This window comes from Humulus lupulus, chromosome 9 (assembly GCF_963169125.1).
Source record: "Humulus lupulus chromosome 9, drHumLupu1.1, whole genome shotgun sequence".
Taxonomy (NCBI): domain Eukaryota; kingdom Viridiplantae; phylum Streptophyta; class Magnoliopsida; order Rosales; family Cannabaceae; genus Humulus; species Humulus lupulus.
Window position 1 is genome coordinate 144,890,182 of NC_084801.1, and position 72,089 is coordinate 144,962,270.

Below are 72,089 nucleotides of genomic sequence, written 5' to 3' on the forward strand. Positions count from 1 at the left end.
AATCATTATTAAGAGCGAGGGGTTCGTTAGGTCACTGAATATAAAGCCTATTTTCCAAACATGCAATACACAATTGTGATCCATTGAAAGAAATAAATATATTAAAGCTTGTGAAAGTCATAACAAATTGTTCTAATTGCAACATGGAAACTAAAATTAGATTTCTACTAAAATCCAAAATAAAAAATACATCTTTACAGATTAAATATTTATTTATGAACTTTAGGCGAGCTCTTCCTCTAGCTTGGACCGTAACGAACGCTCTATTCCCAACTCTAAGCATTAAGTCGCCATAATCCACTGCCTCCCACGATTCAAGAAGTTGTAAAGAGTTACGAAAATGGTTAGTAGATCTAGAATCAATAATCCAAACAAATTTATCATTCTATAAAACACATGTCTCTAAGATAAATGAACTATAATCATTACCTTTGTTTTTTGCTGCTAGAAACTTGGGGCAATCCTATTTCCAATGTCCCTTCTCTTTGCAGTGAAAGAATTTACCATTACCTTTCTTGTTTTTCTTTTTCTTCCCTTTAGGCATCTGTGCACTTGGTTGTCCACTCATCTTTGTAGCCTTTGCAGGCCCTAGGTTGGTGTTTTGTCCACCTTTCATCTTGTTTCCAGCTTTCGAAGATGAAGCTTAGGTAGCTTCATCCTTAGTTGGATCAGCAGCAGTAGCAGCAGCAGTAGTAGTTTTCTTTTCTCCTCCCTTACTTGGTCCACCATGATAGACTTGAAAATATGAAGCTTGTTCATGAGCTGTGTCACACCATAGTTGAGTTTATTCATCACATAGTTGGTGGTGAACGGTAGGAAAGCTAGAGATAGACTATTGAGGATTAAGCCAAATTTAGCCTCCTCGTCTATTATGGATCCATGCAATTCTGCTTCCTAAAAGCAGTTGGTCATCATGATCAAGTGATCATGAACATGTTGAGGCAGTGCCATCCGAGCATTGGCATATTTCTTGGTGGCCTCAAAATGAGTATGCACAAACTTTGCACTGAACATGCCTTGGAGCTGATCCATGATTTCGTAGGGCATCTCGACATTCTCCATCTTTGTCTTGAGAGTGTCGACCATACTAGTCAACATTTAGTACCGTGACTTGTTATTGGCTGCCTGCCAACGCTCATATTTAGCTCTAACAGTCTTGTTAGCTCCTTCAACTGGAACTTCCGAGGATTCCTCCGTCATGACGAACTTGGCATTGTCACCAATCAACTCTATGTTTATATTCTGCTTCCACTTAAGGAAGTTTTCTCCAGTGAGTTTCTCCATTGAATGTTGAGAAAAGATGAGAGTAGACACATCCATACTAAAATCTACCAATTATCAATAAAATAGAAATGAATAACTTTTGCTCAATAAAACTTCCATTCACTCTGATTTCATGAAATAGCACAACATATACCATAAAATATGTAAGATATGGAAAAAATACTGAAATAATCATATCTCTATTTCTTTAGGTTTCGAACTATTCTATGATATCATTGTCCTGGTTGGCGAGAGTAAAAAAATATCATTAGTTAAATAGAGTTGTAAACACATTTAATAATGGACACCATTATTAACAACCTACTATTCAACCAAAATAAGAAAACAAAATCTCTTATTCTATGAGCCAGACCCACAGTTTCAATAATGAATAGATTTATTCCTAGTAGTCACCGTAAAGGTGAGTCTAGTAGAATTTGACCCATAATTATCTATCTTTCCAAATCTAACCTTGTCAAAATAACTAATGAACACCTTCCCTAGGGGGAAAAATCAAAGCGTCTTGAGACCCCAAAAATTTAATGACCTTGTTAAACCAACGGTGGAGATCGAATATAATTCTTAAAATAAGCTCATTATAAAAATAGTCTTTTTTTTATTAATTTTCGAACATTAATGACTATGGTTCTCCAAAAAATTGTAAAATTAAAATTTTAAAACCAAAGTCCTATGATTTTCTATTAATTGTAAAGAGTCCTATTGAAACAAATTGAATCAAATTAGAATTAATTTATTGCTAATAAATATTTAGGTTTAACTATTATAATGAACCTCTACAATTAAGTCCAATTCAAGCAAATGGGCCTTGACAATTGGGCTTGTATGGAGAAAGGCTTGGTCCAGTATGTCGTTCCCACTACTAAGACCCCCATACTTCTATACAAGGTCCAAAAGACAAGAATTTAAACTTTCATATTATTTATTTATTAGGCCCACTATAGTCATGCAAAGCAAATGGGGCTTCACAAGTGGAACCACCCACAGAGAGGAATTTAAACTTTACATTTTCTAATGGGCCCAAATAAAACCTATGATTTTATAAATGTTTTATTTAGAAAAATCCATATATTTAGCAAACATATGGGTCACTATATGCATCTAAGACCAATTGCAAATATACCACATATAGTGCAAACATACATGTTATAATTAGATAAGCCTAATCATGTTACTATATGAGCAAGTCTATGAATTTATGCAAAAATACCACATGTAATTTAATTTGGAAAAATACCATCATTAATTTTCTAGAATTTATCCAAAAATTTGAATTAATTAAATTTTTACAAAAATAAATAAGTCAATTTTAATGAAATTTATCAACAATTAACAAAAGTTAATTTAAATTTCATTAATCAACAATCAACTTAGTTTAGGTCATTTTGAAAAATATTTGTAATGACTCAAATTTGCTAATAAGGCTTAGGGCCTTGATTAGCGTGCCTGGAGGGCAATGAGTGATTTATTGTTGTAATATGTGAACTTGTGTGAATATGTGATTAGAGATGCATGTTTAGGTGAATTAATTATGCATGTGAGCCCCATCTGGTTATTAGGGGCATGATTGTAATTTTTAGCTCGCATAGAGCATAAATGTGACAAATGTGAATAATTGTGGTATATTTATGATATATCTGTGTTGCACGATCCGAGATAGTCCTAGGGAGTGGTTAGCTAGAAAGTCACAACGGGACAAAAATCCGACTCGGGGCGAGTCGAGGGGTATTTCAGGTATCAGACATTTTATGGGGTTCCGGGTTATGGAAATAAATATTTGGAGATATATTTGATGATAGAATATTTAGGAGGGAATATTGGAAAAATTTACCATTTTGCCCTCGGGGACGTTTTTGGTACCCCGAGCCTTGAGGTAACCTTAGAGACCAAGTAAATAAAACAAAAACCAAAGGAGTACTCAGAAATGTGTAGTAACCGACCCAAAAGACACTCTTATCTCTCTTAATTTTCTCTAAGAATTAGCAAGGAAAATTGTGGTGGAAACTAATCGAAACTAAGGAATTGGGCTGGGAATCTTGGGAGCTAAAAGCTTAAAGCTTAAGGACCTAATTCAGAGACTCAACTCTACTCAAGGTAAGCTTTAATCTTAGTGAATTATACTGGCTTTTAAGCTGAAATTCTAGAGTGTTGCATGTGTGTTGAGTGAAGAATTGACGTTGAGTTTGATGAGGTTTTTAGCTTGAGTTCTTGTTGGGTTTTGTTGTTGAATCCATAGTATAACTTCTGTGATGATTAGCTTGAGTTATTGGGTTGATTTTTGAATTAATTGGATTGGTTTTCATGGTAAAAATGGAGAGTTTTTCTGGGCTCGAGGGGTCAGGCCGCGACGCTGTTCTTGCTGAGTCGCGGCCCCTTGGAACTTTGGAAATGGAGGCGCGCCACAGCGCCCTTCAGGAAGGGTCGTGGTGCATGTAGGCTGATTTGAGGCAGGGCCTCGGCTTGAGCTGGGGGTCGCAGCATGAGTTCCTAGGGCTGCGGTGCTTAGTGCATTATTGGGTTATAAAGAGGTTTTAGGCTCGGGATGGATTTTATCACCCGGATTGATAGAATTCAATGTTCCGGAGACTAGAATTATGAACCTAAGTTATTTAATGGATTAGAACTTGATGGATGGATATTGTTGGTGCGTTGTGACTAGGGTTTCTGCGAGGCTCGAACTAGGGTACTGTGCTCGGGACATTGGTGCTTGGAAAGCTCCAGACACATGTAAGAAAACTACTATTCCCATAGAGCTTGATTTGCAGGGCATGACCCTATATGATAGAGCTGTAGGGCTCGGCCCTATATGACTGTGTTGCATGGCGTAGCCCTTTGATTGAATTTATATGTGTGTTAAGTATCTGTTTAGTTATATTATGTGTACAAATAAATGAATAAACAACCACGGCCAGGAACGACGAAGGCCGAGAATGGCAAGGGGCCGAGAGCAGCGTTTAGCACGCGGAGTGCAAGTTGCCAAGGCGAGCCCCAAAGGATACCTATGATATCCTCACAGTCTGGACCGCGAGCCCAGGGCCTGATAAAGCGCCTGGGATGGTATGGCCATACGTGTATAGCCTGATGATGGCTTGTTTATATGTTAAGTGTTTGATAGGCATATATTATCTGCTTGTGAGGGTTTTCTTGCTGGGCTTCGGCTCACGGGTGCTCTATGGTGCAGGTAAAGGAACAGGGAAAGTCGACCAACCTTGAGTATGGTGAGCGTGATGAGCGGCGCGTACATGTTTGGTCTGCCTAGCTGCTACGGCCAGGGGTACTTTTGGGAGATGAATGTACTAAACTTAAATTTTGTCGTTTAGCCGACTTTGGTTATATTTTTGAATTGTAAATATTTCTAAAAAATATTTTTGGGATCCCAAATGTTAAATGCTTTATAATTTTTCAATGAATGGTTTATTTTCAAGTTTATGACTCTGATTATGGTTTAATCATGCTTTTGTCTTAAAACCTCGATTAGCAAGTTTGTTGCGTGTTTGAAACTCACTTATTAACGACTCTAAGGCAGTAGGGCGTTACAACTTGGTATCAAAGCGATCCAAGGTTTCTAGTTTCTAGAGAATGACCGAACATGTAGGCTCGCTATCAGTGACAAGCTCGACTCAGGGTTGGTTGGTAATAATTGGCTTATATGTTGAAATATGTGCTTAAATGCCCTGTTTTCCTGTTTATTTCATATAGAGCATGATGAATGAATTAACATATGGATGATGACAGGGCATGGCCAGTTGAGTGTTATATGCTATTTTTATGTTATATGGATTGTTGTTTGTGGTTGACTTACGTGATTGGGAGGTGGTTTTGGATGTTGTTATCATGCCTGATGAGCGGCGTCATTAATTGCAGGCATATTTGTTGAGATGCCTCGACAATCATCTAGACTCCGAGGCAGTAGGGCCGAGGATGATAACCAGGGTTAGGACCCTCCACCTGCCCCACAGAATTGGCAACAGATGTTTGCCAAAATGGAAGCAAGATTGCAATGAACAGAAGAAGAACTTCGATGATTGAGGCAGCATGCCCCTCCACAAGTCACTGGGTTGCCAATTCAGCAGATTATGGCGCCAGTGTCGGTTCAACCTGTTGTGGAGAACAAGTAGGAACCTTTATATTAGAGGTTCAGAAAGCAGCATCCTCCCACCTTTGAGGGTGGACTAGACCCACTGCGGGCAGAGTAGTGGATGAATATGATTTCCTCTATTCTTAATTTTATAAGGGTTGAGGGGAACGAGAGGGTAGCTTATGCAAGCTACATGTTCAGAGAGAAGATGCTCTCATCTGGTGGGATGTAGTAGTTCAGAGGAGAAATGTGACAGCTATGACCTGGGAAGAGTTCAAGAACATTTTCAATGAGAAGTATTATAGTGTTCCAGTCCGAGCTGTGAAGGTTGATGAGTTTATCAACCTGACCCAGAACCAGTTGACCGTGACAGAGTATGCTCTGAAATTTGACTGATTGGCGAAGTTTGTGCCAGATTTAGGGTCGAAAGATGCAGCAAGAAGAGACAGATTTGTGCGGGGATTGAACATTATGATCGCCCGTGATGTGAAGATCACTTTAGACCCAGAGACTACTACCTATGCTCAGGTTATGGACAAGGCCCTTACCGTTGAGGGGGCCGAGGACCAGATTTGGAGAGAGAGCGCTGTTAGGCGCGATGCCAGGAGGACGGTGCCCCCTTTTATTGGATCCAGTCAGGGTAGTGACTCCAGTGAGCAGAAGAGGAAGGCCCTAGATTCCTTTGTTTCTCCCAGTTTACATAGGAGGGCATGGGGTGGTTCTAGTGGCTGTCAAGGTGGAAGTGACAACTGGAGGAGTTTTCCAGTGTGTCCTCGGTGCAGACGATGACATCAGGGTGAGTGCATGATTAGAGCCTGCTTTGTCTGTGGGAGTGCCAATCATCTGAAGAAAGACTGCCCCCAAGCCAGGAAGGAGGAGCTGAAGCAAGGCGACAGTCTCACTCCTGCCAGGGTGTTTACTTTGACTCAGACTGAGGCGGAGGCTAGCCCCTCGGTTGTGACAGGTCAAATTTCTAGTGCTGGTTCTTCTTATACTGCATTTTTTGATTCGGGAGCTACTCATTCATTTGTTTCTGCTAGAGTGATAGATCAGCTGTGTAGACCCAAAGTTTTGTATGCTAAAGGTTTTCAAACTTTGTTGCCGACTGGGGAACTGGTAGTCTCTAGGAGATGGATTAGAGCTTTACCAGTAGAGATAGATGGTAAGGAGTTCTTTGTTGATCTGATTGAGCTAGTGATGGATGACTTCGATGTGATCCTAGGGATGGATTGGTTATCGAAGTATGGGGCGACGATTGACTGCAAGCACAGGATGGTGACTTTAGAACCATAAGGGGAGGTACCCTTTGTATTTGTGGGGATAGCTAGTGGACCGCGAGTACCTATGATTTCAGCACTGAAGGCTAGAGACCTGATGCAGGGAGGTTGGATAGGATTCTTAGCGAATGTTGTGGAAACCTCTAAGGTTGTGTCGGTTGGACCGAGGGAGACCAGATTGGTATGCGAGTTTCCAGATTTATTTCCAACTTATCTGCCAGGGCTGTCGCCGCAGCGGGAGATTTATTTTGTTATAGAGTTGGTACGAGGAGCGAAACCAGTATCTAGGACACCTTATAGAATGGTTCTGGCGGAGTTGAAGGAGTTGAAGATTTAGTTGCAGGAGTTACTGGATTTGGGATTCATCAGACCGAGTTTCTCGCCATGGGGTGCTCCAATGTTGTTTGTCAAGAAGAAAGATGGATCTCTTAGGATGTGTATTGACTATAGGGAGCTGAACAAGTTGACCATTAAGAATAAGTATCCATTGCCTAGGATTGACGATTTATTCAACCAGTTATAGGGAAGAATAGTGTTTTCTAAGATTAATCTCCAGTCAGGTTACCATCAGTTAAGGATCAAAGAGGAGGACATACCAAAGATTGCTTTCCGCACGAGGTATGGACACTATGAATTCCTGGTTATGTCCTTTGGATTAACCAATGCTCCAGCAAATTTTATGGACATGATGAATAGGGTTTTCAAGGACTATTTGGACAAGTTTGTGATTGTGTTCATTGACGACATTCTGGTGTACTCTCAATCAGAGACAAAGCATGAGCAACATCTACATCTGGTATTGTAGCGGTTAAGGGAGCATAGGTTATATGCTAAGTTCAGCTAGTGCAAGTTCTGGTTACCACAAGTTACATATCTGGGCCATATCTTCAGTAAGTAGGGGATTCTGGTCGACCCAAGTAAGATTGAGGCAGTGAGAGACTGGCCTAGACCGAGCAGTGTTCCAAAAGTGAGGAGTTTTCTGGGATTGGCAGGGTGTTATCGGTGGTTTGTTGAGGGGTTCTCCAAGATAGCTAAACCATTGACAGAATTGACAAAGAAGAAGACGAAGTATGTTTGGACAGACAAATGTAAGAACAATTTCAAAGAGTTGAAGCGGCGACTGATCACCGCACCAGTGTTGAGTTTGTCGACGCACAATGAGAAGTTTGTGGTTTATTGTGATGCTTCTAGACAGAGTTTAGGGTGTGTGCTGATGCAAGCTGGGAAGGTGATAGCCTACGCATCGAGACAGTTAAAGGAGTATGAACAGAGATATCCCACACATGACCTAGAATTGGCAGCAGTGGTATTTGCACTTAAGATTTGGAGACATTATCTATATGGTGAGAAGTGCGAGATATACACCGACCATAAGAGTTTGAAGTACTTCTTTACTAAGAAGGATCTGAATATGGGCTAAAGATGGTGGCTGGAGTTGGATAAGGATTATGATTGTGACATCCTATGCCATCCTGGGAAGGCTAATGTAGTTGCTGATGCATTGAGCCGGAAAGGCCTAGGACAGCTTTTCAGTTCGAGACAGATATCTGATAAGCTAGCTGAGGAGATGACTAGAGCGGGTATAGATTTGGTGGTTGGTCAGTTAGCCAACATCATTCTTCAGTCTATGCTCCTTGAGAGGATCAAGGAGGCGCAAGAGATTCTAAGTTGAAGGGTCACAGGGAGAACGTCTTAGACGGAGCGGCTAAGGACTTCTCTATCTCGGAGATGGGGTTACTGAAGTACAAGGGTCGGATCTATGTTTCGATGGATTCAGATATCTGGTGAGAGATCTTAGATGAACTACATACCACTCCCTATTCCTTACATCCAGGTACAACGAAGATGTACCAGGATCTGAGAGCTTAGTATTGGTGGTTGGGCATGAAAATGGATGTTGTGGATTATGTGGCCAAATGCTTAACCTGTCAGCAGGTCAAGGCTGAACATCAGAGGCCAACAGGGTTTCTGCAGGCTCTAGGGATTCCAGAGTGTAAGTGGGAGGATATCACCATGGACTTCATGGCTGGTTTTCCGAAGACTGTGGGACAGCATGATTCACTGTAGGTGATTGTGGATAGGTACACCAAGTCCGCCCACTTTTTACCAGTCAGGAAGACTTATACTATGGAGCAGAATGCTGAGTTATATGTGAAGGAAATTGTTAGAATTCATGGGGCTCCAAGGTTGATAGTATCTGATAGGGACCTCACCTTCACCTCCACATTTTGGGAGAGTCTGCACAAGGCTATGAGTACACAGTTAAGGTTTAGTACCGCTTATCATCCCTAGACAGAAGGTTAGACTGAGAGGATGATTCAGATACTGGAGGACATGTTACGAGCCTGGGTGCTGGATTTTGGGGGATCTTGGAGTTAGTATCTCCCTTTGATTGAGTTCTCGTACAACAACAGTTATCAGGCGACTATCGGAGTGGCTCCGTATGAGATGCTATATGGGAGGAAGTGCAGATCACCTATTCATTGGGATGAGACAGGTGAGAGGAGGTACTTAGGTCCTGAGATGGTTCAGAGGACCAATGAGGCAGTCGAGAAGAATAGAGCTCGAATGCTCGCCTCCCAGAGTCACCAGAAGAGTTACTCAAACCTGAAACGCAGGAGCGTGGAATTTCAGGTTGGTGACCATGTGTTCCTTAGGGTTTCACCTTTGAGGGGAGTGAAACAATTTGGTGTTCGGGTCAAGCTGAGCCCTAGGTTTGTTGGCCCTTTCGAGATTCTGGAACGGGTTGGAGAGGTAGCTTACAGATTGGCGATGCCTCCAGCCTTATTAAGGGTTCATGACGTGTTTCACGTGTCCATGCTCCGGAAGTATGTATCTAATTCGACGCATGTTCTGAGTTATGAGAAATTGGAGCTGGATCAGGATTTTTCTTATGAGGAGAAGCCGGTTCAGATTCTTGATCGGATGGACAAAGTCTTGCAGAGCAAGACCATTGTCTTGGTGAAAGTGATGTGGAGGAACAACAAGGTTGAGGAGGTGACGTGGGAACAGGAATCAGAGATGCGGGATCGATATCCCGTGGTGTTCAGGTAATTTTGAGGACGAAATCTCTGTAAGGAGGGGATAGTTGTAAAGACCCAAATTTGCAAATAAGGTTTAGGGCCCTGATTAGCGTGCCTGGAGGGAAATAAGTGATTTATTATTGTAATATGTGAACTTGTGTACTTGATTTATCTATATGGTGAGAAGTGCGAGATATACATCGACCATAAGAGTTTGGAGTACTTCTTTACTCAGAAGGATCTTAATATGTGCCAAATATGGTGGCTGGAGTTGGTTAAGGATTACGATTGTGACATCCTATGCCATCCTGGGAATGCTAATGTAGTTGCTGATGCATTAAGCTGGAAAGGCCTAGGACAGCTGTTCAGTTAGAGACAGATATCTGATAAGATAGCTGAGGAGATGACTAGAGCAGGTATAGAGTTGGTGGTTGGTCGGTTAGCCAACATCACTCTTCAGTCTATGCTCCTTGAGAGGATCAAGGAGGCGCAGGAGAAAGATTCTCTATTGAAGGGTTACAGGGAGAACGTCTTAGTCAGAGCGGCTAAGGACTTCTCTATCTCGGAGATGGGGTTACTGAAGTACAAGGGTCGGATCTGTGTTCTGATGGATTCAGATATCTGGTGAGAGATCTTAGATGAACTGCATACCACTCCTTAATCCTTACATACAGGTACGACGAAGGTGTACCAGGATCTGAGAACTTTGTATTGGTGGTCGGGCATGAAAAGGGATGTGGTGGATTATGTGGCCAAATGATTAACTTGTAAGTAGGTCAAGGCTGAACATCAGAGGCCAACAGGGTTCCTGCAGGCTCTAGGGATTCCAGAGTGGAAGTGGGAGGATATCTCCATGGATTTCTTGGTTGGTTTGTCGAAGACCGTGTGACAGCATGATTCAGTGTGGGTGATTGTGGATAGGTACACCAAGTCCGCCCACTTTTTACCAGTCAGGACGACTTATACTGTGGAGCAGAATGCTGAGTTATATGTGAAGGAAATTTTTCGACTTCATGGGACTCCATGGTTGATAGTATCCGATAGGGACCCCACCGTCACCTCCATATATTTAGAGAGTCTGCACAAGGCTATGAGTACACAGTTAAGGTTTAGTACCGCTTATCATCCCTAGACAGAAGGTTAGACTGAGAGGATGATTCAGATACTGGAGGACATGTTACGAGCCTGGGTGCTGGATTTTGGGGGATCTTGGAGTTAGTATCTCCCTTTGATTGAGTTCTCGTACAACAACAGTTATCAGGCGACTATCGGAGTGGCTCCGTATGAGATGCTATATGGGAGGAAGTGCAGATCACCTATCCATTGGGATGAGACAGGTGAGAGGAGGTACTTAGGTCCTGAGATGGTTCAGAGGACCAATGAGGCAGTCGAGAAGAATAGAGCTCGAATGCTCGCCTCCCAGAGTCACCAGAAGAGTTACTCAAACCTGAAACGCAGGAGCGTGGAATTTCAGGTTGGTGACCATGTGTTCCTTAGGGTTTCACCTTTGAGGGGAGTGAAACAATTTGGTGTTCGGGTCAAGCTGAGCCCTAGGTTTGTTGGCCCTTTCGAGATTCTGGAACGGGTTGGAGAGGTAGCTTACAGATTGGCGATGCCTCCAGCCTTATTAAGGGTTCATGACGTGTTTCACGTGTCCATGCTCCAGAAGTATGTATCTAATTCGACGCATGTTCTGAGTTATGAGAAATTGGAGCTGGATCAGGATTTGTCTTATGAGGAGAAGCCGGTTCAGATTCTTGATCGGATGGACAAAGTCTTGCAGAGCAAGACCATTGTCTTGGTGAAAGTGATGTGGAGGAACAACAAGGTTGAGGAGGTGACGTGGGAACAGGAATCAGAGATGCGGGATCGATATCCCGTGGTGTTCAGGTAATTTCGATGATGAATTCTCTGTAAGGAGGGGATAGTTGTAATGACCCAAATTTGCTAATAAGGCTTAGGACCTTGATTAGCGTGCCTGGAGGGCAATAAGTGATTTATTGTTGTAATATGTGAACTTGTGTGAATATGTGATTAGAGATGCATGTTTAGGTGAATTAAATATGCATGTGGGCCCCATCTGGTTATTAGGGGCATGATTGTAACTTTTAGCTCACGGAGAGCATAAATGTGACAAATGTGATTAATTATGATATATCTGTGTTGTACGATCTGAGACAGTCCTAGGGAGCGGTTAGCTAGAAAGTCCCAACGGGATCAAAAATCTGACCAGAGGCGAGTCAAGGGGTATTTCGACTATTAGATATTTTATGGGATTATCGAGTTATGGAAATAAATATTTGGAGATATATTTAAAGATAGAATGTTTAGGAGGGAATATTGGAGAAATTTACCATTTTTCCCTCGGGGACATTTTTGGTACCCTGAGCCTTGAGGTAACCTTAGAGGCCAAGTAAATAACACAAAAACCAAAGGAGTACTCAGAAACTTGTAGAAACAGACCCAAAAGACACTCTTCTCTCTCTTTATTTTCCCTAAGACTTACCAAGGGAAATTGTGGTGGAAACTAATCAAAACTAAGGAATTGGGCTGGGAATCTTGGGAGCTAGAAGCTTGAAGCTTAAAGACCTAATTCAGAGACTCAACTCAGCTCAAGATAAGCTATAATCTTAGTGAATTATACTGGTTTTTAAGCTGAAATTCTGGAGTGTTGCATGTGTGTTGAGTAAAGAATTGACTTTGAGTTTGATGAGGTTTTTAGCTTGAATTCTTGTTGGGTTTTGTTGCTGAATCCATAGTATAACTTCTGTGATGATTAGCTTGAGTTGTTGGGTTGATTTTTGGGTTAATTGGATTGGTTTTCGTGGTAACAATGGAGAGTTTTTCTGGGCTCGAGGGGTCGGGCCGCGCCGCTGTTCTTGCTGAGTCACGGCCTCTTGGAACTTTGGGGCGTCTGGAAATGGAGGCGCGTCATAGCGCCCTTCAGGAAGGGCCGCAGTGCGTGTAGGCTGATTTGAGGCAGGGCCTCGGCTTGAGTTGGGTGTCGCGCATGAGTTCCTAGGGCCGCGACGCTTAGTGCATTATTGGGTTTATAGAGGTTTTAGGCTCGGGAATTCAATAGTTAAGGCTCGGGATGGATTTTATCACCCGGATTGATAGAATTCAATGTTCCGAAGACTAGAATTATGACCCAAAGTTATTTAATGGATTAGAACTTGATGGATGGATATTGTTGGTGCGTTGTGACTAAGGTTTCTGCGAGGGTTAGACTAGGGGACTGTGCTCGGTACATCGGTGCTTGGAAAGCTCGGGACACAGGTAAGAAAACTACTGTTCCCATAGAGCTTGAGTTGCAAGGCATGGCCCTATATGACTGAGTTGCACAGCTCGGCCCTATTTGACTGTGTTGCAGGGCAAAGCCCTTTGATTGAATTTATATGTGTTTAAGTATCTGTTTAGTTATAATATGTGTACATATAAATGAATGAACGACAACGGCCGGGAACGGCGAAGGCCCAGAACGAGAAGGGGTCGGGAGCAGAGTTTAGCACGCGGAGTGCGATTTGCCAGGGCGAGACCCCAAAGGATACCTGGGATATCCTCACAGTGTGGACAGCGAGCCCAGGGCCTGGTAAAGTGCCTGGGGCGGCATGGTCGTACATGTATAGCCTGATGATGGCTTGTTTATATGTTAAGTGTTTGATATGCATATATTATCTGCTTGGGAGGGTTTTCTTGCTGGGCTTCGACTCACGGGTTCTCTATGGTGTAGGTAAAGGCAAGGGGAAAGACGACCAACCTTGAGTATGATGAGCGTGATGAGCGGCGTGTACATGTCTGGTCTGCCTGACTGCCACGGCCAGGGGTACTTTTGGGAGATGAATGTACTAAACTCAAATTTTGCCGTTTAGCCGACTCTGGTTATATTTTTGAATTGTAAATATTTCTAAAAAATATTTTTGGGATCCCAAATGTTAAACGCTTTATAATTTTTCAATGAATGGTTTATTTTCAAGTTTATGACTCTGATTATGTTTTAATCACACTTTTGTCATAAAACCTCGATTAGCGAGTTAGTTGCACGTTTTAAACTCACTTAGTAACGAATCTAAGGCAGTAGGGCGTTACAATATTAGTTTAATTTAAATAGAATTTATCAATAATTAACTAATGTTAATTTAGATCCCATTTATTAAAAATTATTTTATTAATTTTTTTTAAATGTGATATTTTTAAAAATTTAACGAGTTATAAATTTTTAAAACAAATATCATCAACTGCTTTTTTTTTTTTTAAATCGTAAACAATTAAACAAATTAAAATATCCATAAAAATAGCTAGTCAATAAATTTTCAAATTTCAAATAATTTAAATATTAAAATCCATAGAATAATCAGATATTAATATCTTCAAATATCAGATTTAAAAAAATATCAAGTATTAAAAAATATCTTCAATATCTAATAACTTAATTATAATATTTAAATTAATTAGTTAACTTATTTTTAAATTTAAATTTGTATTTTTGTAGAAAATATCTATTTTTTAAAAGATCAAACAACAAAAATATCGTATTTCAAAAAAGATATTTTTTCAATGATAGAAAAAATCTGATATTTTTGTATTGACCCATTAAAAAAGACATTCGAAAATCAAATTTTAAGAAAAAAATTATCGCAGGCCACGACCAATGAAAGTGGTGGCCGCGGCAACGGGACCAATCTGGGCAAAAAACCATGTTCTGTCTGAGGCCACACAACTCTTTTTAGGCAAAAAAACGTGCTGTGGCTGCGCCCACAATCCAAAAAATGTCTTCAAAAAAAATTGTGTAATTTTTTCAACCAAAAACGTTTTCTAAATAATTTTTACCATGTTTTACATCAAATAAAGCATTTATAAAAATTATTTACAAAGAAAACACAACAAAATGACCCAAATTTGCTAATGATCACATAAGAATCAATATGCTTCATAAAAACATGACATCCATCCAATTACTGAACGCATCAAATAAATCAATTTTTAGCATGTTCATGCATGAAAATAAAGATTACCAATGGCTCTGAGGCTAGTTGTTGGAAAAAGTAATACAGGATCTTAATTATTTTCATGTAAATCATATATTAAATACATTAATATAAGACAACCTAGATCATGTATTTATAATTGAATTCAAACAGAGATAATGATAAGTACACTTACATTATACGCAGTGGAATGTGTTAGTCCTTCCTTCAGTTTCTCTAACAATTGAATCCTTTCTGTCGCAGGGTATCACCAAGAAACTGTACCGATCTTGAATTTTCTTCATAGCCTTCCAAAGTGTCCTTAGAATAACCTAGAATAGAGTGGGAAATTCTCAACACATGAGATAAATACAAAGAGAAGAAGAGAAACGAATATTGAGGCTTAGAAAAAGACTTTTGCTAGAGAGAGTCTAAAACCTAAAGCATCAAGAATAGATCTTCTCATCTTCTCAAAATAAGTAACTTCAACTCTCACTTAACATTCCTTTTATAAGCTCAAATTAGGTCATTTATTTTAATTAAAAAATCAATAAAATAATAGATAATATAAGCCATTAGGTCGAAATTCTCATAGGCTTTAGGCCCGTGAAATTTCCTATTGGACTTAAAATCAAGGCATGTATTATTTTTTATTTATTTAATTAATTAAATAATTATTTAAATCCTTTATCAATTTCATTATTTATACTTTGAACCTTGATTTAAACTTATTTATTAATTTAGACACCAATTTGTCTTAATTAATAAATCTTCCATAAAATATCTTTTCTTCTTTAAATTGCATAACTATGTGAAACTATCCAAAGTTGACCTAGTCAACTTTGATAATTCAAATTGATAATTAAATCAATTAATTGAGACTATCTAGATGATTTTATCCAAGGTATAGTGGAGATCATGGGCCTATGAAATCTAGCTCCAATAAGTTATCATAAATTTAACAAATAAATTTACTAACTTATTAATTCCTCGTGACTCCACTAAAGACTCTGAATTGCACTCTTGAATTCATAGAACGCTCTATAAGCAATATAGATACGTTATTAATTATCTATTATTACAAGCATAATTATTACTCAATCCTCTATATATGGTCTACGATGAGATAGGGCTAAAAATAACATTTTACCCCTCATTGAATTTTATCCTTAAAACAATTCGTTCCTTGTAAATGATATTTCAGTAAACTAATATTAAAACTGAAATGAGGTCCCTATCATTTAGAACCTTGAACCAAGAAATGAATCTAAAGGAGGCCCTCAAGACTGGACCACAAGTAAATAAGTCAATGGTTTACAAGAAAATAGAACTCGGAGTTGGAACCGCCACCGGGCCTCCTGCAAAAGACAAGGGTGCCAGCTCCACCCAGAAAAAGCAGCAAGGTCAGCCCTCCGTAGTCATGACCCTGCTGGCTACTCCACCAGCTCCTCGTAACCCCACTCTTGTCTCGCAAGTTTCCCAAATTGAACCCACGAAAATCACCATCCCAGTTCCCCTCATCGGGATGGAGAAATATCCAGAGCCCCTGTGCATCTCATATCAGGAAATTGTGAGCCACATGATGAAGCACACGAGTGTGGTCACCGTCAAAAATTTGCAGGCTATCGAGTTGTGACCATCAACGACCGTCCTCGACTCTGCATTACGGGTGACTCTAACGGTAAGTAATATATTGATCTTCTTCTTCTTCTTCTTCTTCTTCTTTCAGTCCCATGCCTTTAAAAACTAACCCCTCTTTCTCTTTTGTTTGCAGTCTTGCATGGCTCAAATATGTGGCTTCACTCAAGTTCGAGGTGAAGTTTACGAGACCAAAATCGCCTTGGGGGAGTTGTAGGCCACCTTGGAGGAGGCCAATGCCACGAGGGTAGGACTAGATGAGGCAAACAATGCCCTGAAGACCTCGCAAGAGAATGAGCGAGTTTCCAAAGGCCAAGCCTTGAAGGAGATTCGACAGGGGGGCCAGCTTCAGCTCAAGGTTAACAATTTTAGTGAGAAGCTGGCAGAGGTCGACAGTCTCAAGCAGAGGCATGCGGAGGTCATGGCCAAATCAAAGGAGGATGCTACTGAAGCGAAGAACTCTCTAGAAAAATTGTTCTATCGAGTTTGGGCATATAACCAGGAAGGGGACTTCTCAAACTTGGACGCAGACAGCCGAGGCTTCCAAATTTGCAGCACAGGTCGAGGAGGAAGAGGTGTCATCCCAGAGGCAAGTCTCCGGAGCTCAGGGATGAAGGGGGACCCCTCTTATAGATGTATTTTTTTTCTTTTAGTCCTAGAGCCTTTTTTTTGTAGGCATTTTAGGCCGAGACAAATTCTAATCGAGTTATTCATATATTTGTGTTAGTACATTTTCATTAATTTCTGATCTATTTTGGTTCCCCTTCACCTATTATCTTGTCATGTTTATGAACCTTAAGTCCTTATACATTTGCATAGTCATAGGGGTAAAATTTAGATCGAGATGAGTGCCTGATGACTAGACCAGTTAATTCTGGTTAATGACCTGGTTATAATAAGGAGTTTTCTCACCTAATAGCATTATACTTGTTAGGAATACCTCATTCTATCCAGGAGTTTACTCGCCTAATTGTGTTATACCTGTTGGGAATCAGGTCTCAAACCTGGTTATATCCAGGAGTTTGGTCGCCTAATAATGTTATACCTATTAGGAATCATGCCTCGAATTTTGTTATATCTAGGTGTTTGCTCGCCTAATAGCGTTACACCTATTAGGAATCAGGCCTCGGACCTAGTTATATCTAGGATTTCCTAGTTGAATTATAGGTTTTGATTCTTTGAATTTTCTTAACTTAGTCCGTATTCGGAATTTCTTTGAAAATCGAGCTTTAAAAACTCGTAGAATAATCAATTTTCAAAATTCTAAGTTTCACAAATTCGCAAATTTTATCCAAATTTGTTAAATGCTTTAAAGACTCTTCGGGGGTTATATTCCCCCAAGTGATCATAATTTATGAATATTTTAGGTCGCTTATACAAAATGAGCACGTGATACATCACAAGAATAAGATAAAAATATTGGTTCTACGTTTAAATTATGTAGCAATCTAGTGCTATTAAAATATAATGACATTTATAAAGAAATCTTACACGAAAAAGTCATCCTATTATTGATAGTATTTTTTGAGATGTAGAGCATTCCAGGTCTGTGAGACCAACTCTCCACTTAACCGAGCTAGTTTGAAGGTTCCCTCACGTAAGATTTACACGATATTGTATAGTCCTTCCCATTTCGGTCCTAATACACCATCTTTAGGATCTTTGCTTGCCAAAAAATACCATTCGGAGCACTAAGTCACCCAGTTCGAGTCTACGTCCTTTTACCTTCAAGTTAAAGTAACGAGTAATCCTCTACTGATAATGGGTGAGCTGTAATTATGACTCCTCCCATTTTTTCTCGATCCGATCCAGTGATGGATTGAGCAAGTCGTGGTTTCGATCCTAATCGAAGGTTTTCTACCTATGTGACATCACTAGCGCCTCAATTGGGAGCATAGCCTTACTTCAAAAGGTTAAAGAGAAGGGAGTGTGCCCTGTGGAGGTGCTATGTGAGGTCTCATAGCCCCAAAGTACTTGCAGAAGCTTCTGGGGCCATAATCCCTTAGCTTCATCTAGTCGTTTCTTTAAGCTCGTCTTTAGGGTATTATTTATAGCCTCGACTTGCCCATTAGCTTGCAGATACACCACTGAAGAAAAACTCTTGGTTATGCCGTACTTGTCACAAAATTTCATGTAAAGATCACTATCGAACTGAGTTCCGTTGTTAGACACGATCATTTTTGGGAGCCCAAAATGGCGTACGATATTCTTCATGATGAAATCCAGGACTCTCTTCAAGGTTATGATCGCTAGAGGCTTGGCCTTGACCCAATTTGTAAAGTAGTCAATGGCGACAATTGCATAACAAACTCCTCCTTTTCTAGTTGGTAGCGAACTAATTAGGTCGATCCCCCATATTGCGAATGGCCACTGTGATGAAATCATGGTTAGCTCCATGGGTGCTGCTCGAGCAATTGTGGAAAAGCGTTGGCACTCATATTTTTTATGTATGAGGCCGAGTCATTTTTAAGTGTAGGCAAAAAATAGCCCTGCCTCAATATCTTTAGAGTTAGTTTTTTCCCCCAGCGTGGTCTCCACAGAATCCTTCATGTATCTCATGTAGGATAGTCTGTGCTTCCTCAGGCAGAACACACCGTAGGAGGGGTACTAAATGCCCTCGTCGATAGAGAATTCCCTCAATCATAACATACCGTGGGACTTGATATAACAATTTTCTTGTGTCCTTTCAGTCATTTGGTAGTTTAATGGTTGTAAGGTATTCTACTATGGGGGTTATCCAGGTCGGTTTTATGTCAATCACTCCAACCTCAACCGCTTCTTCCATTATGCTTAGTTGTTCTAAGAAATCCACTGGGACTATGTTAATGTATCCGCCTCTTTGGTGGTAGCAAGTCCTGCTAAAGCCTCAGTATTCGAATTCTGCTCACGGGGTACCTGCTCAATGGAGCAAAACTCAAACTCAGACAACTCATCTTTAACCTTAGCTAGATAAGCCGCAATTTTAATACATTGAGATTGATACTCCCCAAATATGTGATTAACCACGAGACAGGAATCACTATAACATTGGATCGCCTTTGCTTTCAGTTCTTTTGCCACCCGTATTTCCGCCAATAGAGCTTCATACTCTGGTTCATTGTTGGATGCGTCAAATCTGAACCTCAGGGCTGTATGGAATCGATGTTCCTCAGGTGAGATCAGAATTATCCCCGCTGCATATTCATTCTCTCATTGGCTCGTCCTGAAAACCTATGCATTATGCCACAAAATTAGCGAACGCTTGACTCTTGAATGATGTGCGTGGCTTATATAATATCTCGAATTGACTGAGTTCGATGGCCCACTTAATCAAACTACTTGATGTTTTAGGTTTTTGCAAGACCTACCTTAAAGGTTGATCGGTTAAGACATGGATGGTGTGGGACTAGAAGTATGTCCTAATTTTTCTTGATGCATGATCAAGTAGAACGTGATTTTTATACTAGAGGGTATCAAGATTCAGCTCCTAGAAGCTTCTTACTCACATAGTACACTGTTTTCCGCGCTCAATTTTGTTCTCGAACTAATACGACACTGATCGCATTTTTTGTCATAACTAGATATAAGAACAAACATTCTCCAGCTGCTGGTTTTAATAATATGGGGGGTTTAGCTAGGTGAGTTTTTAGATTCTGAAACACCTACTCGCATTCGTCGATCAACTCAAACTTTTGTTTCCCCTGAGCAAGTTGTAGAACGGGAGACACTTGTTAGTCGATTTTGAAATGAAGCATTTTAAGGCAACCACTTTCCTAGTCAAGCTCTGTACTTCTTTATGTGACCTAGGCTAAGGAATTTCTAATAATGACATGATCATCTTTGGGTTAACCTCTATCCCCCTTGTGTTGACTATGAAGCCCAAAAAAATTCCCGAGAAAACCCCAAACGTGCACTTCTAGGGATTTAGCTTCATGTCATATTTTCTTAGCACGCCAAAACATTCTTCCAGGTCAGATACATGGTTGTAGGCATTCTTCGATTTAATGAGCATATCATTGACGTTCACTTCCATGTTATTCCCGACCAGGTCAACGGAAATTTTGTTGACCAGTTGTTGGTACGTTGCACCAGCATTCTTTAGCTCGAAAGGAATAACCTGGTAGTAGTATACATTATGCTCAGTCATGAAGCTAGAATGCTCTTGGTCTGTAGGGTTCATCATGATGTAGTTATATCTAGAATATGCGTCCATGAAAGACATGAGCTCGTGACCAGCTAATGTGTCTACCAACTAATCGATTCAAGGTAATGAAAAACAATGCTTAGGACATGACTTATTGTGGTCTGAGAAGTCAATGCATGTTCTACATTTTCCATTGGGCTCTGGGACCAAAATAGGGTTAGCAATCTAGGTCGGATATTTTTCTTCCCTTATGAATCCACTTTTAAGTATGTGAGCTACTTCTTTTAAAGCTTCTTATCGTTCCTTCCCCAAAAACCTTCGTTTTTGTACCTTTGTAGGCACATTCCTGTCCAATTTTAGAGTATGCATCATAACTTTTGGATTGACTCCCACAATATCTTCATGTGACCAAGCGAAGATGCCCATGTTATTTCTCAATAACTCGACTAGCTCCTTCTTCCTTTCAATTCCAAGATTCTTTCAAACCTTTACAACCCTTGAAGGTACCTTTGGGTTAATACTAATTTCCTTGAGCTGCTACAATGCTTGGAGCTCAGACTTATTTTTGCCTAATATCAGATCGATGTCATCCTATTGGGCGATCTCGTTATCTCCTTCCCGAGGTTCTTCCGCCCCATGGGCAATTTCCATCACCTGAGGCTCCTCATCCCCCTCAATGATGACCATCACTTATTGCCCGAGTTGTGATTTCTCGTCATATCAATGCTATAGCATTCTCTAGCAGAGAGTTGATCCCTCTTACAGTTCATATACCTGAGGTTAAGGGGAGCTTCATTGCTAAATGTCAGAATGAGGTAATAGGCTCAAAAGTAATCAGGATGGGCCATCCAAAAATTGCGTTGTATGCGGTCGAACAATCTATAATGATGAACTCGAGCATTTTAGCAACAACTTACATATCATCTCCCAGTGTCACTATGAGCCCAATCGTCCCAATGGCTGTTGTTTCTTCTCCCGAGAATCTGTATAGGGCCATTGAGGTCATCTTAAGATCGCCTAGAGAGAGCCCCATTTTTTCTAGGGTGGACCGAAATAACACGCTTACAAAGCTCCCATTATCAATTAATATTCTTCGTACTCTTCGATTGGCGAGCTAAACGAATATCACCAGCGGATCAATATGCAGGAATTAGACATGCTAGTATCACCTTCCATGAAAATGATTGGTTGTTTCATCAATTGATGTATTTTTGACAACCTTTGCTCCAAAACTAACTGAGCACCATTGTGGGTTTTCAGGTCTTGTATGTACCTCTTTTGGGACCCATTACTCGTGTTCACCGGATGAGGTCCTCTAGAAATAGTGGCTATGTCCCCCCCTTACCCCTTCTATTGGAGGAGGGGCGATCTGATTTCCATGATCTGATTGTGCCAGAGGTTGATTGACCTTAATTTTTTGAGCTGGTTGAATGTTTTGCCTCGCTGGCTGATTAGAAACTACTCTATTTCAGGCATATTGGGCTAACGGTCCAGTCAGGAAGAGAGTCTCTATCTCATCTTTTACTTGACAATAATCATTAGTGTTATGGCCGATGTCGTTGTGATATCGACATAATTAGGTGGGGTCTCTCTTCGCCCTCTGGTGCCTCAGGGTCTCCAGTTTCTTCCATGGAAGGTGATTACAGTTTTTCAGGAAGATACACTCTCGTGTATCTGTCAGGTCGGTATAGGAAGTATATATGGACTTGTACTTTTCACCGAGCTTATTCTTTTTGGTGCCATTTTGGTCGCCCTCACCAGTCCCCTTCGACTTACTGCTCCCTGCCTAGTTATTTAGGTAGCGGGCTGAGTCATAGCTGCAACATCTATTACTACTCCAGCAGGCTGAACAGGGGTCTGGGTTGTTCCTGTGACCGCAGATTGTGCCTCCTTTATATTTATCCATTCCTGAGTTTGAGCCAGGAATTCATGTATACTCTTAACTCCTTTCTGGTGGAGTTCTTTCCATAAGTCACCTCCTATTGTGATCCATGTCCTCATAGCCATGAGCTTGGAGCTATCATCACCATCCCTAGCTCATACTACTGCATTGGCGAACCAGTTCAGATATGCCTTCATGAGCTCACTAGGCTGTTGTTTAATGTTAGCCAACGAATTGTCTTCAACACGAGCTTCCTTCATAGATCGGAACTGTCTCTTAAACTCAGAAGATAGTTTCTTCCATGAGGTGATTGAGTGTTTCTCGTACTCATTGAACCACAATGTGGCTGGTCTAATAAGTGTTGCGGGGAACATGATACTTCTTAGGTCGAACTCGATGTTGTGGGCCATCATTAATGTGTTGAAAGTCCCAAGCTGATTGGACAAGTCAGTGTTTCCATTAGATGTGGGCATGGTCAGCATCCTAAAGACAGTAGGATACTGAGCTGCCGCAATTTTAGGAGAAAAAAGCTCGAGCTCCTCATCGGAATTGCAATCATCGACTCCTTTTCCAGATAGGAGTTTCTTCATCTGTTCTTCCATTAAGGCCAATCGTTCGAGGGTTGGATCCTTGGCGTCTAGGTTACTTGGGATATGATTATTAGCTCCCATCCTATTGTACCCGTTAGATGGGTTGTAATCCCTCCATGCTTGAGCTCGATTAGGTGGGACATTCTCATTGCCGCTTATGAGATGGATTTCCCCTGAGCTGAGTATAACTCAAATCATCATGGTGAGCTGGATGTCCTCTTTGTGAGTTCAGATGATCACGGATGATGGAATGGGCATATAAGTGAAGGCTTTGTGTGGAGCTCAAATGATTCCTCAGGTCGCTCTCATGCTTGCCTCCGCACTGGCTCTCTGTCCAGTGCTTCCATTCGTGAAGCTTATAGCTCGTGGCTGGGATCAAGGTCTTGGATTATTAACATGATACCATGGGATATAAATGTCCTCTTAGGGGGGATGATTTCTCTTGCTATCCCCTCAAGTTGGAGCATTCCTCTATGGGCGAGGTGGCATTGGATGTCAAATTGGTGACAAAGGATGTCTTATTGGTGAAGCTATCCTTGTTTTATCGGGGCTCACTAGATTAGCTCACCCTTGGTCTACTCCAACTTCTCAGGTTGGAGGTAGTGCTGGTTCATTTCTGTGTCAGAGGTCTTGGTCGTGACACATATGGATTTGTTGGAATGTCCTTTCTCCCAACTCACCCTGTTTGGCCAGACTGATTCCTGGGAGTGTGTATTGAATAATTGTTCCTGCAAGGGTTGGTAGGTTGAACATTCCGTGGGATCCGTTCAGAAGTTACTGATCTCAGGGTTGCAATTTGAACAGACTGACTGACATATGGTTGATGAATCCTATGAGGATTGGCAGGTTGAGTATTTCACTGGATCTGCTCAGAAGGTATGGAGCTTAGAGTTGCAGTTCTGACAAAGGGAGTAAGATTGGGTCAATTATTCCTGTGGGACCTATGGGACCAACTTTTCCTCCTTCTGATGTTAACATCAGTTGCAGGAAGGGGTAACTGAACCAAGATCTCCTCAATCTACTTGTTAGCTGGGCAAGATGGTTCCTTAACTAGGCATTTTCAATCTCGATGGCTGTTGGGTTTCGCAGATGGGGATTTGTTGGGCACAAGGCTGAGCTCCCAAAATCATTTTGGTCCACATGTTGTTTTCCAAGACGACGTTGTACAGATGAGCCTTCTCCAGTGGTGATGGTCGCATGGTGAGCCTCCTGATCATCAGGTTACTCCATCTCGTTGTCACGGATAGAGTGGGTGACCACCATAGTGACTGATAGGTGAAGCTTGCATGGGGAATTATGCCTAATATGCTCTCAATGAAAGCATCAATCTGTTGACGTGATTTTTTGCCAACAGTGGATTAAGAAATCTGAAAATAGAGATATTAGGCTCTTTCTAAACTGTAATTGGATAAATAAAAAAGTATTAAGATCACCCACACTTTTTACATGGTTCAGTTGTTAAAATCCACCTAGTCTATGAGTCACTCTTATTAATCTTTTTGTTTCTCACTGTGAAATTTTATGTGAATATTTCACCAGAGTTTCAGTATACAAGAATATTGATCCCCCTTTCTATCCATTATCCCTTGTGTTTATAGGGAATTTTGCCTAGACAGTTTTGGGTAACCATGCCTAAATATGGTAACATACATTTTTGGGTAACATCCCATTTACAAAAATACATTAATGCCTATTGATTCTATGCTGAAAATATCGGGTAATAAATACAGAATAATATATGAGCATTAATGATTGTATAATGAATCTCCGAGTCTTTTGGGATCCTTCACTATGCGTCATGATCAGGCTTCTGTGAGCTGAACACTTCCTTCGAGCTAGATGTCGAAGAACTAACCTGAATTGACACGGGTCACATTCAGAGTTTCACAAAGGCAATCTGGCTTTCGCACATCTCAAACTAAGTTGTTGGCGCAAGAGGCAATCTGGAGACTATTTGGTTGTTATAAGCTATCAACCTTGACTCGAACTGTTCACTCTAGAGCTAGCTAAATGCTCTATCTGTATGCTTTCTTCATATGCTTGTTTGCCAAATGTACCCCATGTTGTTCACGCAAATAATTTCCAATATAAATCTAAGATTATTTTACTATAGCATATTTATCCTTCACTTCTTAGATCTCAGGTTAAAATCATATAAATCGTGCAATTAGTGGCCAATTAATCACAAGCATTAAACATAAGACCAATAATTCACAATATTGATAGGAAATTCATAAAATCTCCATTAGATAATCAAAGGGTTTCAAGAATAATCCATTAACAACCTAAATAAAAAATTATTTCATGCTGAACAGATTCAAATCTATCAAACTAAATGTAAACATCACTGCAAGAGAAAGTAAAAGAAAAAGAAGAAGAAAAATAATGATAGAAACTAGTTGATTTCCAAGCTTTTGCCTCCACAGAGTGTTTTCTTGAGTCTCTCCTTAGGGTTCTCCTTCAAAAATCATCATAATAATGTTGCTTATATAGTTGTTTGTGTTATTAATGTGAAATTCCACTTTTTCCCCTGCGTAAAATGCCCTAATTCTCACTCTGGCCGTCTGAGGCCCCGCGACCCCATAATGAAGCGCCGCAGCCCGTGTCCAAGAATTGAAATCCATCTCATCTTTGCCTTAACAAGCACCACGACTTTAATGCATGTACGTCGTGACCCTAATTCTCCACTAATGGCACCGCAACTCAGAAAGGTAGCGCCGTAACCCTTAACTTCTTAGAATTTGGCATCTCTTTCTAATCGCAGCGCCGCGACTCTTTGCTCAGCGCCGAGGCCAAACACGAACATTTATAAATTTTTCCATAAATCTTGAAATATTATCAAACACAGGCAACAAAAGCATCATATTGCACAAACATAACTAAATAAGCTCAAAATTTCCCTAAAACAACTCTCTAAAACACTATAAAAGCTACTCTATCAAAAGTGAGGGAAATAACATATTTTGAAGAAATTTGTTCTTCAGGGTCAAATATGTAATTGAAACAAACTAATTAATTAGTATATTAAAATTTGAAATTAATATAATTTTCGAAAATAATTTTTTAAATAAAATAAGCATTTTCGAAAACACCATTTAAACAATTAAGATAATTAATTTTAAAATAATTAATTTTATTTATTTAAATTATGTAAAAATATATTTCTGATAATTCCAATTAGATTTGAATTTGAAATGATATTTATTCTTTAATTAATCTTATAAGAAAACTTATCAAGTTTAGATATTTTTGAATAAATAATAATTAAAAGAAAGTGGTTGGAACACATTCCTGAAATCAGGGACACTTTGTTGGCATGTAAGAATGTTTCAAGATTGGATCTTGATATTTCTTTTATTTCTTTATTTAATAATTTGTTTATAATTTGAATTTTGAATTTGAATAATTATTTTATAAATCTATTACATAGAAATTGTTTCAAGATACGATTAAGTGTGAGAATATTCCAGAGAGAAAATTCTATGACTTTCATACAGAGAAAAAATATATCGTAATATTTTTCTATCCCTGAAAACTGTGTCAGACCTAATATTCCCAGATCTCATGAGTTGAGTACATCTTGTGAATCAGAAAATTTCCCACCATTACTCTACGTGCCCAGAAATGTCTTGAGGTGTATAGATATTAGAAGATCTTGGTTTGAGTCTTCACAGGACTGCTTTGGATTGGATGTTCGTTGGATATACTAAAAGATAGCGAGGATTCTTGATTGTTCTACAACTGGTAAATTCTCATCTTTTTCTTTTTCTTTGATTAATGTTTTGAATCTTAATTGATCCGGTTATTTAAAGAATGTTTAAATAATGCTTTTTGAAATTTCTTGGGCCATCACCACATGCTTTTTGTTGCGACATGGTAAACCAGTTACCAACAATTGGTACTAGAGTAGTCATTAATCTCTACATACATTAATTGTTGTGTGTGTAAAATATGCATTCTTATATTATTGAAATATGTGATGAATGGATGGATGTTTGTTTTGATGAATGTTTGTTCTTAAGAGTCATTAATTATAGTGTTTTGGCTTTATGAATAGTTCTTAATTTTGTTAGATCTACAAAATTGTAAGCCATATGCGGCATAGGATTTTTGTAATTTAATTTTCTGTATTTAAAGTTATTTGCTAAAATTGTAATCTCGAACCCCTAAGCCGCTAAGCCCCAAGGGTGCCGAGACCTACTCAGACTCTCAATCTCGAGCACGCTAGTTGCACCTAGCGCCTGAGCCCCGCTCGCCTTGCACACCTAATCCTCGCGCCCTATGCTCCTCGTGTTGGAGAAACAATAAGAGGACACAACGAAATGGCATGGTGGGCGCAATTGATAAACAATAAAAAAATTTCCACCTCTCACATAAAGAGTTTATATGTAAATGAATGCATACATTAATGAACCATTAATATGCAATATCATTAATCATGAAACACACACATATATATATATACACATATTTTTATATTATATGCACATATATACAAATATTCAAGGACATAAATATTTACCTCTTGAAGCCTATTAAGTTTCCTTGAGTCTTTTTGTATAAATAGCTATCTTCATATCCAACACTTTGAGTACTCAGACCATGATCTTCCAAAGTGTTCTCTACACCTCAAGATCTATGTGGGCATATAGAGAACAATGATTTGTAATTTAGAAATCACAAGTTTATCTAAACACATGAGTAATTGCATTATGGCTTAAGAAATGTTGGAATAATAAAAGAAATGGATGGCAATTTCTTGTGTGATAATTTTATGAAATTCTTCTGAATCACCTCCTTGTTTCTCTTATTATCACATAATATATATAAATTATTTATTACATAATAATAATAATAATAATAATAATACAATCATAATGATGATATGAATTGATTTAGGTAATATCTAACTTACCAAATTTGAAAAAATCTAATTTTAAATTATTAATTAATTAAATAAATAAAATAGAAACAATACTGATACATTATCAGTATCATGTACATGCATGGCACAGTCCATGGACTGTGTCATGCGTGTAACACTATTCCCTTTCAGGGAATATTGCATTTTTTTTATTTGCTTTTATTTATTTAATTAATTAAATAAATCATTCCCACAAAATATAGTATTATCTTTTTAAGGAAAAGATCACAACCATAATTTAAATTTAAATTTAATTTAAAATTCAAAATTCAAATTGATGATCATCATTATCATCATCATTTTAAAAATTAATAAATCAAAACTATTTTGACTTACAATTTTTATTTTCTCCCATTCAAATAAAATAATTAATTTAAAAAATTAATTAATTATTTATTATATATATTTTTTGAAATTCTATATTTAAATAAATAAGTGTATTTTTGAAATTTAATAATTAATTCCAAATTAATTATTCAATCTCAATTATCATATAATTATATATTTGACTCGAAGAATAAAATTCTTCTCAAATTTCCAAATCACAGTTTTACCCTAGTATCAACTCTTACCTTGATATGGTTGATAGAGCCACCCTGGGGACCTATGGACTATAATATGAAGCTCCAATAAATATTAGATTATTAATCAAAGCGCTTTGATTAAAAAAATCATATTTTTTAACATCATGATTACTCCACTATAAATATGAGGTTGAACTCTTGATAATTATAGACATTTATTTAAAGAGTAATTTATCAAAGAATAAAGTGCCCATTGATATAATCATTACATACAACGTTAATCCTCTATTAATGGTTCATAATTAAAAAGGGAATAAAATTATCGTTTTACCCTTTTAACTATATCTAGTTCCTAGTGTACCATTTACTTTACTAGTGAAGGAGGTGTCACAACAAGTTTGCAACGTGAGCAGTCATAACCTTTTCAGTTCCAAAAGTCAACCCAATAGGGAACCATTATTCAATCTATAATAAGGTATAGATTCCATATCTATTAAATTATGTCCCCAACCATATGTATCATTGAGTCCCCAAAATAATTGTTCTTAGCCTAATCATTCCGACAAACCTTAACGCATGAATCAAAGTATCAAATGACATATATAAGAGTTCATATATACCTTAGGATTAAGACCATCATGTATATGATCATCATTTGATGTATTGATTAATACTACGAAACAGTGTTTAAAAAAGTATTAACAAATCACATCTGGTCCACTTCTATGTATCAATATATATAAAATACCTTCACTAATGTATCCTACTACAGTAGTGACCCGGATCTCAGTCACTTGCATTCATAATGCTAGTGATCCATACTAGCAGTTATTAATCTAAAGATTCCATAACTTTATTTTACTGCGAGCTATTTTAAGTTTATTATTACAATCTCGATCATCTCATACCAATATGAGATTAAGACCACACAGATGAAATTTGGGATTTTATGATATTTACTCAATATTATCAACATAATATCGGACATAGTCTATATATATAATAATTCAATTATGTTACTTATTTCATTTAAAATATTTTTCAAGTACAATTGGTGTAAGGGCATTATTCCCAACAATCTCCCACTTGCCCTCAAGCAAATTGAGGCATCTCTCTCAATGTATCACTCATATTATCGTGAATGAATTTGTCTAACAAAATCTTCGTAACCAGATTTTTAAGAAATTGTTTTAAAGCTATCTTCAAGATCATTACATCAATTATGTAAAATTGTCTTTAATTAAATTATATTTCATTTCATGTGCTTTTACCTCTCGTGAATTCCAATTCTTCTAGAATAGTTATATCTCCATTGCTTTCGCAATGAGATAATATTAGTTTATTCAAGTCTGAAACACTTTCTAGAATGGCAAAAAACTCAACTAAATCAAATAGCCTATATAACTGCTCGGTAGTTGTTACGTTTCGGCTTCTATGGTGAAACATACAATTCTGAAATGTCCAACACATTTCCAGATTAATGTGTTTCCACCACAGCTATAGAAACTGGTCCTGATATCAATCTTTGAAGATTTCAATCTGGTTCAAGATGAGCTAGGATTTCTGCTTAATTCTTCAAAGGTTAACTTAGGAAACTTTTCTGAGAGAAAGAGAGTGAAAGAGAGAGAGAGAGAGAGTCAGTCAGTGAGGAGTGTTTTTGAGTGTTGCCTATTTTTTTCCTAAGGTTAAGTGACTTAAGCTAATCCCGAGGCTCGGGGTACCAAAAACGTCCCCGAGGGAAAAATTGTCAAATTCCCCGGTATTCCCTCCTAAACACACTATCTTCAAATATATCCCCAATAATTCATTTCCATTACCAGATAACCCAATTAAATGCAAAATACCCAAAATACCTCCCAACTCGCCCCGAGACGGGTATTGGGTCCCATTGTGACTTTCCCGCTAACTTGCTCCCTATGATCGTCTCATGCCAAGTAAGCCAAATAAACCCACATAATAATGTGGTCTCAATCAAATATCACATATATACACATAAATATAAAATTAATTATGCCCGTAACGGGTTAAATTATCAAGATTTCCCTTCTAATAAGAAACGGGCCCACATGCATATTTAACACCCCTAAACATGCACAATGTAATGACCCAACTACTCTAGACTTTTGGACCATTAACGAAAACTATACATACTAATCCTTAATAAAACTTACAAGTGAAAATACCATAACTTTATTAAGAAACTTGTAAAAATAAGAGTTAAACTTACATAAAATTTAGGTTAGGATATGGGATCCCATTGTTTTAAAAAAAAAAACATGACATAATTTAAAATAGGAAGGAATTACATAACAAGTGCGGAAAAATACATGTAAAAACCATAAAAACAAAACTACATCCTCGAATCGTAACGCTCGGCTCTTGAATCCATTCGACCTCAATACACATACTCCAAGCTTCCAAGAACCTTTCCCGCCACTAAGACTATTTTCCTGCACATATAAACAAAAAGGAATGAGCCTAATGCCCAGCAAGGAAAATCTAACACATAGTTCATATACATAAATTTCATAAGAAACATAAAAACATAACATAACACTTATATCATACACATACTATAATGGCCATTATTACTTGGGGTCCCATAGACTAAACAAGTCATATGCCCATTAGATTAGTGGGGTCCTACTAGCTAAGCAGGTCATATGCCCATAATCAATTTGGGGCTTGTTAGTCATATGGGTCATATGCCCAAGCCTACAAACATACATAACATAACATAACATATTTCATAACATAAAAACATAAGATAACATATAAAAAGCATATAACATATAAATTCTATCCTATTTTCCCTACCAAAACTCCCGGGATATGAGGACAGAGTTGGGACTTTGGAACACTCCTAAAAACCATTTATGAAAGGGTGAGTCTATTGAAGAAAAAGAGTTGAAAGAGATGAAGGAACTATACTTTTAAAAATATACTTACCAAAACCTTTTTGCTCAAGAACTTAGATTTCCTAACCAAAATAAGAATAAGGTTAGAAGGCTGGTAGAAGATTATGAGAACTTAAAGAAAAAGTACAGAAATGAACTAGAGTTTGGGATACCTTGAAGACTTATAAGACTGATCTAAACCTTGAACCGAAATGCCATAAAATCTTACTTCCCAAGTGTTTTGATAAGCTTATGATGATCAAGCTTATGATTCCCAACCCAAGTGTTTACACTTTCACACTCACCTAGCAACTTCCAGCCTCTGAACTTAGAGTAAAAGATGAATAATGGCTAGGTACTAGGTCCTATTTATAGAGTTTAGGAATGAAAGGATCTTAATTTAACTTGAATAAAAATAATTGTTTTTTAAGTGAAAAGAATTTGAATTATCGTTCAGCAGAGGCTAAAGACTCGTTCAAAAAGATGCTGGACTTATCAAGAGGTTGAAGGGTTGAATGGAAAATGATTTCAAAAAGTTTCAAAATATGCTGAGAGGGGCGATATATCGCCCCCTGTAGGCGATATATCGCCTGGGCCAGTATGCCCGAGGCAGTCGTGCATCGTTTCGTGTTTTTCGTATCTTTGTGCTGCGATATATCACCTCCTATAGCTGCGATATATCGGCATACGCTGATTATTTAAACACAAAATTACACATTTTTAGCTTAATTTGAAATGAGTAAATAACCTTGACTAAGCCCTTAAACGTTTTCAAAGCTGCTGACTGACCTTAGAGTATTCAAATTTTACCCTTAATAAATTTAATCCTCAAAATACTTAATAATTAATATCTGTTGACCCAGATTTTGGCCAACTGACACGGAGTCAGAGTATGCTTGATGTGAATGAATATGTTGACAAGAATCAAATGACGAAAAGTAATAAGAACACGATATTTTATAGTGGTTCGGCCCCAGGATCTGGTAATGACCTACGTCCACTTAGACTGTTATTGATATAGGAATCAAAGGAGCAATCAAAGAACAAGGGTTCAATGAGTTTCACTAACCTCTGAAGAACAATACAATATTCCAAAAATAATTACTCTAGTCTCAAATAATTCAAAAGCCAAAAGTCCCTCTCTTGAGCTATATTTCTCTATTTATAGGCTCAAGGGGGATTACATGATTTAGTTGCCGATTTTCTCTCCTGAATATCCGGATATTCAGGAGATTTTGTGAATTAAATTCGGGATCTACAAAGATCTTTACAGTAATATTACATTGCATGCGGAACCTGAGACCAGACTGGTCGCAGGTATGACTGGGATGCTTACTGCTTCTAATACGTCCTCTGGTCGATACACTAGCAGAGTTTCTCCAGGCGTCAGCCACGTGTCCAGGGTTCACTTGCCACGTCATCAATGCCAATTTTTTGGACAACATTTGCCCCCCAAGTTTATTTATTACCAGCAATAAATAAACTTTTGAGCGAACGACTCTTCGGTAACCCCGCCTTACGTGTCAGAACCCTTCGTATGTTCTTGGAAAAAGAAACCTACTCCTGTCTAATCATGACTTTTCGGTTCCCCAGTAATAATTCGACGGCCATTCCGCTTCCCCATATTTCAAAAAAGGAAAACTGATGATTACACCTTTTTCATGCCACAGACAAACTTATATAATATCTCCGAAATCTTCATTTTCTTTTTACGCACGCCACTACTCACTCCAGAAACCCTAAAGCTAGAGCTCTCGTCTTCTCTCAGAAACCGTTCTTCTGTACTTTCCAAGTTCATCTTGAAAGTACCTCGACTTCCGAAGACTCCTTACCCTTCTCAACGATCTTTTTTCTGGTAAGTCTTCGAATCTTTATGTTTTATATTTTCGCAATGCATGTTTCTGTATGTTGACTGTTTGAGTTCATCTGTTTCTGGTTTGAGACGCTTGTGAGTAGAATGTCTTGTGGGTAAAAAGGAGTTACGAGATAGTTTGATAGTCAGGATCGTACTTTTAGGACGTAAAGTCGAAGTAAAAATTCGATCTTTAGGCTAGTTGGAAAATAGGTTTTTCCTGCCCTAAGGGGAGTTGAAAAAGCTTTTTTGAAAAACTTTTTACTTTCACCCTTTGATCCGTTTCTCAAACTGTTCGTGTGGAAAAAATTTAGCTTTTAGTTAGAATGCTGTTGTATAAAAGCTCGACTTTTATACTTGACCAGCACCATTCTAAAAAGCCTTTACAAATTCTTTATCCTCACCTCCCCATTCTTCTATTTGCAGACCTTGATGCCAGATTTGTGGGGAGGTGAACGACCCATCGACGACGTTCTTCTCACCCAGCTGCTCGAAGGCGAAGAACAACCAGCTGACCGAATCCACGAGATTCCCTTCACATGATCCTCATTTAGACCTCGTCCTTCTCCACCACAAATGGCTCGTTCCAAATCTCTAGGCAAGAAAAGACCCGAATCCGACAATAGTCCAAACCTTCCTGCCCAGCCTGATTCGCAGGCTAGGGCTCCCTCGACCAGCGGTCGAGACAATCCTGTTCCTGACCCTAACATCCAAATTAGAGCCTGCCCTCGCCATCAGAATCTGCCTGATGTCGAGTGGTATACCTCCCCGACCAGCGTAGTGACCCTTCGGATGGTTGCTAACTACTTCAGGAAGTACCCTCTCACAGGGGTTTCCATTAAAATTCCTGCCGCATATCAAAGGGCTAACCTCCTCGGAGGTATATATAGCGCCTGGTCTCGGTATCACATAGAGGCAGGGGCTTTCCTCCCTCTACATCCTTTTTATCAGGGGGTGCCTAATTATTTCGACGTCGCCCCCTTCCAAATTACTCCAAACGGATATAGAATGCTGGTCGCACTCTATATCCTGTACAAACTTAAAAAATGGCCAGAACCTACCCCCCACGTGGTCAATTATCTTTTCGACCTTAAATCCAACCCGCAACAATATGGGACGGGTTTCTTCCACTTCTGTCACCAAGAGACAAACCGGACGTTCCTGAGTGACACTACGCACATATCTAACGTGGGGCAGTACAGTAAAGAGTACTTCCTTACTCCGGACATAACCAGCAACAACCTGGCCTTCGCTCGAGGAGGTAAGTGCCGTCTTTGACTGGTCGATACTTTTAATCAAAGAGTCTCCTTTCATTTTTCTCAAACTGTACTTTGTCTTTCAGGCCCATGGTTACGTCCGACCCCAACACCACACATGGTGTTGAGGTCCAATACATTGGCTAGGATGACAGACGCAGAAAAAAGCGTCAAGTCCCTGGTCACTGATGAAAACTTGAGGCTGCCTGGCCTCCTGGATCTTCGCCATGAAACAAGAGGGTCTGTGGTAGCTGATGCCACTGCCGAGGGGGTTCCCGAGCAGCAACCTCCTGCATCTCCTCCTCGAAGGAGGCCGACAGGGGTTACAATCAGGGAGCCCACGGGCAATCCTTCCGCAGAAAGGCCTACTGCTCCCCAAGGCAAGGGGAAACAAAAGGCCAAAGAGCCGGTTGTGGACCTGGGGGAATCCTCTGATGAGAACGGTAAAATTATTTTTCTTTTAAATAGCTTGCCAATTCCCTGTCACTTGTTTGACGGGGAGGGCAACTTTACATATACTCCAAATCAAGGGCCAGACTTCTTCGTGCCAGATAGTGAGTGTGTGACTAATAGAGTCAATAGTATAGCGACCAGTAGTTGTAGCTCGGGTATTAACTTTGTGACCTTCTTTTCCGTTGAATAAAGAGTTTTCATCTGCCTTTATCTTTACCCTTTACATGTTTTTACTTGTGTGCAGATATGGCCACTCCCAATGTCTTCGACTTATACTAGGAAGAGGAAGTTCCTCAGCTTCGGCGAAAGTCATCAAGGAGACACACTAGCGAAACAAGCCAGGGACTGGCCAAAAAGAGTCGAACAGAATACCCTCCCAGGGACGTGCCAACTAGGCAAACATCTGCTCATCCCCCAGCTTCTGCTGAGAAGCAGACTCCTCCTGCCCCGCCAAACCCTCCGGCTGCACCCACCAGGGAACAAAACAAGCGGGAAGAAACTCTTGGGGCCAAACTCTTGAGCCGTGCCGTATTGCACACATCGGGAAGAACGACCGTGTCAAGGACGCAATGGTTGAGGCAGAGAATATGACGGTCGACCTAATTCTGAACAGGACCCTGAACGAAATAGCCAGCGTAAGTGCTTCTTTATCTTTTTGGCCTTAGTCTTCTAGTCTTTGCCACAGGTTCTAACTTTATCCTTTGTTCTCAGGCTTTGCTGTCTGCCACTACTGCTCGTACCCGCACCCAAGCCACCATCGAACAGGCTCGGGCAAAGGCTATCGAGAGGCACCAGGTGAAAGCAGCTGAGGAACTTTCGGCTGCAGAGGCCAAGCATGCAAAGGAGTTGGAGGCGCTGGCTCAGCAGAGGGATGCCGCGGTGACAAAGCTATCAGCAGTTGAAGCTACGAAGGCAGCTATAATAAAGCAGAGGGAGGATTATCAAGATGCCAGCCGAACCCAGTTTCGCGAAGTCAAGAGATTGGGTGAGGTGCTTAAGTCCAAGGACGATGCCATCGCTACTCTTGAGGGCCAAGTGGAGCAGCTGAAGCTCGACAACTCCAAGAATCTGGAAAGATATAAGAGGACGACCCTCCGGTGTTTTTATAACTTCTGGAAACATAATCAGGGTGCTGACTTCAGTTATCTTTCAGAAGATGTCAGGACTGCTGAGCTGGCTCGCTGCACTGCTTAACTTGCTGAAGAGGAGGCAAGAGCAAGGATCCCTGCTTCCCCAAGCCTTGCTGGTGCAGAAGAAGAAAGAGCCGTTGAGGACGTGACCAATCAGAATGCTGATAAAGACCCTCCTGCTCCCAATGCCTCTTAAGCTTTTTTATTATTTTTCCTTTCTTTTGATTATACTACCCACGGGTCGTGATGTAAAAACAATACCTTTTTTGAATTTGCTGCACGGGCAGCAAATATTTTCTTTTATTTGAACAGTTACATCCAAGCAATGATGCTTGCGGTGTAAAAGATTACATCATGATGCTATAACATTTTCATTTATTATAACATTTGTCCGTATGACCGAACTTAGCATAGTACTTTGGCTTGATTTAACAAAATATAAATTTTGAAAAATACTCTAAGTACCTTAGCATGCTTTCACTCATTTTGTTCATGTGTTTACATACCTCATGGTACGCTTTGCTATCGATGTGGCTTATATGCCCCCCAAGTGATCGAGGAGCTTTAGGTCCTTGGTCACTTGCCTTGACCATGACCTGTTCGAACATTTCTGCTCGGGTGAAAAAATAATACTTGTAATACAGCAAAACAACACACGTAATGAACAAATACTTGTAAATATAAATTCACAAAGGTTGGCAAGAATGACTGGCTGCGCACAGTCCCTTATAATCTCGTATTAAAAATGGACTAAACATGTCTTTACGAGTGAATCTAGAATAGAATCTTACATATACGAGCGATTAGCCATACAGCGTGGCTAACCCTCTTTGCTAAACTTGTAAAAAAAATTGAATACAAGCCAGTCCTTTAAAAAGGACTGTTCACTGATAGTACTTGCGCAGGTGTTCTCCATTCCAATAACGTGGAACAAGATCTCCATTTAAGCGTGCAAGTTTGTAGGTGTCCGAATGAAGGACTTCTTCAATCTGGTAAGGTCCTTCCCAATTAGGTCCGAGTACTCCAGCAGTGGGGTCGCGGGTGTTTAAGAAAACTCGTCGCAGCACTAAGTCTCCAACGTTGAATTTTCTTTCTTTAACTTTGGAGTTAAAGTACCAGGCGACTTTTTCTAGTACGCAGCAACTCGGAGTTGGGCTTTCTCTCGTATCTCGTCAATAGAGTCTAGGGATTCCATCATCAGTTGGCTGTTCTGGTCTTGGTCGTATGTTAGGCGTCGATGTGAGGGGGGATCTAATTCGACAGGCAACATCGCCTCATATCCGTAGGCTAAGGGAAATGGGGTATGTCCTGTCGCTGTTCGGTGAGACGTTCTATACGACCAGAGGACTTCAGGCAGCTGCTCTGGCCACGCTTCCTTAGATTCTTCAAGCCTCTTCTTCAGGGTATCTTTAAGAGTTTTATTCACGGCTTCGACCTGCCCATTCGCTTGTGGGTGTGCAACTGAAGAAAAGCTTTTGACAACTCCATGTCTTTCGCAGAAATCGGTGAATAAGTCGCTGTCAAATTGGGTTCCGTTGTCTGAAACTATCTTTCTAGGTAAACCATATCGATAGACAATGTTCTTGATAACAAAGTCAAGAACTTTCTTGGTCGTGATGGTAGCGAGCGGTTCAGCTTCGGCCCATTTGGTGAAGTAATTGACTGCCACGACTGCGTACTTTACTCCGCCTTTCCCTGTAGGTAGGGATCCAATCAAATCTATCCCCCATACTGGAAAAGGCCACGGGCTTTGCATCTGTTTTAATTCGTTCGGAGCTGCTCGTGGAATCTTGGAGAACCTTTGACATTTATCGCATCTTCGTACAAACTCCATCGAATCCTCGTTCATAGTTGGCCAGAAGTAGCCTTGCCTTAGAATCTTCTTTGCCAAACTCTGCCCCCCAGCGTGATCCCCACAGAAGCCTTCATGCACCTCATTCATGAGTTCCTTAGCTTTTTCTGGTGTAACGCATCTGAGTACTGGCAAGGAATATCCTCTCTGGTACATAACACCATCGACCAGTATGTACCTAGCAGCTCGCCTTTGTAGAGTTCTGGCTTTGTTTCTATTTGTTGGTAGCGTACCGTTTGTCAGATACTCCAAATAAGGTGCCATCCATGTATCCTCCATTCGAATCTCCATACTGGATTCGACCGCTTGTATGCTTGGCTTACTCAGTCTTTCCACTGGCACAATGTTCAAGGTGTCAGCATCTTTCACACTCGCAAGTTTTTCTAAGGCGTCTGCGTTTGAATTCTGATCCCGCGAAATTTGCTGAAGGGTGTACTCCGTGAATTGGGCTAGCAAGTCTTTTGTTTTATTCAAGTAGGCCACCATTTTTAAGCCTCGCGCTTGATATTCTCCTAGAACTTAATTCACCAGCAGCTGTGAATCACTGTAAATATCAAGCGTCTTTATGCTCATATCTTTCGCCATCCTCAATCCAGCGAGGAGTGCTTCGTATTCGGCTTCATTATTTGACGTGGTGAAGTCGAACCTAATAGTGCAGTAAAATTGATGCCCTTCCGGCGTTATCAATATCACTCCCGCTCCTGCGTGGGATTCGTTAGACGACCCATCCGTGAATAACTTCCATGAAGGAGCTTTCTCTTGAGGCTCAGGCGCACTAGGCTGTTTGCACTGCTCGCTGTCTGGGAGTTCGGTGAACTCTGCAATAAGGTCGGCCAGGACTTGTCCCTTGACTGCTGCTCGCGGTGAATAAGTTATATCGAACTGCCCCAGTTCGACTGCCCATTTTAATAATCGTCCAGCCGCTTCTGGTTTTTGGAGGACTTGCCGAAGGGGCTGGTAAGTTAGAACTGTAATAGGATGGGCTTGAAAGTAGGGGCGTAACTTTCTAGAGGCCAGGATTAGGCAATATGCTAACCTCTCGATTGGTGGATATCTCAATTCTGCCCCTATCAGTCTCTTGCTGACATAGTAGACTGCTTTATGTACGCCTTTTTCCTCTCGCACTAGTACCGCGCAAGCAGCAACTTCAGTAATCGCTAGGTAAGTAAACAAAGTTTCTCCTTCGATCGGCTTTGATAAGATGGGAGGTTATGCCATATGGGCTTTCAAGGCTTGGAATGCTTGCTCGTAGTCTCCTGTCCATTCAAACTTCTTATTTCCTCTAAGTAGATTGAAAAAAGGGACGCACTTGTCCGTTGATTTCGAAATAAATCTACTTAGGGCTGCGACTCTCGCGGTTAAACTTTGTACATCTTTGACCCTTTCTCGCGATTTCATGTCGATCAGGGCTTTTATCTTGTCGGGGTTGGCCTCGATTCCTCTTGAATTTACAATGAACCCCAAAAACTTCCCTGATCCAACTCCGAAGGAACATTTGAGGGGATTTAACTTCATCTGGTATTTGTTCAATACATCAAAGCACTCTTGTAAATCCCTCACATGTCCTCCTGCCTTCTTAAACTTTACCAGCATGTCATCCACGTATACTTCCATGTTTACTCCGATCAGCTCCTTAAACATGTGGTTGACTAGCCGTTGGTAAGTCGCACCTGCGTTTTTCAGTCCGAAGGGCATTACTTTGTAACAGTATAAGCCCGTATCGGTCCGAAAGCTGGTGTGATCCTCGTCGGGGGGATGCATGCTAATCTGGTTGTAGCCCGAATATGCATCCATGAACAAGAGGATCTCGTGACCTGCGGTTGCATCGACCAGCTGGTCGATTCTTGGGAGTGGGAAGCAGTCTTTTGGGAAGGCTTTATTGAGGTCTGTAAAATCCAAGCAGGTCCGCCACTTGCCGTTAGGCTTGGGAACCAACACTGGATTGGAGACCCACGATGGATAAAATGCCACCTTGATGAACCCATTCTCCTTTAGTCTTTCAACTTCTTCTTTTAAGGCTCTCAATCTATCCTTATCGAGCAGCTTTCTCTTTTGTTGCACGGGTGGAAAGGTCTTGTCTATATTTAGGACATGGCTGATAACTGCAGGATCTATCCCAGCCATGTCTTTATGCGACCAGGCGAAAACCTCCTGGTTCTTTCGCAAAAAGTCCACCAGTGCGTGCTTCGTGGTAGGCTCTAAGTTTTTCCCAACCTTCACGACTCTGGTCGGGTCTTTTTCATCGATTTGGACCTCCTCCAGGTCCTCGACGGGTCCAATGTTTTCTTCAAAATCCCCAAAGCGAGCATCTAAGTCTCTATCCTCACTTTGGGCAACACCCTATTTGGTGACTTCATCACCGGATTGGGCTTGTGTATCAACTGTCATCTGCAACCTATCTGACGTAGTGCTCTTCAGTGTTCCATTCTTCACCTTTGTGATTGAGGCGTTGTAGCACTCCCTGGCTTCTCTATGGTTCCCCAACACGCGTCCTACCCCCGCGTCTGTTGGGAACTTCATGGCCAAGTTCCACAAAGAGATGACGGCCCGTAGATCAACCAATATAGGCCTTCCAATGACGGCATTGTACGCTGAAGGACAATCGACCACTACAAAAGTGGCGAGTAATGTCCTTGTTGCAGGCGCAGTACCCGTCATCACTGGTAGTTTGATCAATCCGGCGGGGGCGAGTCCTTCTCCAGAGAAGCCGTATATCGTTTGGTTGCAGGGCTCCAAGTCCTTAACAGACAATTTCATGCGTTCCAGTGTAGACTTATACAGGATATTGACTGAACTTCCTGTATCAACCAGCACTCTCTTCACCATCATGTTGGCCATCTGGATGTCCACGACCAGCGGATCGGAATGCGGGAAACGGACATGTTGGGCATCGCCGTCAGAGAAAGCTATTTCACCTTCCTCTGCCCGAGCCTTTTTTGGTGCACGGTCCTCCACAGTCATCATCTCGATGTCCTGGTCGTGGCGCAGAGTCCGAGCATATCGTTCCCTGGCCTTTCCGCTATTTCCCACGAGGTGCGAGCCTCCACAGATGGTTAAGAGTGTGCCAGTCACGGGGGCAGGCTGTAAGGGTGGCGAGCGTTGGCACGTGGGCGCCTGCTCGTTGCTACCTGGAGCTTCTCGTTGGGAATTTCCCGAGGCTCGTACGTATCTTCTCAAGTGTCCTTGTCTAATAAGGAACTCGATTTCATCTTTCAACTGGTTGCATTCATTAGTGTCATGTCCGTAGTCGTTATGATAACGACAGAACTTGGTAGTGTCTCTCTTCGAAATATCCTTTCGAATGGGGCCATGTTTTTTGTAAGGCACACTAGAACTTGTGGCCTGATAAACCTCTCCCTGAGACTCAACGAGGGTAGTGTAGTTAGTGAACCGAGGTTCATAACGATTACCCTTGGCTTGTTTACTGTCGGAGGTGGAAGGCTCGTTATACGGCCGTTTTCCACCGTTCTTGCCATTGCCATTGCCGTTCCCATTGCCTTTGTCGTTGCCATTAGGCTTGGACCCATTGGCGGCTTTGGCGGGTTCAGAAGCCTTCTTATCCTTGCCTGAGGGCTTTCCATCGTCGGCAATGGCTTCTTTGAGCTTGATGTAGCGATCAGCCCGGTCCAAAAATTCCAGGGTAGTTCTCACTCCTTCCTTTCGGAGACGTTTCTAGAGGGGAGAACGACGTTTAACCGCTGCGGTTATGGCCATCATTTTGCCTTTGTCCCCCACCGTTTTCGCTCCAGCCGCCGCTCGCATAAAGCGCTGGATGTAGTCCTTCACTGATTCTCCATCCTACTGGCGAATTTCAACCAGCTGGTTTGCTTCGGTCGGATGCACACGACCTGCATAGAACTATCCGTAAAACTCCCTTACGAACATTTCCCAGGAAACTATGGTTGCGGGAGGGAACTTAAAAAACCATTCCTGCGCGGCTTCAGAAAGTGTTGCAGGGAAGATCCTGCACCGAGCGTCTTCGGACACTTTATGAATGTCCATTTGTATCTCAAATTTATTGACATGAGATACTGGGTCTCCGTACACGTCAAAATTTGGAAGTGTAGGCATTTTGAACTTGCTTGGAGTTTCTGCATTAGCTATCCTCTGTACGAAAGGAGTGTCTTTCCTCCTATCGTGGTCGATATACGACGTCCTTCCCCCGACCAGCTGCTGCACTGCTTGGTTGAGGGCATCTATTTGGGCCTGTACAGCAGCAGGAATCGTTGTGGCCTCTGTTGCTGGGGGGACGTTCTCGCCATGCCGCTCGCGGTGATCGTTGAGTACGTCACGGAAATCCTCGTCTCTTCTCCGCTGCTCGCTACCCCCGAGCCGGTTGAAGACATTATTTTGCTTGGGCTACCCCCCAGCGTCCCGTCTATTGGGTTGGTTATCTTGAGGTACCTGGCTCCTGCCTTTACCTCTTTCTTCATTCCTTCGGCCAACGTTTCCCTTGCCTGAGTCGGCCTCATTATATCCATGGCCATCTCTGAACCTTGATTGGCTATGGTGGGATTGACTGTTCCATCGATTTCTGTCCCTGGCTGAAACATCCCGAACGTTAGAGGGCGGCTTGCGCTGGTCGTGGTGTCCCCATGCATTATCATGCCATGGGGGACCCCGGACCGTAGAGCCTAACTCTGAGTCCCTCCTGTTACCAGGGGGATACTGACCTCTGTTCGGTAGGTTTGGCTCATCGCCCCTACGGCGTCTAGGACTACGAGGTTGATGCTCGGCCCTATTCTGCCTCTGTTGCGGGGGATTGCCGCGACCAGCTTGGGATGGTGGCTGCACCTCAGGGTCTAGTGGGACATCGTCATGGGGCACCTCAGGCTGCTCGGGCCTTTACGAACTCGAAGGCTGGATTGGTGGGCTAGGATTAGGACCCCTCTGGGATGGCCCATTGACAGGTTGGTCAGGCTGTGAAACAGGTGCGGCCTGATTCATTGCCAGTTGCAAGGCTGCCTCGAGGGCTGCCATGGCTTCGCTCTGGCAGCGGTCCATCTCCGCCTTCCTTTCGCTTAATTCTGCGCGTTGTCGTTCAATCTCCTACTGCTGCCGTGCCACAACTTCGGCAGCAGACTCTTGACTGGCTTTCAGACTAACCAGCTCCTACTGCAACGCCGCCAGGGTACTCTTCAGCGTTGCATCATCCATCTCTTCCTCCTCAAAGTCCAGATGTGGCTCATCCTCCGCCATGCTCGCGGGGGGAGGAGGAGGTGGGTTTGATGGCACAGCAGCGACCGCCTGTCCAGCTTTCCTTCCAATTTTCGCCATTAGTTTTCTCAACAGTGATAAATCAAGCTCTCAATGAAAGCACCAGAATGTTGACCCAGATTTTGGCCAACTGACACGGAGTCAGAATATGCTTGATGTGAATGAATATGTTGACAAGAATCAAATGACGAAAAGTAATAAGAACACGATATTTTATAGTGGTTCGGCCCAAGGATCTAGTAATGACCTACGTCCACTTAGACTGTTATTGATATAGGAATCAAAGGAGCGATCAAAGAACAAGGGTTCAATGAGTTTCACTAACCTCTGAAGAACAATACAATATTCCAAAGAGAATTACTCTAGTCTCAAATAATTTAAAAGCCAAAAGTCCCTCTCTTGAGCTATATTTCTCTATTTATAGGCTCCAGGGGGATTACATGATTTAGTTGCCGATTTTCTCTCCTGAATAGCCAGATATTCAGGAGATTTTGTGAATTAAATTCGGGATCTACAAAGATCTTTACAGTAATATTACATTGCATGTGGAACCTGCGACCAGACTGGTCGCAGGTATGACTGGGATGCTTACTGCTTCTAATACGTCCTCTGGTCGATACACTAGCAGAGTTTCTCCAGGCGTCAGCCACGTGTCCGGGGTTCACTTGCCACGTCATCAATGCTAATTTTTTGGACAACAATATCCCATAAATAACATGTGCTATAATCCTATTGGTTCTTATTTAAACCTTATAGTATACTAAATATTATCCTCAATATTAGTCATATTAATCAAACCTTAGTTTAAAATTAATATTCTTAAACTATAGGTTAAACTTAGAAAATCTACAAGTACTACTATGAGTGTCCAAATAAATCTCGGTCTGAACCAAAAATCCACAGTCATAAAGATAATACTATAATTACTATAATACTACTATCTAACTTAGCTAAGTAAAGTTCTTGGACTCTACAATTCTCCCCTACTAAAAAGAATTTCGTCCTCAAAATTTACTTACCAAATAATTCAGGATACCAGCCTTGCATGTCCTCCTCCAACTCCCATGTTGCATCTCGTTTAGAACTATTACTCCATAGGACTTTGACTATAGGAAAACTCTTGGACCGTAACTGCTTCATCCCCCTATCTAGGATGCTAATCGGTCGTTCCTCGTAACTTAAGTCTTTCTGGAGTGCTAATGTATCGTACTTGAGGACGTGAGATGGGTCTGACACATATTTGCGTAACATCGAGATGTGGAACACGTTGTGACTATCTGCTAGTGCTGGCGGTAGGGCTAGTCTATACGCAACTGCTCCCACTTTGTCCAATATCTCAAAAGGACCTATGAATAGGGACTAAGCTTGCCTTTCTTCCCAAACTGCTTTACACCTTTCATAGGAGATATCTTCAAGAAGACTTGATCTCCAACTCGGAATTCCACATCGCGTCGCTTGGCATCTGCATATCTTTTCTGACGGCTTTGAGAAGCAAGCATACGCTGTCTAATAAGCACTACTGCTTCTTGAGCTTGTCTAACAGCTTCGGGCCCTAGAAGCTGCCTTTCTCCTACCTCGTCCCAGTGAAATGGTGATCGGCACCTTCTTCCATATAACAACTCATAAGGTGCCATCCCGATCGTTGACTGGTAGTTGTTGTTGTAGGAAAACTCTATCAATGGTAAGTACTTGTTCCATGATCCTCCGAAATCAAGTACACATGCGCGTAGCATATCCTCTAAAATCTGAATCGTACGCTCGGACTGCCCATTTGTCTGAGGATGAAAAGTTGTACTAAGACTTAACTTAGTACCCATAGCTTGCTGTAAACTCCCCCAAAATCTCGATGTAAACACCGATCCTCTATCTGACACTATTGTCTTGGGGATTCCATGCAACCGTACTATCTCTTGGATGTAGATGTCTGCATATTGGTCTGCCATGTAAGAAGTCTTAACAGGCAGGAAATGAGCCGACTTGGTTAGTCTTTCTATTACTATCCAAGCGGAATCATGCTGCTTATTCGTCCTTGGCAAACCCGTCACGAAATCCATAGCTATATCGTCCCACTTCCATCCTGGTACGCTAAGCGGTTGCAATAATCCTGCAGGCCACTGATGCTCTGCTTTCACTTGCTGGCATATAAGACACTTGGACACAAACTCTGCTATGCCCTTCTTCATCCCTGGCCACCAGTAGATTGCCTTGATGTCATGAGTCATCTTGGTAGACCCTGGGTGAACTGAGTACGGGGTACTGTGCGCTTCTTCCAAAATCGTCTTCTTAATACTTTGGTCATTTGGCACGCATAACCGATCCTTATATCTGAATAAACCTTGGCTAGATATTGAGAAATCTGTAGTCTTGCCTTCTCTGACTGCATCCATATGTGCTGCTAGTGTGTCATCATGTCCCTGTCCAATCCGTATGTCCTCTAGTAGATTCGATTGGATAGACAAGTTAGCCAGCTTGCCTATAACTACTTCTATTCCGGCACTGATCAGCTCCTACTGTAGCGGCTTTTCTATTCCAGATAAAGCTGCTAAATTTCCATAACTTTTCCTACTAAGCGCATCGACAACTACGTTCGCCTTTCCTGGGTGGTATAGGATTTTGCAGTCGTAATCCTTTACTAACTCCAACCACCTACGCTGCCTCATGTTGAGCTCCTTCTGCGTAAAGTAGTATTTTAAACTCTTGTGGTCCGTATAAATCTCGCACTATTCTTCGTAAAGATAATGGCGCCAGATTTTTAACGCAAAGACTACCGCTGCCAACTCCATATCGTGAGTTGGATAGCGCTTCTCGTACTCCTTCAATTGTCGTGAGGCGTAGGCTATCACCTTGTCATTTTGCATTAGTACACAACCCAATCCTTGCTTCGATGCATCGCAGTAGACCACGAACTTATCATTGGGTGTCGGTACACTGAGTACTGGTGCTGAGAAAAGCTTATCTTTAAGCAACTGAAAGCTTTCTTCACACTTATCATTCCAGTTAAACTTTTGTTGTTTCTGGGTCAGGTTGGTGAGCGGAGTGGCTATCTTTGAAAAGCCTTCTACAAACTTCCTATAATAATCTGCTAACCCTAGAAAGCTTCTTACTTCAGATGCGTTCTTTGGTCTAGGCCAATCCTTCACGACCTCTACCTTTGATGGGTCTACTACAATGTGCCTGAGGAACGCCACTTGCGAAAGCCAAAATTCGCATTTCTTGAATTTTGTGTAGAGTTGATGCTCCTTCAATCGCGTCAAAATCATCCTCAAATGCTCCTAATGCTCTACTTCATCCTTGGAGTATATTAAAATGTCATCAATGAACACAACGACGAATTTATCTAGGTAATCCTTGAAGACCCTATTCATTAAGTCCATAAACGCGGCTGGTGCGTTAGTAAGACCAAAGGACATAACCAAGAACTCGTAATGTCCATATCGAGTCCTAAAGGCTGTCTTAGGAATATCTTCCCCCTTTACCTTGAGCTGATAATACCCGGACCGTAAGTCGATCTTTGAAAATACAGTCGCGCCTCGAAGTTGATCAAACAAATCGTCGATCCGAGGTAGCGGGTACTTGTTCTTAATCGTTACTTTGTTCAGCTCGCGATAGTCTATGCACATCCGCATACTTCCGTCCTTCTTCTTCATGAATAGTACCGAAGCTCCCCATGGTGAATGGCTTGGCCTAATAAAACCCAAGTCTAGGAGTTCTTGTAGCTGCGTCTTTAACTCCTTGAGTTCCGTAGGTGCCATCCGGTATGGTGCCTTAGAGATAGGCTCGGTTCCTGGTACTAATTCTATCATGAAGTCTATTTCTCGAGTTGGCAGCAATCCTGGCAAATCATCGGGAAATACCTCTGGAAATTCTTGTATAACACGGACATCTCCAACCTTAAGTGGTGTCTCCCTTTCCACATTTGTGATGCTGGCTAAGAACGCTTGACATCCTTTCTCCATCATTCTTTGAGCATTGAGAGATGATACTAACGGGGTGCGCAATCCTGAAGCTTGTCCCATGAAGCATAACCTCTGGCCGTCAGGAGTCTCGAACATCACCTTCTTGCGTTTGCAGTCGATGGTTGCGCCATGCCGTGCTAGCCAATCCATGCCTAATATCACGTCAAATACTTTGATCACCAGTTCTATCAGGTCTCCTTCTGGTTCTATGTCCTCAATCTTGATCGATACGCCTCGTACTATCCGTGATGATAGAACTACTTTGCCCGAAGGCAACTCATTTACAAACCTAGTTCTAAATATTTCACAAGGTTTGTCTAGTTTTTCGATCATTCCTAACGAGATATACGAATGAGTGGTTCCCGAATCAAATAATATAGAACATAAGTTATTGAGGATAGAAACCTGACCTATGACCACCTTGTTGCTAGCATCAGCCTCTCCTTGGGTTAAGGCAAAAACCCTAGCAGGAACCATCTTTTCGTCCTTTTTCCCTTCTGGCTTTTGCTGAGGACAATCTCTTTTACGATGCCCTTCCTGACCACAGATAAAACATTCCTTGGTGTTTGTGCGACATTCTCTAGGATGCTTCTTCTGACACTTAGCACATGGCGGGTATTCCACGTAGCCCGGCCTATTTCCCCCATTATTCGTACGTGCCTTCTTATCGTTGTCGAATTTCTTGTTATCCGGATGCCGTCTTTTCTGGCCGTTACCGTTGTTGCTGGACTGATTGTTGCCATTATGGTTGATGCTCTGACTGGTCTGAGGTTGATTCTGCTGTCTAGGTTCAGGCTTTCCGGCTTCTTCTTTACTTACATTAGCCTGCAACCTCTCTACTTCTATTGTCGTCTCAAGAACATCGGCATATGTAGTGTTCCCCGGGTTTGCTAGCTTAACCCCCATCTCGATCTTCGGTCAAAGTCCTCTAACAAATTTGTTCACCCTCAAAAAATCGGTTGGAACCATCTCAGATGCGAACTTTCCTAAGCGGTCGAACTGACGAGCATACTCCGCCACTGTTAAAGTACCCTGATTCAAGTTGGCGAACTCCTCAACTCTCGAAGCGAGTACAACCGAATTGTAGTACTTCTTGTGGAAGAGCTCCACAAATCGGGTCCATGTCATGGTGGCAGCATCATGAGATTGCTAGACCAAGTCCCACCATATCTTGGCATCCTTCTTGAGCAAAGACGAGACGCAAGATATGCGGTCCGCATTACTGAGATTCATGTGTGTCAGAATCGGCTCCACATTCCTTAGCCACTCTTCTGCCTCAAAGGGGTCCGTAGTCCCTTCAAAGTTTGGAGCGTGCTGCTTGCGGAACCTCTCATACACTGGCTCCATGTTCGGTACTAGATATGGCGCGTATTTCGTCACTGGCCATCCCCCATATGGACCAACTTGTTGGGGTACTGGGGCCATTTGCTGTGGCTGCGGCTGCGGCGGAGGTTGAGGCTGAGTTTGAGCCTATTGGCGTTGTTGCTGCAAAAGTTCCTCGACTTGCTGTCGCAGTCTGGCGATCTCTGCAGTGTTGTCAGCTGGCGGTGCCGGCGCGTTGCGGCGGGCAGTAGCACGCACTCCCCTTCTGCGAACTGGAGGGTCTTCATTATTGCTGGGACGGCGTTGGAGGCATTTTCCTTGGTGCGTGCAGATCTTCGGAGCGACATCGTAGCAGAGTTCTAACAGTTGAAAGAAACACGTTAGAACTTTACCTAATAGGCTCTAAGGCAAAAACTTATTCTAAAACAAACATATCTCGGACCTATTTATTATGACTTCTTATGAAAAATTATATAAGTCTTTATTATTATTATAATGGGTTTCTATACTTAGAAAAACAAGCCATCTTTATTTTCTAAGTCTGTTTCTAATTATCCTATATGACTTAATTCTCAGGCTCGAAACTTATCTTTGTTCCAAAGTTAACCATATTGAGGGAGGGCTGGGATCAGTAAAATCGTTCCCACTACTATGGCCCCCTAACTCTCAATAAGGAAACTTGGTTCATTGATTTGTATCCACCCTCACCAAACTTAGTCATTATTCATTTCATTTATTATTTATTATGATTGCAAAAATAAAATCAAACTCATACATGATAATAAAATAACATGTTATTCATTTGGAAAAATAGTTTTCACTTATTACAATCATAAAATAAAGAAAGAAATAAAACAAACAATGAAAACTACTATTCTAAAAATCGGGATCTTCTACATCTGATCCTTCATCTAGCATATCGTCATCTATCTCCTCATAATCATCATTGTCATGTGCATCAAAATGTTCTCTAGGAAGGTTTGTGAAAATCATATGTTTTTGCTCATTTGTAAACTGAAATTCTGATTTTGCAGTGAACCTAATTAAGAGGAAATAATATCGCATTGCTAATGGTAGTTCGTCCTCATCATTCATGGTTTCCCATATTTCTTCTAAGGCTGCTATTACAGGATGGAAATCTTTAAATAGCCTAATTATTAATACATATTGTTCCGTCGATCTCATCATTATTTGCTTAGACTCTTGAAGGTGTCCTATCTCTTTGTGGAACAAAAGCATTCTTCGTGTGATTCTTTCTAGTGCTCCTACGGTGTTTCTTGGCTCCCTTATTCTTTTTAAAGACTTAATGGCTCGAATATCCTGATAGGTTAGAGCTCCGTTCATACTTAACTGAAAACATAAACACTAAAGTTGTTAGCTATACACCTAAGCAAAATAACTTATAACTTAAATACTTACTTGGCGGTCAGATTCGGAGCTTTTGAGTGTGTGTATCGAGGAGAACTTCATGCGAAGGAACCGTTTTCTCTGATACCAACTGTAATGACCCAACTACTCTAGACTTTTGGACCATTAACGAAAACTATACATACTAATCCTTAATAAATCTTACAAGTGAAAATACCATAACTTTATTAAGAAACTTGTAAAAATAAGAGTTAAACTTACATAAAATTTAGGTTAGGATATGGGATCCCATTGTTTTAAAAAACAAAACATGACATAATTTAAAATAGGAAGGAATTACATAACAAGTGCGGAAAAATACATGTAAAAACCATAAAAACAAAACTACATCCTCGAATCGTAACGCTCGGCTCTTGAATCCATTCGACCCCAATACACATTCTCCAAGCTTCCAAGAACCTTTCCCGCCACTAAGACTATTTTCCTGCACATATAAACAAAAAGGAATGAGCCTAATGCCCAGCAAGGAAAATCTAACACATAGTTCATATACATAAATTTCATAAGAAACATAAAAACATAACATAACACTTATATCATACACATACTATAATGTCCATTATTACTTGGGGTCCCATAGACTAAACAAGTCATATGCCCATTAGATTAGTGGGGTCCTACTAGCTAAGCAGGTCATATGCCCATAATCCATTTGGGGCTTGTTAGTCATATGGATCATATGCCCAAGCCTACAAACATACATAACATAACATAACATATTTCATAACATAAAAACATAAGATAACATATAAATTCTATCCTATTTTCCTTACCAAAACTACCGGGATATGAGGACAGAGTTGGGACTTTGGAACACTCCTAAAAACCATTTATGAAAGGGTGAGTCTATTGAAGAAAAAGAGTTGAAAGAGATGAAAGAGATGAAGGAACTATACTTTTAAAAATATACTTACCAAAACCTTTTTGCTCAAGAACTTAGATTTCCTAACCAAAATAAGAATAAGGTTAGAAGGCTGGTAGAAGATTATGAGAACTTAAAGAAAAAGTACAGAAATGAACTAGAGTTTGGGATACCTTGAAGACTTATAAGACTGATCTAAACCTTGAACCGAAATGCCATAAAATCTTACTTCCCAAGTGTTTTGATAAGCTTATGATGATCAAGCTTATGATTCCCAACCCAAGTGTTTACACTCTCACACTCACCTAGCAACTTGCAGCCTCTGAACTTAGAGTAAAAGATGAATAATGGCTGGGTACTAGGTCCTATTTATAAAGTTTAGGAATGAAAGGATCTTAATTTAACTTGAATAAAAATAATGGCTTTTTAAGTGAAAATAATTTGAATTATCGTTCAGCAGAGGCTGAAGACTCGTTCAAAAAGATGCTGGACTTATCAAGAGGTTGAAGGGTTGAATGGAAAATGATTTCAAAAAGTTTCAAAATATGCTGAGAGGGGCGATATATCGCCCCTGTAGGCGATATATCGCCTGGGCCAGTATGCCCGAGGCAGTCGTACATCGTTTCGTGTTTTTCGTATCTTCGTGCTGCGATATATCACCTCCTATAGCTGCGATATATCGGCATACGCTGATTATTTAAACACGAAATTACACATTTTTAGCTTAATTTGAAATGAGTAAACAGCCTTGACTAAGCCCTTAAATGTTTTCAAAGCTGCTGACTGACCTTAGAGTATTCAAATTTTACCCTTAATAAATTTAATCCTCAAAATACTTAATAATGAATATCCCATACATAACATGTGCTATAATCCTATTGGTTCTTATTTAAACCTTATAGTATGCTAAATATTATCCTCAATATCAGTCATATTAATCAAACCTTAGTTTAAAATTAATATTCCTAAACTATAGGTTAAACTTAGAAAATCTACAAGTACTACTATGAGTGTCCAAATAAATCCCGGTCTGAACCAAAAATCCACAGTCATAAAGATAATACTATAATTACTATAATGCTACTATCTAACTTAGCTAAGTAAAGTTCTTGGACTCTACACACAACTAGTCATATTATGACATAATCCACATAATTATAATTAAATATGACAAATAAACATATAACTCCATATATTGCCATCCTGGCCCCTTAATCAAGGCCCTAAGCCTTATTAGGTAATTTCAGTACATTACAACTATCCCCTCCTTACAGATATTTCGTCCTTGAAATTTTACCTGAACAGCTCGGGATACTGACCCCACATGTCTGCCTCCAACTCTTTGGTTGCCTCCTCGACCTTGCTGTTCCTCCATAATACCTTAACTAAAGGTATAGTCTTGTTCCTCAGGACCTTGTCCTTCCTGTCTAAAATCTAAACTGGTTGTTCTTCATAAGACAAGTTTGTCTCTAGTTCCAGACCCCCATAACTCAGTACATAAGTTCCATCAGACATATACTTCCTCAGCATGGAAATATGGAATACATTATGCACACTAGACAATGCAGGTGGTAAGGCCAACTGGTAGGCCACCTCTCTGATCCTCTCCAGGATCTGAAACGGTCCCACAAACTTAGGGCTCAGCTTGCCCTTCTTCCCAAACCTCTTCATTCCTCTCAGAGGTGAAACCCTAAGGAAGACATAGTCTCCCACCTGGAACTCTACGTTCCTTCGCCTCAAGTCTAGATTTCTCTTCTTTCTACTCTAAGATGCGAGCATCCGTGCTCTAATCTTCTCGAAAGCCTCAGTGGTCCTCTGAACTGCCTCAGGACCTAAATATTTCCTCTCACCCATCTCTTCCTAGTGAATGGGAGAACTGCACTTTCTACCACACAACATCTCATAGGGTGCCACCCCAATGGTAAACTGGTAGCTGTTGTTATAGGCAAACTCTATCAGAGGCAAATATTTACTCTAGGACCCTTCAAAGTCCAACACACATGCTCTCAGCATGTCCTCCAATATCTGGATAGTCCTTTTAGACTGAACATCAGTCTGAGGATGATAAGTTGTACTGAACTTCAGCTATGTACCCATCACCCTCTACAAACTTCCCTGAAACTTGGAAGTAATTATAGGATCCCTATTCGACACGATAGATCTCGGAGTTCCATGAAGGTGAACTATCTCTCTTACATAGAGATCTGCATACTGGTCAACCGTGTAATTTTTCATCACTGGTAGAAAATGAGTTGATTTCGTATATCGATCCACGATAACCCAAATAGAATCATGTTGGCCCACTATCCTGGGAAACCCTACCACGAAATCCATAGTGATATCCTCCCACTTCCACTCTAGAATATCCAGAGGCTGTAACAGCCTTGCCAGCCTTTGATGCTCAGCCTTGACCTGCTGACAGGTCAGGCACCTTGCCACATACTCAGTCACGTCCCTATTCATCCCAGGCCACCAATATAAAGCTTTCAAATCCTGATACATATTTGTGGTGCCCAGATGTAGAGAATAAGGGGTAGTATGAGATTCATCCAGAATCTCTCGTCTGATCCTAGTGTCCATCATAATGCAAATTCGATCCTTGTATCTCAACAAGACCATACTTGACATCGTATAGTCCTTAGTTATTCCAGCTAGGATCATCTCCTCTAATCTGTCCCAACTATGGGTGACCTAATTGCTTTTCTTTAATCCTTTCTAAAAGGGTAGATTGTAAAGTGATGTTGGCCACTCAATTCCTGTCTTAGTCGTGTCATCAGCTAATTTCCTCGATATCTGCCTGGCACTATATAACTGTCCTGGACCCTTCCAACTTAAGGCATCTGCCACCAAGTTGGCCTTCCCAGGGTGATAAAGGATCTCAAAATCATAATCCTTTACCAGCTCTAACCAACCTCTTTGCCTCATGTTTAGATCCTTCTGGGTGAAAAATTATATTAAACTCTTGTGATTAGTGTATATCTCACACTTCTCACCATACAAGTAGTGCCGCAACACATTAAGTGCAAAAACCACTCCTGGAAGTTCTAAATCATGTGTGTGGTATCTCTCCTTATATTCCTTCAACTGACGTGATGCATAAGCAATCACCTTCCCTGTCTGCATAAGTACACAACCCAGAACTTTCCTTGAAGCGTCACAGTAAACTACAAACTTGTATTGAAGTGTAGGAAGGTTCAAAACCAGAGCGGTGATCAAACTCTGCTTGAGCTTCTAGAATTTATCTTCACACTTGTTTAACCATACAAATTTCTGATTCTTGCGTGTTAACTCTATCAGCGGTGACGCAATCTTGGAGAACCCTTCCACAAAGCTTCTGTAATACCCTGCCAATCTCAAGAAACTCTTGATCTCTGAAGTGTTCTTCCGCCTTGGCCAATCTCTGATCGCCTTAACCTTCATTGTATCCACTATACTTCCATCCTTATTGACTATGTGACCCAGGAAAGTCACATGTGGCAACCAAAACTCGCATTTCTTGAACTTCGCATACAGCTTCTGTTCTCTCAACCTATGTAGTACCAATCAGAAGTGCTGCTAATGTTCTATCTCTGTCTGAGAGTATATCCATATATCGTCAATAAAGACAATCACAAACTGGTCCAGGTAATCTTTGAACATCCTTTTCATTAAGTCCATAAATGTTGTTGGGGCATTAGTCAATCCAAACAACATCACCAAAAGCTCATAACGCCCGTACCTGGTATGAAAATTTGTCTTTGGTATATCTTCTTCCTCCTCAGCTGGTGATAACCAGATTGAAGATCTATCTTAGAGAATAATGGTATACCCTGCAACTGACCAAACAAGTCATCAATCATTGGCAATGGATATATGTTCTTGATAGTCAACTTGTTCAATTCTTTGTAATCGATACACATCCTCAGAGAACCGTCCTTTTTCTTCACAAAGAGGACTGGTGCGCCCCATGGTGAGAAACTGGGCCTGATAAAACCCAAATCTAGTAATTCCTGTAGTTGAACTTTTAGTTCCTTCAACTCAGCTGGAGCCATCGTATAAGGTGCCCTAGACACTGGCTCTGTTCCTAGCGCCAATTTAATCACGAAATCAATATCACTGTGTGGAGGTAACCCTAGTAGATCTTCTGGAAACACGTCCAAAAACTCACAAACTAATCAAGTATGTTTTTGTCCCACTGGCACGACCTGAGTGTTATCCAGCTCGCTAGCTAAGAAGCCTATGCGTCCCCCCTGCAATAGGTCTCTAGTTCTAATTACTTATATCATAGGTATACGGGGTCCATTCACATTGCCAACGAATACCAAGGGGTCGTCACCCTCGGGCTCAAAGGTTACAATTTTCTTCTTGCAGTTTATCGTTGCCCAATACTTCTCTAGCCAATCCATACCAAAGATTATGTCAAAATCAGTCATCTCTAGCTCTACCAAGTAAACTGATAACTCCCTGCCATTCCCCGTAAATAGTAGTGACCTAACCCATCTCCTGGAAACCACTAACTCCCAAGTAGGCAACATAGTACCAAACCCCACAGGATAAAAGTTACATGGTCTACACCACCCATCTATAACCCTACGAGCAACAAAAGAGTGTGTAGCACCTGAATCAATCAAAACAATATAAAAGGTTCCATCACTAGAAAGCTGACCTATAACTACCGAGGGACTAGCCTCGACCTCTGCCTGGGTCAAGGTGAACACCCGGGCTGGCGCCAGGCTATCCACCTTCTCCGAATCCTCCTTTCTGGCTCTCGGGCAGTCTTTCTTCAGATGCCCCACACTACTACAAATAAAGCAGATTTTCGCCCGACATTCTCCAATATGACACCTCTTGTACATAACACACTCTGGAAATGCCCTCCAGGTCTCACCGCCACTTTGGCGGCCCCTCTGTATGCCCCATGGCCTCCTATCTGGCCCTAAAGTTGAAATTTTATTGGGAGTTTTCTTTTCTTTTCACTGTGGCCTCCACCTCTACCAAAACCTGAAAATGGAGGTCCCAGCCTCCTAGAATCCCTTCTGGCTACATTGTCACGCGAGATCTTATTTTCTGCGCTCTCACCTGTTAGCGCCTTCTCCACGGCCTGTGCATAGGTAGTCAATCCTGGCACAGTAGTGATATGAACATCCCAGGCTATCATAGGTTGTAGCCCCTGAAGAAACCTCTCTCTTCTGGTCCCATTAGTGGGCACTAGATCCCAAGCAAGATTTTCCAATTTGTTGAACTTCAGGGCATAGCCGGTCACTGTCATGTTACCTTGAAGTAATTTGCTGAACTCATCAGCCTTCGCAGCTTTAACTGTGTCATTGTAGTATTTCTCATTGAAGAAGATTCTGAACTCTTCCCATTCCATGGTGGTTAACGCTCTAGTCTAGAACACCACCTCCCACCATATTCAGGCATCTTCCTGAAACATATAAGTGGCGGAGGCCACTCTCTTGTTACCACTTACCCTCATAAAATCCAGGATGGTGGTTATCATATTTATCCACTGCTCAACCTTCAGTGGATCTGAGACACCCTCAAAGACTGGAGGGTGTTGCTTCCTGAACCTCTCATACAGAGATTCCCACCTATCTCCCCCTGCCTAGGGCTGCACTACAACTGGTACCTTTGGTTGTATCACAGCCGATACCACGGACTGTGGGTTCCTGACTGGAACCTGTTGCTGTCTCAATAGGCGTATCTCTTCTTCTTGCCTCTCTGGCTTGCATGTCAACAAGCACATGTTGCCAGTTTTCTGGAGCTGGCGGTGGGGCTTGGCCTTGGTCATTCCCTTTACTGGCCTGTAACTCTTGGCCAACCAACCTCTCTGACCTTCAAGGATTCATACTGTTACTCAATCCACCCTACAGTGATCAAATCAGCCATTAGGTAAGTAATAACTATACCACTTGCCACCTGACGATCCTAGATCAAATAGATAAACAACAAGTGCAATGCTAATAAGCATGCCATCACTCAACATATTCATTCGTGGTGCTAATAAGTAGTTCCTGATATCTATCAAGAAATAACAAAGCACATATACATATCCAAGCATTTACACAAGTATAACATAGCTAATAAGCATGTTCTTTTAATCCCTGCCAGTGTTAACCGTGTTAATAAGCATTTCCTGGCGTATATACAAATAACAACGCTAATAAGCGGTTCCCTTGCATTCACAAGCAGTAACAATGCTAATAAGCATGTCCTTTATCATTCATGCAGCAGTCAAGGGCCAGGCACTATCAAATTATCTCATGCTTCCTAAACAGACACAAAGATAAGGCGTTCATACCATGTTTAAACACTTAACAACATAATAGTTACCGAACCCTAAGTCGAGCTTGTCTTTAGTGGAAAGTGTACATGCCCGGCCAGTCTTCAGGAACCCTTAAACCTTGGCAGCTCTAATGTCAACTTATAATGTCGTCCTAATCTAAGACCGTTACACTGTGTACTTTAAACAGTGTTAGACTTGCTAATCAAGTCATTTGGCTTACAACGTGTAACTATTGTTAATGTCAAGGGTTAGGGTAAAAAAATTTGGTCAAAGGAACCGTTGACTTTTATTTTAAAAGTTTCATACATACATGGGATCCCAAAAATATTACAATCAAATTCTTAAAAAAAATTGTATGTACATCAAAAGTTACATCCAGCCGACCTAAGTGGCAAAATCAGGGCTACAACCCTAGTTCCTCTAAGATATCTCCGGCCGTGGTGGTCACGTCACCACCGAAGCTCTCCAACTCATGGCTGGTCAAACTTTCCCTTCCTTTTACCTGCACCACCATGCACTTGTGAGCCAAGGCTCAGCAAGAAAACTCTACATGTGCATAACCAGAAAATACAGATTCCCAGATGCTTATCTAGCATGTTCAGGAGTAATAACCTACACATACAGTCATTCAGTTACAAACAAATGGTCATTGGACCAATTTGGGGCTGCTGCCCTGCACAGTTGACCATAGAGTCAACCCCAGGGCCTATGCCCTAGCTATGTGACCTTAGAAGCACCTAGGCCTTCGCCCTTAGCTCTGAGTAACTAGCCATAGAGCTAGCCCAACACCTTTGGTTTTCTAATGACTATAGAGTCAGCCAAAGTAATAGTACGTTGCTAGTTTAGGCCTAAGCCTTTCGACCAACGCGCAATTCGCTTTTGCCGTCCTTGACTAATAAGTCAAGCCCTAATCCAGGTGTACGAACTTCAATACAGAAATAGATATGGGTAGTCATATCCTAACAAAATATGCACGCATGCATGTTAATCACATAACACCATCGAATAACTATTCTCACAATACTAACCATACTTATTTAACAGGGCTCCATGCCCTTACCACAGAGTTCATACAACAAACATGAAACAGTTAAGCAAGTATCAACAAACATGTGAAATAATAGCTTAAACATAAGTGTCCTCGGGGCCCAAGCCCATGTCATGATAATTGATAACATTCGGGCCAAGCCCTAATCACATATAACACGTATTGGGTGCAGTTTTCTTACCTCAGGTCCGAGTGTAGTGCAAAATAAAAACGAACCTCACGTACGATCTCGGTTCCGAGCCCCTAGCGATAACCTAATCACAACCATAATATAGGATTCGATCAATAACGAGTAAATAAAGGCTTCCGGACCGAGTCCTACCCTTCGGGGCTTCAGATTCCACTAAACCTGGTAGTGGAAATGATCCTGAGCCCTAAGGTAAAGGTTCCCATTATTAAAAACTCCCCAAGGCCAAAAATGCCCAGGCAGGCCATGACTTGACCCTGAGGGTCACGACGTGTCCCTCCTACCCGAGAGCCTCCCCCCCTGTCCAAGGGACACGGGCTACGACTTGCCCTTGAGTGTAGCGACGCGCCTCCCAAACAGAGACCTCCCAAGGCCCTAGGTTCAAGCTGAGTTGCGTCCCCTCAATAAAAAAGTCGCGACTTGGCTCCATGAAGCCAGATTTTTCACACTTTCCAACAGCCAAATTCAATCCAAACTATCCCAATTTTACCCGAAAACAATAATTCAACCCCCACAACAGTTCTAACATCTTCCCAGCAACAAAACCCAATAAAAATCCGGTCTTAAAACTAATCAAAATACCAATTCAATTCTTAAGCTAAAAGTTCAAGAACACTCTCTAAAACAACCAAGCAAACATAGAATTTTAATGAAAAAAACATAATCCAGAGCTTACCTTAGCTGGAAGTTTATCTCGCAAGCTGTAACAAAACTAATCCCCTCAAGTTTAGGCTTCAATCTCCAAGTTTCAGCTGGGAAGTATACTTAATTCTTCAAAGGTTATCTTAGGAAAGTTTTTGAGAGAAAGAGAGTGAAGGGGAGAGAAATAGTAGGTCAGTGAGGAGTGTTTCTGAGTGTTTCCTAAGGTTAAGTGACTTAAGCTAATCCCTAGGCTTGGGGTACCAAAAACTTCCCCGAGGGCAAAATTGTCAAATTCCCCGGTATTCCCTCCTAAACTCACTATCTTCAAATAAATCCCTAATTATTCATTTCCATTACCCCATAACCCAACTAAATGACAAATACCCAAAATATCCCTCGACTCGCCCCAAGTCGAGTATTGGGTCCCGTTGTGACTTTCCCGCTAACTTGCTCCCTAGGATCGTCTCATGCCGAGTAACCCAAATAAACCCACATAATAATGTGGTCTCAAACATATATCACATATATACACATGAATATACAATTATGCCCGTAACAGGTCAAATTATAAACATTGCCCTTCTAATAAGAAACGGGCCCACATGCATATTTAATACCCCTAAATATGCACAACTAGTCATATTATCACATAATCCACATAATTACAATTAAATATAATAAATAAACATATAACTCCATATATTTCCATCCTGACCCCCTAATATGGCCCTAATCCTTATTAGGTAATTTTGGGATGTTACAGTAACCCATTATTTTCAATTAATGACTTAACTAAAGAGTGTGCCTTAGGGTCAGTAAAACTTGCAATACATCATTAATTATATTTTCATAAGAGAAGTTAACCTTGAGATAAAAAAAAAAAACATATTCTGAAACCCTTTCCTTAGGGAGACCGCAAGCAGAGGCTAAACGAGGCCCTTCCTTTGCCTCTCAGTGTTCAACCAATAATGGAGACCATGAGACTTATTATCAAAACTCCCTCTCCCACTCACTATTTTAGAAATGTGTGTTTTCCACAAAAATCAATATTTTTTAATTTAGTTGTAAAAACAAATTTAATTGTTTTTACCAAATGATATTCTGATAATTACTAATCCAATTAAGCAAAAAATTAAAAAAATAATAAATTGTGCCCTTAATTCTAATTTTAATTTTGCTTTAATTAAGAGAATATATTTTGTATTTTAATAAAATATTTTTCATTTAATTTTGATTAACCATCTTAACTAATTAAGACTAAATTTATTATTGTACAAATTATCATATGTAAACATATAATAAAATAAGGACGTTCCTAATAACATGTTTCTACACAAATATAATGCATGCTAATTGCATATTGTGTGGGTATATGAATGGCATGCTATAATGCATGACAAAATATAAAACACTTTAATCATATTCAAACATTTATAATAAGTAAATAAAATCGGGTTGCGAACTTTTGGGTACTTCTAGAAAAATTACAACACTTGCAAAATATACATGAAAATTTAACCTTGACTAGCTAAGGTCTGATGAAGAATGTCTTAAACTCGAGCCTTGAGACGTAGCCTTGTTGAGCCAAAGCCACCATTTTCCATATCCATTTTGAATTATACAACTTTTTAAACTAAATAGTTTCTAAGGCCCAATTTGAATTTGGGTTATTTAATACAAAAATAAAATTAAACAATTTAATTTTAATAAATTAAAATTAAGAATAATTTTAATTTTGGATATTTTAATTATGGAAGAGAATAATTAAAACATTTTTAATTAAGGAAAATAATCAAAACTATTTCAATTATAGAAATTACCAAATTAAAACCCGTTTAATTCAATTTTTTTTTTAATTAACTAAATAATTTTGGTAACAACACATTAGGTTTGTATGACACAAACCCTAGGTGTGTCATCAAGAAGGGCGGCGATGTGGCGGCAACGAGCGGCCCTGGGCGGAGTCATACGGTCGTACGGACGGGGCACGTAGGGGTGCGTGCCACAATGGTCAGCGGTGGTGGTGTCGTCGCTTCGATTTTCATGAAAACTATGTTGAATCCAATTACAACAATTTTATAATTTACATTTAAAAAAAAAAAAGAAAAATTACAAAATTCCTATGCCTAAAAAATGGCTTACAATTTTCATCTAGAAATTTTAAGAACAATTCCTAAATCCAAAAGCACCATTATAAACAACCCTTATGAATATATCTTTATCAATATAAACATCCATCTATTCAAATATATATCACATGCAATATAAAAATGCACATAATCCCACACAACAATTACTAATATGCAGAGATTAATGACCGGCTGTTGATACCAATTGTTGGAATAACAATTAGAGTGCGTAGTGAAATGGCAAGGTGGGTCCAGTTTATAAACAACAACAAAAAAATTAACCTCTCATATAAACAATTTATATGTTCAAGAATACATACATAGAGGAACCATTAATATGCTATATCATTAATCATGCAACACACATATATATACACATATTTACCGTCTATGATATTAAGACCACATAGATAAGTGGGGTTTACATTTCCCTTAAAGCAAGTGACCTAGATCCGTATCACTAGTGTCGTAAGACACTTTAGTGAAGGTACTTTATATATAGTGATATCTAGAACTGGACCAGATGTGATTTGTTAATACTTCTTTAAACATTATTTCATAGTATTAATCAAACACACCAAATGATGATCATATACACGACAATCTTAATCCTGAGGTTGCTATGAACTCTTATATATGTCATCTGATCCTTTGATTCATGCGTTAAGATTTGTCAGAATGATCAAGCTAAGAACAATGGTTTTGGGGACTCAATGATATATATGGCTGGGGACGTAGTTTAACAGATATGGAATGTATACCTTCTTATAGATTGAATAATGGTTCCCTATTGAGTAGACTTTTGGAATTGAAAATCTTATGAGCATTCACATCGCAACTTGTTGTGACACAACATTCACTAGTAAAGTCAATGGTACTCTAGGAACAAGATATATCTGAAACGGTAAAACAGTAATTTATTCCCTTTTAATTATGAACCATTAATAGAGGATTAACGTTGTATGTAATGATTATATCAATGGACACTTTATTCTTTAATAAAGTACTCAATAAATATATGTCTATAATTATCAAGAGTTCAATCTCATATTTATAGTGAAGTAATCATAAGATTAATAAATATGATTATTTAATCAAAAAGTCATGATTAATAATCTAATATTAATTGGAGCTTGATATTATAGGTACATAGGTCCCCAGGGTGGCTCTGTTAACACCATATTAAGGCAAGAGTTGATACAAGGGTAAACATGTAATTTGGGAATTTGATAAAAAATTTATTCTTCGGGTCAAGTATGCAATTATATGATAATTGATGTTGAATAATTAATTTGGAATTTATTATTAATTTTTGAAAATATATTTACTAATTTAAATATAGAATTTTCAAAATTCATATATATATAAATTAATTAATTATTTTATTTGAGTGCGAGAAAATAAAATTGGTAAGTCAAAAATAATTTTTGATTTATTGATTTTTAAAAGATGATGATAATGATGATAATCAATTTGAATTTTCAATTTTCAATTTAAAAATAAGATAGTCATTTTTTTCTTACAAAAGATAAAGAACTTATTTTGTGAAAGATTGATTTCAGTTAAATAAATAAATAAAAGAAAAATGCAATATCCCTTAAAAAGGGAAATAGCAGTTAGCGCATGACATAGTCCAATGATTATGCCATGCGTGTACTACTACACTGATATTGTATCAGTGTTATTTTTATTTTATTTATTTAATTAATTAATAATTTGGAAATGGTTTTTCAAATTTGGTAAGTTAGATATTTATTTAAATCAAATCATACAATCTTTATGATATTATTATTATTATAATATTACTATTATTATTAGGAATAATAAGGTAATAGAATAATCTCTATATATATGATATAGAATAATAAGAAGATACACACACAATTGAGATACAACACAAGTGAGAGAGAATTCAAAATTTTTGTCAGATAAAAAATTTATCATCTTCTTCTTTATTCTAACTATTCTCAAACCATAATCAAAGTTCTCATGTGTTGAGAAATATTTGTCATTCCTAAATTGCAAATCTATGTTCTCTATGTACCCACACACATCTTGAGGTGCAGAGAACACTCCGGAAGATCGTGGTTTGAGTGCTCAAAGCATTGGTTAGGAAGATCGATAAATATACAAAAAGACTCAAGGAAACTTGATAGGCTTCAAGAGGTAAATGCTTATGTTATTGAATATTCATATGTTTATGTGTTTATATTTTTATATAAATATATTGTATATTTATATATATGTTTCATGATTAATAATATTGTATGTTAATGTTATCGTTTGGATGTTTTCTTGTTCATATAAACTGTTTATATGAATGATGAATATTTTTGTTGTTCTACATAATGGGCCCACCATTCCTATTCCTCTACGTACTCTGTGTGTTTTTCCAACAAAATAAGCATACACCATTTAACAATTATCAAGATACAGAGCATTTAAGCATGCTTAATCAAACAATCACATGCATAATCATAATCATGCACATTTACAGCGGCTCAAGCCCTAATCATAACTATATCTAACAATCGGGCTAAGCCCTAATCACATACATCACATATTAGGTGTAGTTGTCTTACCTTTGGTCCAAGCACAAATTAATTAACAACAATGCTCGAGCACGATCTCGTGCCGAGCCCTTGTAATGCCCTAATTTCTCATAGATTACCAAGAACACAGTGTTGGGTCATAATTGTAAATATTGCTCTTTTATTTAATAAAAACTTAAAAATAAATACGTGGATCCATGGTTTTACAAAAACAAAATAATTGTCTTTAACATAAAATATGAGCAACATTTAAATAAAAATTTAAAATAATCATTCTTTAATAAAAATAGGACCGCTTGATCTTTCTCGACTATATGGTCCCCATGAATACGTCACGAAGCTCTTAGGTCCCACACTCGCCACCGGCCTTTCTATCCATAATTTCCTGAAATAACAACATCATAAGGAGTGAGCTTCTAAGCCCAGGCAGGAAAATACAACCATGAGTTAGTCATATAATCAAACATAACATAATTCACAAGAGTCATGCAAACACAAACCTCTAGATCATATCATAACTTAAGTCATAATTCTAAATCATAATCTAAGCCATAAATCATAAATCATACTCTAAGTCATAAGTCATAGGTCATAAATCATAACTAAAATAACAGGTTAGATATAATAAAAAAAAATCAGTGTTCATAGAGGGGTGCTAATTAAGCCCCGGACAAAAGTCCGTCATACACAGGACATAGGTCCGTCATAAATTTTTGGCAACCGAGCCTACTGGACATAGTCCGCCATACATCATTGGATACCTTAGGTCCAGACACACTTACCCTTTTAGTGTACCTGAAATGTTAGGTCATACAAACATAAAATATATCATACCTTACATAAACTAGATCATAATACTAAACTACCTAATTTTCCTTACCAAAAACCGAAATATTGGAGACAAGAGCGGGATTGAAACTCCTAAAACCAAACATAAAGAAACCATATGTTTCTAAAGAAATGAAGTTGAAAAGAAAATCTAAACCATCAAAGAAGAAACTTACTGAGAAGAACCTTAAATTAAGAACTTAAACACCTAACCATCAAAATCATAAACAGAAGTTAGGATCTAAAAGAAACTTAAGGAAAACTAAGAAATCATAAAGAATAGAACTTATGAATAGTATTTCCTTGGATGAACTAGAATCGATCTACACTTCAATATCGAAAACACACTTTATCTCACTACCCAAGTGTTTATAAAGCTTAAGATAATAAAGCTTGTATCCCAAAACCCAAGTGTATGTCTCTATAGAAATTGTAGCAGCTTGAAGGCTCTGAACACAACTTGAAGAATGAAGAAAATGGCTGAGCACTAGGTCCTATTTATAGAGTTTGAGGAGTGAAACTATCCTATTAAAAAGGCTTAAGGGCCTTGATTAGTGTGCCTGAAGGGCATAATGGGAATTATGTGTGGTTTTAATGATTAAGATGCATGATTATGATTTAAAGCATGTTATATGACTATTTGAATATTTGAAATGCATGAATATGTGTATTAGTATGCATGTAGGCCCTGATTAGGTTAGAGGGCATAATCGTAATTTTGGCCATTATGGGCATAACTATATTGACATATGTGATAATTTTTTAGACCACATTATTATGTGGATATATCTGTGATCTGTGACTCGAGACGATCCTAGTGAGCAAAGTAGCGAAAAAGTCATGGCGGGGGTTTATACCCGGCTCAGAGTGAGCTTAAGGGTATAAATGGGAATTTAGTGAATATACTAGAGTTTATCTTGACATTGAGGAGTGTTATTGGTGATTAATTAGGTATCGGGAGTTAAGCGGGAAATATTAGAGACACTCGAGGAGTTAGCGGGAATTGGGGTAAAATGACTAAAATGCCACTAAGTGGATTAAAGGGCTTAGACTTAATAGGGAGGGCATAGTAGTCATTTGGCTTACAGGAGTTAAGTATTACCAAGGCTTTATGCTAGTGGGAAGTGTAGAGAAATGTAGAAGTCTGAAAAAGAAGGAAAAGGAAAGGAAAAGAAAATAGAGAAAAACAGAGAGAGTTCTCTAGGTCGGTTTATATTTCCTTCACCTGTTTCTTGAGGATTTCTGGAGTAAAGCTCAAAGGAGAGCTGGGATAAACTAAGCATCAAGGATTCTAAGCTAAGTGTGGGTAATTGGCAGAGGTTTAGCAAGGGTTCATCAACACTTGAGGTAAGACTTTAGAGTTCTTCAGTTTCTATTTCTGGTTTTTGTGTGCTATGGTGTTTAAGTTGAATTGGATGGAAATTTTAAGGGATTCAGGCCTAAGGCTGAGGAGGAGCAAGCCAAGGAAGTGTAGAGGCAATTTGTGGTCGAAATCCTATCAAAGGTACAAAGTCTAAACTCTAACTTTGCTGTTCAATTGGTTTCTGCTGAGTTTAGGTGTTTAGGAGTGGCTATGGTGAATTCTGAGTTTGTGGATGCATGTACTTGAGTTCTAGGTATTTGGGGTGCTTGGGATGAGTGGACTATGGTCATAAGGTTGTTTTTGAGTTTGGGAAAGAGTTGGAAGAGTTTTGGTTGAGGTTGGTTTGAGGAAATCGCAAGAAGGAGAACTGAGGGTGGTATCTGTCTGTGACTAGCGCTACAGCGCTAGCCTTTGGGTGCTGTAGCGCTAGGCCAAGTTTGCTGATGGGGTTTTGCCTCTGTTTGTAGCACTATAGTGCCCTCCCATGAGCGTTGTAGCGCTACCCTGCCTTCTGAAGGGGATTTTAGGGCTGTTTGCAAGGGTTTTTGACCAAGGGTTTGGGGTTTGATTTCACCACCTTGTTTGGTGGAACTAGGACTTCCCGGGGGCTCGTGATTTGCCCCGAGGCTAGGTTTTGAATTTGAGGATTGATGATAACTTTGGCCCATGATTGTGTTTAGGTGAACGCTAAGGCTCGAGGGGGATCGTGCTCAAGGAGTCGATTATATGTTTGTGATGGGACTAAGTGCTCCCGAGAATTGTATCATGTCAATGATGGTATTACGCCATGGGGCATGTAAAAGCGGCCTAAGAGTGCCGTACATAATATTAGTGCACAGGGCACGGCTTGGCCACTGGTAGCCAAGGACAGCTTAATATTCACTGAGCTCGGTTTAAGCGGGCCGGGGTCAGTGGGATAACGGAGGGAGCAACCTGAGGGCGCTAGCCCTAGTTATCATTTGTGAACTGTAAATGATATGAGTTGACAAGATTAATATGTGGAATACTTGATTATACTGAATGGTTATATGGTTGAGATTATGTGATGCAATGTGAGATATTGATTTGTCTGCTAATTGCTTATGCTCTGTTGTTGTTTTGTTTTCTTGCTGGGCCTCGGCTCACGGGTGCTACGTGGTGCAGGTAAAGGCAAGGGCAAGCTGGACCAATCCTGAGGTGGAGAGCTGCGGGGCTGAATGTGCATAGCCAGCTGTTCGGTCGCCATGGTCGAGGAGTGGATCAGGACAGGGATTGCCTAACTGTCTGTTTTGCCTTAGTATGGCTTGATATTGTATATAAACCTTGTGTCTTTTGTAAACGGTCTTTAAACTTAATATTTTTGGGATCCTGTGTAACAGATGATGCTTCTTAATGAAAATGTGGCTTTTGAGACCAAAACGTTTTTAACCCTAGTTCCTTTATAGTTTCAGAAACACGATTTTAATTAAATGGCTTGATTAGCAAGTCTAGCACTTTATAAACACGCAGTGTAACGGTCTTGGCTATCCAGGGCATTACAACTTAAATCCTTAAATAAACATGATTATGACAAGTGGCATGCTCTTAATGGTTTTAGAAGGTTCTAGAGTTTCTAGATCTTTCTTTTATTAAAAAAATACTTAAATCCTTAAATAAACATGATTATGACAAATGTCATGCTCTTAATGGTTCTGAAAGATTCTAGAGTTTCTAGAACTTTCTTTTATTTAAAAATACTTAAATCCTTAAATAAATATGATTATGACAAGTGTCATGCTCTTAATGGTTCTGGAAGATTCTAGAGTTTCCAGAACTTTCTTTTATTTAAAAATACTTAAATCCTTAAATAAATATGATTATGACTAGTGCCATGCTCTTAATGGTTCTGGAAGATTCTAGAGCTTCTAGGTTCTTATATTATTAAACTATTAATCTAAAATGCTTAAATCCTCAAATAAAAAAGATTGTGACAAGTGTCATGCACTTAAAATTCTACCTAGACCTTAGGTTATAATAATTTATATTTCAATGTCCAATAACATTAATCAAAACTTATGTTATAATTAATATTTCTAAACTATAGGTTAAACTTATAAAATCCATAACTATTGCTATGAGTATCCAACTAAGTCCCGACTTGAACCAATATTCATGGAATTTAAAATACTACAAGCTACTCCTATCTACTACTACTACTATCTAACTAAGTAAAATTCCGAAACGTTACAATTCTCCCCTACTTAAAAGAATTTCGTCCTCAAAATTTACTTACCAAACATCTCAGGATACCGCTCCCATATATAATCCTCCAATTCCCATGTGGCCTCTCTTTCTGTTCTATTGCTCCACAAGATTTTAACCATAGGGATACTTTTGGACCTTAACTCCCTAGTTCCCCGCTCTAGAATGCGTACTGGTCGTTCTTCATAACTGAAAACTTGTTTTAACTCCAAAGCCTCGTAATCGAGCACATGGGATGGATCAGTTATATATTTTCTCAACATCGATACATGAAAAATGTTATCCGTTTCAGCTAATGATGGCGGTAAAGCCAACCGATATGCTACATGCCCTACTTTGTCCAATATCTCAAAAGGACCTATAAACCTCGGGCTTAACTTTCATTTCTTCCCAAAATGCATAATCCCCTTCATCGGAGAAACTTTGAGAAATACTTTATCGCCTACTAAAAACTCAATTGTCCGTCTCTTAGCGTCGGCATAGCTCTTCTGGTGACTTTGAACGGCAATCATTCGTTTTCTTATCTTTTCTACTACCTCAGTTGCTTCTCTTACAGCCTCAGGTCCTAAATATTGTCTTTCACAAACCTTGTCCCAATGAAGTGGTGATCGACATTTCCGTCCATATAGCATCTCATAAGGTGCCATGCCTATCGTCGCCTGATAACTATTGTTGTAAGAGAATTCTATCAATGGAAGACACTTGCTCCATGATCCTAAGAAGTCTAACGCACAGGCCCTCAACATATCTTCTAATATTTCTATGGTACGTTTTAACTGACCATCTGTTTGAGGGTGAAATGTCGTACTTAGTTTTAACTTAGTAACCATTGCACACTGTAGACCTTCCCAGAATTTTGATGTGAAAACCGATCCTCTATAGGAGACTATCATCTTTGGAACTCCATGCAATCTCACTATCTCTACCACGTAAAGCTCTATGTCCTGCTCAGCGTTATAAATTGTTCTTACTGGCAAGAAGTGAGCAGATTTTGTGAGTCTGTCTACTATCACCCAAACAGAGTCATGCTGCTTGGTGGTCCTTGGCAATCCCATCACGAAATCCATCACTATATCTTCCCATTTCCATTCGGGAATCTCTAATGGTTGCAAAGTTCCAGCGGGTCTTTGATTTTTAGCTTTAACTTGTTGACATGTAAGGGATTTTGCTAGGAATTCTACTATGTCTTTCTTCATTCCTTGGCACCAGTACATTGTCTTGACATCGTTGTACATCTTAGTTGATCCCTGTGAAGTGAATGCGGAGTAGTATGCGCTTCCTTCATAATATTTTCTCTTAATCCTCCACTTTCAGGCACACATACTCGGTTTCTATATCGTAGCATGCCTTCTTTTTTCAAGGAGAAATCAAAATTCTCTGAGCTTAGTATTGCTGCCTTCATCTTAAGAAGAAACTCATCCTCTTGTTGTTTCTCCTTTATTTTCTCCATTAGAGTTGACTTGATTGTGAGGTCAGCTAGTTGTTCAGTTATTAGCTCAATTCTGGACCTCTTAATATCATCTTGCAAGTGTTGAGCTATCCCCTTAAGTGTTGACAAACTTCCGTAATTCCACCTACTAAGTGCATCTGCCACAATGTTACCCTTTCCCGGATGATATAAGATCTCACAATCATAGTCTTTTACTAACTCCAGCCATCTTCGTTGCCTCATATTGAGCTCCTTCTACGAGAAGTGCTTTAGACTTTTGTGGTCCATATAGATTTTGCACTTTTCTCCGTACAGATAGTGCCTCCAAATCTTTAGAGCGAAAACCACCGCTGCCAATTCTAAGTCATGGGTCAGATAGCGTTGCTCGTACTCCTTTAGTTGTCACGAGGCATAGGCGACCACTCTTTCATCTTGCATCAAAACGCATCCAAGCCCCTACTTTTACGTGTCGCAATACACTACAAACTTGCCCTTATCATTTGGGATGAATAGAACTGGGGCAGATATATGCTTGTCCTTTAACGTTTGGAAGCTTTCTTCACATTTCTCCATCCATTCAAATTTTTGTTGCTTCCTCATCAAATTAGTTATGGTGTAGCTATTCTGGAGAACCCTTTAACAAATCGCACTATAAGAAAAAATGCTTTTAATAAGACCAAAAATGTGTTATCAAAACATACCATAACAATTTTTAACGTGTTAAGACCTACTATGTTATCGTAGGTCAGGGTACTTTACATAACACTTTATCATTGTTATACAGATGTGTTATTATACTGTCAACGATAACACACTTTCTGTGTTATTTTAATAAATAGATAAGTGTTTAATTATATTATTTATAGTCGATTATATAACACATTTCAATACTTATAAATTTGTGTTATACTACACTTTAGTATAACACATTTTTTGTGTTATATAATGAAGTTTGCATAACAAAATTATTTACTTATAAAAAGTGTTATTGTAATAGATATTATAACACATTTTTCGTATTATTTTAATATTTAGATAAGTTTAAATTATCATTATATATTCATTTAAATAACACTAATTTATTCTATTATATTTTTATTTTTTATTTATATAATTAAAAGTAGCTTTCTAATATATACTAGCATCATCAAATGAACTTGATTTTCAAATAACAAAAAGTAAAAACATTCAACATTGTATTAACAATTCACAAATTGGTTTAAAACATTCAACACTGTCATCAACAACAAAATGTTCTTTAAGTATTCAAGTAGTCTTAAATATTCAACATATTGAAAAGTTACTACTTTCAGCACAAAACATTATACAACTGCCCAACACAAAGCCTTCAAAATTAAGTATCCATTTCTATTTCGCTTGTCGCATCTGCAAAATAAACAAAGAAATACTTTATTGTTATTATCTAGCATCACAAATTACTTCAAGAAAAATGCTATGAAAATTATTTCCAAGAGAGGACACCACATACAAAATAATGAATTCACAACTACACCAAAGAAAACAAAGAAACCAAACACTAAATTATAAGACATTGGTTCTTTTTTGAATATGAAAATGTACCTCTTGGAATAACCTTTTTAGAAGGCCATGCAGTTGTGGAACCAACTGCTTCTTGTATTGTAAGCATATCATTATTAGGACGAAATAAGTAAGATTCTGGTACAATATCAGCATCAACCCATACTCTCATAAAGTCTGGTCCAAGAGGCTTTCCATGTACAGTTAATTTTGGATCACTAGAATCCCAACGACCTTCAACAACAATTATATCTGTCCATTCAAGCAAGTAGCAAGCATTCTTCACTTTTGTAAAGTATCAAGATCCTGAAAACGAAAATGATAAAAAAAAATTACTATACATATTTCAGCAGTAATTTCCTAGCACACACACATACAACCCATAAAAAAAAAAGATTATTGCACTTTTCAGACAGCCAGAATGACCATTTGAATGGAGCCTTCTCGTTTCCAATTCCTTCGAAACCCATTTCTATGATTTAGTGTTCCTTCAAATTTCAAGAATTCTATACTACAATTAGTATAGATATTTACTCTTTGAAAAATAAGCAAAATTTGTTTTGATAGTACAAATTGCCACAAAGCCCACAAGAATTTATAAGAATATCAATTATCTGAAATCATGTGTTCATGTATATGTGTGAGAGAGAAAGAGAGGAAGGAAACAATAGAGAAGTTAAACTAAATTTATATATGTACCATACTAATCCAACCATAACAGTAATAAAATTGTTGAGATTAGCTTTTGGGACCTAGCAACAATAAAAAATAGATAATAGTGATAAATACTGAAAACAAAAATCATTAACATGCTACTGTACAAATTGAAGGCACCAAAATCACCCTTCATGAGTCAAAGTTTGCCATAATCTATAGAAGATATTGTGAAATAAAGAATTTGATTGTAGAGTGCATAACAATAAATCAACAGACCTTGTGAACTACTATAAACTACTATAGAATCACAGAAGAATACAATATTTTGATCCTAAATTATTATAAATTCACTCTTTATCAACATAACTCAAGAAAAATTAAAATTTAAGCATGTCATGCTGTTGAAAACATCTTCTCGAAAATGCAGTGTCTTCCAACAATGCCTACATAAATGCAAGCATCATCTTAAGTTTAGCCATTGAGAAAGGAAAGTAGATATAGCATGGTGTTGTGTCTATCAAGAAATAAAAATGATCTATTTTAATTGCCTAAACTGATTAAAGTTCCAACTGCAGCTTTTAAAGCAAAAATAAACAAGAACTTAACTTCCGATGACACGCATTACCTGGAAAATTAGTGACAATCAACAACTATGAACAAGCTTTCACTCAAGCAGGACATTCAAATTCAAAATCTA